The sequence below is a fragment of the Piliocolobus tephrosceles genome, chromosome 15 (assembly GCF_002776525.5).
Source record: "Piliocolobus tephrosceles isolate RC106 chromosome 15, ASM277652v3, whole genome shotgun sequence".
Taxonomy (NCBI): domain Eukaryota; kingdom Metazoa; phylum Chordata; class Mammalia; order Primates; family Cercopithecidae; genus Piliocolobus; species Piliocolobus tephrosceles.
The window spans coordinates 68,577,788-68,649,876 of record NC_045448.1 but is presented as its reverse complement, the minus strand read 5'-3'; positions in this window follow the sequence as shown (position 1 = coordinate 68,649,876).

Here is a 72,089-nt window from a genome sequence, read left to right as displayed (position 1 = left end):
CTGTGTGGTGGTCTCACATTCAATGAAATTGTAATCACTTACAAGGGTTGTGCTCTGATTTCAAAGCAATTTCAAGGGCAATTTGGGTTTCAATTTTTTTTCTGTTTTTACAATTATTCTGACTTAGGCAATTTTAATCAAAATCAAAAAATCCAAAGAAAACAATGGCCAACGGTGAAAGACATTTGAAGAACTACATGGCACTTGAGTTGGAAAAATAATTGAGAGATGGCTATTTGGGTGGGAAACAATGCAATTTGAATTTCTAATTCAGAAAAACGACTTAATTGGCAACACATGCTTCCCAATTGCAACAGGAAGACAGGAGGGTGGTTTTCAAGTGGGGAGCACATGGGTGTGGTGCAAAAGAGCAGATTCCTAAACAAGGCAGAAGGCTTCCTTCTGTTCAGTGTTAAATTCCTGTCATTAATTCTCTCATCCCCTCTGTAATCCTGTGTCCTGAGAACAGTGGCACAAAGCTCCCATCATGGATGGCTTTGAGAATTCCATGAACCGAGAGAGCCTTCTATAGCTGTACCATGTTTAATACAGTAAATGTGTGGGGGTGGGGGGAGTCGTGGGTTTGACTCACAGTGCTTCTCAATCAAGGACAGTATTCTTCCCCCTCCATAGGTTTTTGAAAATGCCAGGGGAATCTTGTGTTGCCACCACAAATAGGTTGTCATAAGGTAAGTGTCTAGGGCTAGTGGAGTTTGGTTCTTGGAGGATCAGTGATGTTAAATATCCTGTAATTCATGGGACACTTCTGGCTCAGGAAGAAGTCTTAGTACTGATAACACTGACACTGAGAAACTCTGGGAGGGGAAGTGATTGGAGAAAGATAATCATCTTCAAATATGAGACACAGTGGCCTCTGAAAGGACTTACACTTATTTCATGTACCTCTGGAAAACCACGTGAAGTTGGAGGCAGAACATCTCAACAGCTAAGGTTGCTCAGAATGGAGTTGCCCGTGTCTTTGGTAGTGAGTTCCTTGTTACTGGAGGTAATAAAGTAGAGGCTATTTGACCACATGTAAGGGATATCGTTGAAGCAATATCCAGCCTGGAGGAGAGGATGGATTAGATGATCTCTGAGAGTCTATCACCAAGATTCTAGGGTTCTGCTTACAGTTTATTATCAAATGCCAGGTGAGATTTGTGATGAAAGTAATTAATTGGAAAAATCATACAGTAAGATCTGATTTGAAAGATGCAAAGGTGGAACTGAAAAAATGTGAGTCCAGTGTTAAGAAAGAGAAAGTGTGTTGTATTGGAGAGAACTCTGATTAAGGAGCCAATCAGCCTTGATTCCTGTCTCTAATATTCACTTGCTGGCTATTGGGATCTTGGGCTCCTCACATTTTCTCTGCATCCATCAGATGATGCTATCAACTTTTCGATGCCCAGAATCTGTGATTCTGTAGTTTGAGTGTAGACCATGTTATTCCTTATGATTCTACTGTGGCCTTAGATAAGTAACTTATCATTCTTTCCCAATATGTGAAATAAAAAAATAATCTCTATGGTATTTGCTTTTTCTAATTCGCAAGGAAATCAGTAAGATCAGGTAAAAGCTTAAATGCCAAAATGCCTTAAAAGTAGAAAGTATAGTAAAGTAAGTGCTGCTCTGAGATTTCTCCACTCAAACCTCACCCTATCAATTCTAGTGCTGGGGGTAAATATGTCTCAGTTATTTGAAACCTTCATGGGTCCTACTCCTAGAAACCTTTATTTTTGGAGCTCCATGCCGCATCATATCAAACATATTAAAATATTCTCACACCTCTCATTAACTAAAATATATACATAGTCATATAACTTATTCATCCTGATAATCTATTTTATAAGCATATAACTAAATATTTAATAATATCAAATTTTACATTTTAAAGACAATAGCGTTTTCCTTTTTTAGATGTCATACATTTTTGGTAAGCCCTTTAGAAGCTCATAGATACTAGTCTCTGTAACTATTAATGACTGGTGAATGTATTTAGAGAAAAGACATCAGGTTCAAACTAAGATTTATTAATAATTGTAGAAAGAAAAAACTCTTCTATCATTGCTTCTTTCTGTACTCCAACAGGCTAGCCCTTTTAGGTCAAAAGAGAAATGGGGACAGGAAGAGGACGTGGGAGGCCGTGGGACGTGGCCAAATGACTGCAGCTCATTTGTAGATGTCCATGAAGAGTGGCGAGTGTGTGTGTGTGCGTGTCACATGCATGTGTATGTGGTAGTGAGAGTGACAGATGAGAGTGCTGAGGGGTAAAGGGATATGAGAGAAAAGGACACCATAGGGTCAATGATAAGGTATGGTAGGCAGAGTTCTTAGGAAGCCCCCAAGATACCCACCGCCTCATGTATGTGCCTGGTGTAATCCCCTGTACTGGAGCCTCTGAGGGCCTGATGTAATCAGGTGACCCCTTTATAAGGAAATCCAGAGGTCAGAAATGAAAGAAATTAGAGAAATTTTCCTTTTGGCTTTGTTATGGGCTGAATATGTTTGTCCCCAAAAACTCCCTCCAAAATATATATGTTGAAGCCCCAATTCCAAATGTGATGGTACTTGGAGATGGAGCCTTTGGAAAGTAACTAGGGTTAGATGAGGTTCTCCCTCATGATAAAATTAATGCCCTTATAAGAAGAGACACCTGACAGCTAGCACTTGTGCTCTCTTGTGCTTTCTTTCTTTATGCCCCCCACCTACTCCCAAGTTGGCGTAAAGAAGAGGTCATGTGAACACACAGCAAGATGACTGCCACCTACAACCCAAGGGGAGAACCCTCATCAGAAACCAACCACGCTGGCCCCCTGATATTGGACTTCCAGCCTCTGGAACTTAAACAAAATTCTGTTGTTTAAGCCACAGAGTCTATGGATTTTGTCGTGGGGAACTGACCTGACTAGTGCAGCCTTGAAGCAACACATGGTTGTCACAGGACCATTTGGTGGGAATAGCAGGTGGTCTTTAGGAAATGGGGCCTCAGATCAGATCCCCAGTTTGAGGATCTGAATTCTGCCAACTACCAGTGAGCTTGGAAGAGGACCCTAACATCTAGATGGAAATGAGATCTGGTGAGACCCTGGGCAAAGAACTCAGCTAAGTGATACCCAGATTCCTGACCCAGGGAAACTGCGAAATAACAAATGAGTGCTGTTTTAAGACACGAAGTTCGTGATCATTTTTTGCATAGCACAGAAAACTAATACATAGGACTTGTTGGAGGTCTGCCTGTGCTCAGGCGTAAAACAAGATTTGGGAGTAGGGTAATCAGTTTTCCCTCACTTTTTTTCTTAGTGCCACTCAGCTGAATGTTTGCATCTATATCATTCAAATTATATTAATCTCAGGAAAAGAAAGGAGACTCTCTGCCTTGGCCATATCATTGTAAGTGTGGCTAGCAGTGTACTGATGGCATTTCTGTGGTGAAGCATTTTGCATGTTGCTATAGTCTAAATGTTTGTGTCTCCCCAAAATTCATATGTTGAAATCCTAATCCCCAAGGTGATGGTATTAGGAGGTTGGGTCCTTGGGAGGTGGTTAGGTTATGGGGTGGAGCCCTCAGAAATTGGATTAGTGCCCTTATTAAAGAGTCCCAAGAGAGACTCCTCACCCCTTCTACCTTGTGAGGACCCAGGGAGAAGGCACAGTCTATGAACCATGAAGTGCGTCCTCATCAGACACCAAATCTGCTAGAGCTTTGATCTTGGACTTCCCAGCCTCCAGAACTGTGAGAAATAAATTTATCTTGTCTATTAATATAAGATACCTAGTCTAATATATTTTGTTGTAGCACCTAAATGGACTGAGATACATGTTTTCCCTAAGAAGATAGCTGAGGATGGGCTTAATTAGGAATTTCAAGGCCAAGGGGGAGACTTTTATCAGCTATGGCTTAAAGTAAAGAAGCAATGCCATAGGGGACCAATAATTCTCTTCCAGAGAATATTTCCAATTCCTTTCTCCTGGTGCTGACAGTTACTCCATATTTGTTTTCAAATAAATTCTATCAGTCAGCCTGAAGATAGAAGTGTGTTTGGTCACCAGGAGGTTGTCTGCTCTCCTTTCCTCCTGGAGAGTTGAAAAAGCTGAGAACTCACCCTGTTACTGTCAAGTTTCAGCCTTTCTGGACTCAGCATTAGGCTTAAAGAGAGCTGAGTTTTGACAGGAAAAAAATTATCTCTGATTCCTCCTTTTGGGTTAGAGAAAAAAATTGTGTCCACAAACTGAGGCCCTGGTGAGCGTGCATTGTGCAATTTTGAGGAAACTTGATCTAGTGTCTTCTGCATTGTGTTGCACTTGATTCAGGATAGTTCCATCCTGAGGAGGAGTCTGTTCCTCATGACTTAGGCCCTCTTCATAATCCTTCTCTGAAAGCCTCTTCCTTTTCATTACGTGGTCATAATTATTTCTCTGTCGAGTTCATAACCTAACACCTCTCTGTGCACAGTGCCAAGATTTGAAACCGTAATAAGCTGAATGCTCACCTTCGAAGTCATTATTTCAATCATTAGAACACAGTTTATTCCTTGAGAGGACATTAACATTTGAAAATGTGTCAACCAGAGTAAGAAATTCATCATGATCATAGACCACCTGCCAAGTCATTAAAATGCAATGTTCTGATTTTCCTGGATATTTTAGATAAATCTAACATCTGACATCAGTTTACATTTTTAAGTTCAGCTCCTGGTAAATTGCTTGTGAATGCCAGACAAGTTTGAATTTTAAACAAGAAACTAGAAAAAAAAGTGCAGCCAGAAGAGGGCTAAGGGATCTGTTTAGGGCATCAGTGTGGACCAAAGACACGAGTACACAACAGCACCCCCAGTACACAATGCCATTTCTATCCTAGCAAGACTGAAAGCTGGCAACCATCTCTACATTTGGGCCCCATAATTTTAAGCAAAAATGAGTCCGATTGCTGTGCAGATTTTTTTTTAGAAGACTTTAATGAGATCATCTCTGCAGTTCACTTGGTAAGGAGTAAGGCACAAATATTCCACATCTGTCTAGCAAAAAGCCACATTTCATCATTAATGCCATTGAAACCATTAGCTGGAAAAATCTAGCACATGCACAAAAAGTGTGGCTTGGAAAAGTGAGATATAAATCCCCAGGAAGTTGGAATGTGAGGGTTAATATTATGTCAACCCAGAGACTTTTGGATGGTCTTTGTTGTCAAGGTAACACTGCCTCTTTCTAAAGCTCAGATAGGGAAACAGCAAAATAGATAGTGCAATTAGAGTGACCTTTCAGCTTCTAGTATTTGAAATGGCTAATCTTTTTGGTCAGGCGTTTTATAGCTCCTTGCTGGTGGATCCAATGTCTTCCAGTTACCAAATGCTGCATAGCAAACCACCCAAACCATAGTGGCTTAAAACAACATTTATTTTGCTTATGAATGTGCAAGTTGAGAAGGGCTCAGCGGGGATAGTGGGATGTCAGTTGGGTAGCTTAAAGACTGGTGTTAGAATAATCTAAAGGCTTATTCACTTACATTTCTTGAGATTAATACTGAAAAGACTAAAACAGCTGACACTAGCATTTCTGGGGCACCTTTCTGATTGTTTTCTTTCTTTTAATTGACATATAAAAATTATATATATTTATTGTGTACATGATGTTTTGACATATGAATACATTATGAAATGGCTAAATTGAGCTAATTAACGTATGCATTGCCTCGCATACTTATTATTTTTTTGTGGTGAGAACACTTAAAATCTACTCTTAGTGATTTTCAAAACTACAATTAATTGTTATTAACTATAGTCATCATGTTGTACAATAGACCTCTTGAACTAATTTCTCTTATCTACACGAAACTCTGTATCTCCATTAACCAACATCACTCCATGCCCTTTCCCACACCCAGGCCTTGGCAACCACTATTCCACTCTTTGTTCCTATGAGTTCAATGTTTTCAGATTCCACATACAAGTGAGATTACCTAGTATTTGTCTTTCTGTGCCTGTGTTATTTCACTGAATGTATTGTCCTCTAGGTTCATCCATATTGTTGCAAATGACAGGATTTCCTTCTTTTTTAAGGCTGAATAGTATTCCACTGTACATATGTACCATGTTTTCTTTATGTATTTACCCATTGATGGACACTTAGGTTGACTCCATATCTTGGGTATTGTGAATAATGCTACAATGCATTCCAAGAGTACAGATATCTCTTCAACATACCAGTTCTATTTACTTTGACTATATACCTGGTAGTGGGATTGTTGGATTATGTGGCATTTCTATTTTTAACTTTTTGAGTAACCTCCATGCTGTTTTCTATAATGGCTGCACTAATTTACATTCTCACCAACAGTGTGCAAGGGTTCCTTTTTCTCCGTATCCTCTCCAATATATGTTATTTTTCATTTTTTGATACATAGCCATTCTAACAGGTGTAAGATGATATTGTGGTTTTTAATTTGCATTTCCCTGATGATTAGTGATATTAACCATTTTCATATACCTATTTTACCATTCGTGCATCTTTTGAAAAAGATCTATTTAGATCCCTCGCCCATTTTTAAACTAGTTTGTTTTCTTGCTATTGAGTTGAGTTCCTTATGTATTTTGGATATTAACCTCTTATTAGATGTCTGGTTTGCAAATATTTTCTCCCATTCTGTAGGTTGTCTCTTCATTCTGTTAACTGTTTTCTTTGCTGTGCCAAAAGCTTTTTAGTTTGATTTAATCCCGTTTGTCTATTTTCACTTTTGTTGCCTGTGCTTCTGGAGTCATATAAAAAAATCATTGCCTAGATCAATGTCATGGAGATTTCCCCTTATATTTTCTTCCTGAAGTTTCACAGTTTCAGGTCTTATGTTTTAGTCTTTGTCTATTTTGAGTTGATTTTTGTATATCGTGTGAGATAAGGGTCTAATTTCATTCCTCTGCATATGGATACCCAATTTTCCCCCAAAATCATGTATTGAAGAGACTGTCCTTTTCCCATTGGGTGCTCTTGGTACCTTTGTTGAAAATCAGTTGAACATAAATGCACGGATTTATTTTGGGGTTCTCTATTCTGTTGGGATCTTTCTGTTTACGTAAGTCTTCTCTCTGTGGTGCCTTCAGAGTAGCCAGACTTCTTCCATGTTAACTCAGAGCTCCCAAGGTGCGTGTTCCAAGAGAAAGTCAGGCAGGAGCTGTCACCTTTATGACCCAGCCTTGGAAGACACACTGCATCACTTCCCCTGCATTCTGTTTGTAAAATTCGAGTCATTATGCTAGCATCACATTTGATGGTGTCAAACACTTTGCAGACATGATTTAAAAGCACTACGAATCTCTCAGATGTTTTTTTGAGGATCTATGCAAGACACATGTCAGGCACTGTTAGAAATACAAAGACACAACAGTTATGGCCGTCCCCACTCTCATTTGGGAGCTTGCAGTCCAAATATTAGGTCATGAAAAGTAAAATGACATTAGAAGAGTGAAATAACAACAAAAGTGATTACTTACAGAACTAAAGCAAAGATAGAGCTGGAAAATGTGAGGATCTTGAAGCAACTCTTCACTAAGAAACTAAGGAGTTCTAGGAAGACAGGAAGGTAGCTGTGAGCAAAAGCTTAGAAGCTACAAATAGTAATAAGTTTATAAAACTTTCATATGGCTTGTAGTCACGAGATCAGTATATTTAATTTACATGTGGGCTTAAAACCTAACCCCCTCAGAGGATGAGAACAATGGCCCAGGGCATGAGAGGTAGCCCCATTACACCATGAAGGCCCTGCTAGGACATGCCAGGTTGGAAAGACTGGAAGTAGGTGGACATGTTCTTCTCTACTGCTTTCCAAAAAGCGATGGGCCCGTGAATCTGACCAAGCCAGGTTTAGATTCAAAGACAGCAAATATATATATTTGTGACTGAATTGTACTCTTGTTGCCTAGGCTGGAGTGCAATGGCACAATCTTGGCTCACTGCAACCTCCGCCTCCCCTGTTCAAGTGATTCTCCTGCTTCAGTCTCCTGAGTAGCTGGGATTACAGGCATGCACCACCATGCCCGGCTAATTTTTTGTATTTTTAGTAGAAACGGGGTTTCACCATGTTAGCCAGGCTGATCTGGAACTCCTGACCTCAGGTGTTCAGCCCACCTTGGCCTCCCAAAGTGCTGAGATTACATGCGTGAGCCACCACGCCCGGCCAAAGACAGCAAATATTTATCAATGTGCTTTGCCCTGTGCTAGATGTTTTTGCACACATTGTATCATTTAATCCTCAGAACAACAAACATATATATTGACATGTAATGAGGTTTCAGAGACTTAATATATAAGAAGAATGGAATAAATGTTATAGGCAAATAAGAAAGCTTTAGAAAACCTAGCTCTAACTTATTCGAGGGCTGTGATTCCCCTGATGATTTTGCTCCCCTACTTCAGACATTTGGCAATGTCTGAAGACATTTTTGGTTGTCACAACTGTGAGGATGGAGGGATAAGGGGGGAGGTTTCTGTGGGCATCTAGTGGGTAGAGGCCATGGATGCTGCTAAACATTCGATAGTGCGTAGGACAGTCCCCCAAAACAAAGAATTATCTGGTCCTACATGTCAATAGAAATGAGAAAGCCTGCCCTAGAGATCTGGTAGTATTGGAAAAGCAGAATACAACAGATGCTCATGAAACTTACTACATCCACATGTAGACTTTGCTCTTGTTTCTTTAAATGTAGCTGAGTGGTTTTCAATTTTTAGTGTTCAAGGCTATATAAATAAAATCTTGTGTGATGTGCTTGATGCATGGTTTAAGAATTTTCTCAAGTGTAATTTTCCCCTTGAGACTTTGACTTGTGTGTTGATCTTAGAACTTCACTTGATGTTCACAGCAGTCATGGAAGGAGTCAACTCCCGTGATGAAACAACTAGGGCTTGAAGAGAAAAAAATCTCACTTGATCAAGATCTTTATGGCTAGTAAATAGCTAAACCTGATCTCCAACCCAGATCTTTTTATATTCCACTGTTCTTTCTGCCTGTCCATATACAAGATATTCAACAATTTCACTGAAATTTGTTCAGATGCTATGCTAGGCACTACCTACACAAAAAATTAATAAGATAATGACCCTACCAGGGTGATAAAGATTAATCCAGAATGGCCATTCAACATTCTTTTGTTTGTTTGTTTGCTTTTTGTTTTTTATTTTGAGACAGAGTCTTGCTCTGTCACCCAGGCTGAAGTGCAATGGTACAATCGTGGTTTACTGCAACCTCTACCTCCTGGGTTCAAGCTATTCTCCTGCCTCAGCCTCCCTGGTAGCTGAGACTACAGGTGCATACCACCACACCCAGCTAATTTTTGTATTTTTAGTAGAGACGGGGTTTCACCATTTTGTCCAGGCTGGTCTCAAACTCCTGACCTCAGGTGATCTGCTCGCCTCGGCCTCCCAAAGTGACAACATTCTTTTGCTTAGCCATAAAATAAGAACAGAGAATTATAAAAAGGAACATTCATAAAATAATAAAATGCTTTTAGAAATAAAACTGTGATAGAAATAATAATATTACTAGAAAGGTAAAGTTGAGGAAATATCCAAAAGATAGCATAAAAAGACAAGGAAAGAGAAAATAGGAGAGCAAAGGCAAGAAAGAAGAGTACTCAGAAAGTCTAATATCCAGCTACTGGAAGTGTCAGAAAAATGAAAACAGAGAAAACAGAAGAGAAAAGTTATTAAATAAATGTACAGAAATTTCTCAGATTTGAAAGAGACATTTTTGTAAATTAAATGTGTCAAACCAGTACCCAAACAATGAATTTAAAAAGGTCACACCAGACTTCTTATCCTGGCCATGAGGGACTAATAGAGCCCACAATTGTCTTCATGACAAAAACAACTAGAAAATGGAAAAAGTTGCCGGGCACAGTGGCTCATGCCTGTAATCCCAGCACTTTGGGAGGGTGAGGCAGGTGGATCAACTGAGGTCAGGAGTTCAAGACCAGCCTGGCCGACATGGTGAAACCCTGTTGCTACTAAAAATACAAAAATTAGCCAGGCATGGTGGCGTGCACCTGTAATCCCAGATACTTGGGGGGCTAAGGGATGACAATCGCTTGAACCCAAGAGGTGAAGGCTGCAGTGAGCCGAGATTACACCACAGTACTCCAGCCTGGGTGACAGAGTGAGACTGTCGAAAGGAAGGAAGGAAGGAAGGAAGGAAGGAAGGAAGGAAGGAAGGAAGGAAGGAAGAAAATAGAACAAGTTATGTGAAATAGCTGTTTTCAGATATTGGACAATAGGAAGAATAGGACTGTGATCCCTGAGAGAAGAAAAACAAATGAAGTGAGTCCTGTGATTGCTCAGGTTTATGCCTGGATATGACCTCTTGACTAAAGAACAGAGAAGAACAAATAGAGACCGGCAGCCTTGTTGAGTTGGAATGAGGGGAAGGAGCAGGTGGGTAGAAAGGTAGCTGGAATTTGTGGGGCAAAGAACTGAGAGAGGGGAACAAAAGAGAAGAGTTCTAGAAATCCCCGTAAGGATCTCCTTGAGTTTTTGACACATGCATAGAGTGGAATTCTGAGAGGCTAGGAAAGAACAACTGCTACGGGAAGCACTTATTGGGAAGCTGTCAACCAAAAATATTCTCAGAGGTCACATGGGGCTGAGACCCATTTAGATTCCCATCAGTCAGTCAGAGTGGAATGGCCTAGCTGAATACACAGACCATTCAGTAGTGATAACAGAAGTGCTATGTATTAGAACTACATCTATGCATTACTATGTAATTGCTATGTATTACTCTAGATCTGCTTTAAAAGGGCTTAAAAACAAGCTGCTAAAGATAAAACTAATATGCAAGTGACTTAACTTCTTTCCAGAGCAAAGTCCAACACTCTTAAAAGGAATAGTACAAAACCCAGCACTTAACAGTATAAAATTAACAATATCTGGCTTAAAAAATCACTAGGCATATGAAGAAGCAGAAAAATACTATAACTTATAACTAGAAGAAAAGGTCACGCCAAGGCATGTCATAGTGAAGTTTTAGAACTAGGAATGAGGAAAAGACCCTGAAAATTCCCAGAGAAATACAAAAGAGGAAAATAAGGACTAGGAGTAGAAGGGCATCAGACTTTTCAAGAGTAATACCAGAATCCAGATGAAAAGGAGCCTGGCATTAAACGTTCTGTTGGAAAGTGATATAAAGACTAAAATTCTAAATGTAGCCAAAATGTCAAATAAAGGTTAAGGTTAAAGACATTTTTCAGATGTGCATTTTCTCAAAAAATTGATCTCCCAGGTACCATTTCTCAGATGCTCTACAAAATGAGGAAGCAAACTAAGAAAGAGGAAGACTTGAGAATTTAAAAATGGGATCCAACACAGGAGCAAGGCCAGAGAATCCCCAGGATGATGGCAGTGGGTGATTCCAAGTTGGCATCAAGGCAGCAGGTCAGGAGAGCAGCCTGCCCAGATAGGAGCAGCTGAGAAAGTTCAGGGAGACACTTCTTCAGGAAGACAAAACTGAAGGAATAGTTAATATGTCTGAATGTATTCAGAAAAGATTTACACAATGATGGGAAGAGTTAATGACTTAGTGGTAAGTTCATAGAAAGCCATATAAATAAAAAACAAGACTATTATTAACTCCTGAAAAGACAAAAAGTACAGGCACAGAAAAGTAATAGCAATATATGACATAATTAATTTGTGAATTTTTTTTTTTTTTGGTGACGGAGTCTTGCTCTGTCACCAGGCTGGAGTGCAGTGGCCTGATCTCAGCTCACTGCAACCTCTGCCTCCTAGGTTCAAGTGATTCTCCTGCCTCAGCCTCCCAAGTAGCTGGGATTACAGGCATGTGCCACGCCTAGCTAATTTTTGTGTTTTTAGTAGAGACGGGGTTTCACCATGTTGGCCAGGATGGTCTCAATCTCCTGACCTCGTGATCTGCCGGCCTCGGTGTCCCAAAGTGCTGGAATTACAGGCGTGAGCCGCTGTGCCCAGCCTAATTGGTGAATATTATTTACATAGTCATGATAATGTTAGCATTTAATATCAATTTACTCAGAATTATGGAACAGCTTATTGAGAGGACAGGAGAATGAAAGTATGTGTTAGGTTGAAATAGTGTTAGGGTAAATGCCAGATACTGACGGCAATGAAAAAGAGCTGAATCCTCATTTAGATAGTTGGAAGGCAGTAGAGAATTCTGAACTTAAATATCAAGAAGTAGTAGACTAGTACAAGCTTGTTACTTAGAGATATAGAAACAAATGGCAAAATAATCCACTACAAGATTTGGAAGTGGTTGCTTATGGGAAGTGTGGGATGAGAGGGTAGTGACTGTCATTTTAAAAGAAATCTTATAGAACTATGTGTTGTAACATATTTTCAATTCTAGGGCTATCTTTACTGTTTCTATTTTTAATGCTCCTTCTGTTTTCTATTTTTTGCTGTACACTGTGTGTTTTCTTTAGTGTCACTTCAAGTTGAAGACAGTGGTATGTGTTTATATCTTCTGCGTTTATGTATGGGCAGCTAAGAGGCTATATCTTTCTCCTTTAAAGGGAGTGCTTTACAGCATCTCTTTGTTGGGGATTACCTGCCTGTGGAATTGAGCAGAGATGTTGCAGATATTCCTGTCTGAAAAATGCTGAAAGGTTCTCTCCCACTGACTCTGTTGTTATATGATATGACCTATGATATTGACATATGGTATGTCAATATGGTATATCCCTTGGACCCCCAGTTCTAACTCCTATGTCCATTCTGGACAAAACAATGGTAGGAGTATCTACAAACAGGAGTTGGGTGTTTCTGAAACATATCTCTTCTAAGCTCATTATTGTCTGTTATGCACATAGAAATTTCTAGTCATTAGCAAGAAGCTTGCACATTCAATGGCATTCAATAAGAATGGGTTGGCTCATTATCTACTTTCACACCCTGCACATTGCTAATGAAAATCTCTTCCTTTTTGTTCATCTGAATCCTGCTTATCTTTCAAGGCCAAGCTCATATTATCATTCAATCAGTGAATTACTCATCTTCATCAAGTATTTATGGATCACCTACTCTGTACAAGGCGTTGGGGATACAGCAGTGAACAAAATACTTGAAGGGACTGGGATGTTTGAATTAATAATGTTAGATGTAGAGATAAGGGTGTGGTTAAGGAGGCAGTGGCTCAGCTGGTGGGAAGAGAAGGTAGCTGGAGATGAGATCAAGGGGACACTGCATAAGCGTGTGTGGGGTGTGCAATGAAAAACTACAGTGGGCACCATTCACATCAATGACAATGTTCTTTATGCTCCCAGAGCTGGGCAGTGTGGTGACCATGCCAGGGGATGGACACACAGGGTGGTGGATAAGAATTTCATGCAGGGGTTGAAGTCACTGGGAAAGAGAGCAAGAACTGGGTGAAGAAAAATGCTGTGAGCCAGGAGATCTGTAGGTGACAGCAATGAAGAGGAGAAGAGGTGGCAGGACCAGAAGGCTGGATCCTCAAAGGATCCAGGATCTTGGCCAGAGGGCAGAGCAGTAACTGCCTATAAGCAGCATTGGGAATAACATTACCTCCTGACTGTGAGGTTTGAGAAGAATGCAACAGAGTTTCAGAGGAACTGTTGTGTTCAATAGACAGCTGATTCTTGGTATAGCAAAGGAGTGAAAGAGCATTTGGAGAATAGGAGAGATGTAGGTATTTGCTGATACCAGAGTAAGAGCTCTAAAGGGAACAATGGAAGGATTTGGAAGGGAAGTTAGGAGTAGGGGTTTGGGTCTGGGGCAAGGAAACACTACACATGGTGTGGATGGTAGGAATGCAGAGGAGAGGTCGTGGAGGGGCTGTGTACTTTGGGGGTAGATCAATAGGAGTGTAGTGGACAATGCCCAGGAGGAGAGTAGTCACTGGGCCAATGAACAGAGGTCGTGGCTTACCAGGTCTGGCGTGGTGACAGCCCAACAAGAGCAGAGGCCCTTGGAGGAGTAAGAGTCCTCTTCAGTTCTCATCTTATGTGGCCTGGGGTAGTGAAAGCGAAGCTTCTTGGCTTGGGCAGCTAGGGAGAGGTGCCAACTAAGTCACTTCCTCTACAAAGTGTCCCCTGTTTCTTCCAATACAGAAAAATGTCTCTCTCACTTCCCCACACCCAATTTATCAGCAGTATGGCCTGTGATTCTCTTGGCATTTCCACGACCTTGTAACGGTATCCTTTTGCTAGGTATTTGTTTACTCACCTAGATTAGAAACATCTTGAGGACAGGAATAATATCTTTTGTCCTTATCAGGACCTTGCATGGCACTCAGTAGACATCTGTAGGCTGGTTAGTATACTGACATCCTGTGCTTTCTAACCCCTTCTACACAGCTCTATTAGTCATAAATCCTTGGGTTTCAAGTCACAGAAACCTAACTCAAACTAACGTAAGCTAAAAGGTCATGGAAAGCTATCATGGGAACCCCATTTCCCCCCCCACCTCTGACTCTACCGTGTCTCATTTATGCACTTCGATTCTGCCTTGATTCAGTTCCCTCCAGTGGCAAAGATAGCTACTGGCAGCTACGAACTTATTTTGTTTTCACGTTTTCTGATTAATTCCAGATTTTAAAAAAAGAGTGTCTATTTCTTGAGGGCTCCAGCTATAGTCCTTGGGTTGGCCATGATTGGTCAGGCTTGGGTTGTGGTCTCTCCTCTGAAAACCATCTTTGTGGTTAGGGCTTGGGATACTCTGGGCCTTGTCGTCACACCTGTGATGGGAGAATCAAGGCTGTGTGGTAGCCAGCCCCACTAGACCAGAGAATCAGTGTTTGCAAGAAAGCAGAGCAGATATTTGCTACAGTGCTGATTCCCAGCAATAAGGAAGACAAAAACAGCTGCTGAGACTCTGTAGTCTCAAAGGAGGTATTAATAATATAAGGCAGGGAGTGAAAAGGAAAGAAAGATTTTTGAAAAAAATTTTTTTTAGCACCAGTGTTTGCTAAGTACTACTTTCTTTACAGGTTCTAACCTCATTCGATCCTCCCAGTGATTCAGTAAGGCAAGTAGGATAGGATCATTTTAAGTTTAAAGAAGAAGAATTGAAGCTTGGATAGTCTAGGCTGAGGATCAGATTCAAATCCTGAATTATCTGACATCAAAAGCCCTACGCTTTCCTTTAATCAGCATTTCTCAACCTCAGCACTTGGACATTTGGGGCCAGATAATTCTTTGGTTATGGGGGCTGTCCTGTGCATTGCTGAGTGTTTAGCAGCAACCCTGGCGTCTACCCATTAGATGCCCGTAGCAACCCCATTTGGTTGATTCAATCAAAAACATCTCCAGATATTGCCAAATGTCCCTGAGGGGCAGGTTGGGGGGTGGCAGCAAAATTGTCCCACTTGGGAAGACTCTAAATCATGCAGCCGAATGAATTCAAAGTTGTGGTGCCTAAAAATGTATGCACCGGCAGCTGGGAAATACCATAAGGGATCATGTCTTTACATTGTCATATGCTTCTATGTGTTTTATAAAACTGTAGTGCTCCTGAGAGTGAGCGCTCTAATCCAGCAGGAGACAGTAAATTGTTTGTCAGATAAAGCCCTTTTTGTTGTCATTAGTTTACAGAGATGTTTCCTCATTTGGAGTGCCCTTCCAGAAAACAGCCTCAGAATCAGATAGAGCTTCTAATATTAAATCGAGGGAAAAGGTGGTAAATTGCAAAGTGCTTGGCTCCATGTGACACAGTCTAGGTAAAATGAAAGTGGGAGGATCTCTGCTGTAACTGCCCCCAAAAGCAATTTGGCATGTGTACAAAGTTGTGTTTCTGAGAGCAGTGGAGATGCCCCTTCTATGTGGAGAAAAGGTTAGTGAGGCTTGGGTGAATGGAGCCCAAGAGGAACTTGGCACCAACTCCTGCTGACTTCATTCCTCCTGCCAGTCGGAGCTGATTTGTAAGGCTGTGTTTGGTGCCAGAGACTGGGTGGGAAAGGGGAAGTAAATTCAAACAAAAGAATGCCCCTGAAGTGTCTGAAAAGAGGCTTTTAGCACCATTCTTTCAGTGCTCTCAACCAGACTGAAGGTGCAAAAATTTAAAAAGCAGTCCCAACCGCTTTGGAGAATGGTAGAATGTATCCAACACAGTGATATTATCACATCTATTTGTTGGACAAAGAACTTCATTGTATAACAAAATAAAACATGTTTCTCCTTCCAGTTCCTGCTTTGTGACAAATCTTCAAAAATGAGCTTACAAAGGAGCAGCCTGGAAACTTGGCAAGGGTTGTTTTTAGACAAGCTCCTTCCAAAATATCTGATTGAAAGGGTTTTCAGACTGTTTTCCTGGCCTGCTGTGCAATTTGCAAACAATTTCTTTTTTGGTCAGTAATCGGGGAGAGGAATTGATAAAAGTACTTGAAACTCATTTCTCACATTTATAGACAAACTTCTTCCAAGCTCATTAATGTCTGGCATGGGTAGCAAGTGCATATTCTTGCATTAATTTTAGAGTCCACCTCTGAGCCTATTCCTGGCCATGAGGAAGGTCTAGTCCTGGCCAGGAGGGCTATCACCTGCTACTCCTCCCTCCATCTACACAGTGAACCTCAGGGACACCTTCCAATGATCTGGCGAATTCTAGTGGTTAAATCCTTTATTTTCAGGGTATCATTAGAGTCTCAGATTTCCTTAGAAATGAAATACTCTACATGATCTGAAGATGAAATTAATTCTCCCCAGTATAAATCCAGTCAAGAAATTCTTCCCAAGGATGGTTGCCAGAGGCTGGGAAGGGTTGTTGGGGAGGGAGGTTTGGGGCAGATGGTTAATGGGGAAAAATATATATATAAATAAATAAATAAATAAAAAATACAAAGAATGAATAGGACCTAGTATTTGATAGCACAACAGGGTGACTGACTATAGTCAATAATAATGTAATTATACATGTAAAACTAACTAAAAGAGTATAATTGGATGATTTGTAACACACAGGTTAAATGCTCAAAGGGATGGATACCCCATTCTCCATAATATGATTATGATGCATTGCATGCCTATATCAAAATATCTCCTGTACTCCACAAATATACCTATTAACCTAAAGGCTATTGTGTACCCACAAAAATAAAACATGCAGATTAATGGGAAAAAAAGAAAGAAATTCTTCCCAGTCAAGAAATCCAGGTTCAGTAGGTAAGGCTATTTTTCATGAGTGTAAAAACTGCTTAGCTTATCTCAAAAAGTTATATATTGTATGATTCTGTGTATGTAACGTCTCAAAATGACAAAAAGATAGAAACGGGGACCAGATCAGTGGTTGCCAGGGATTACGTAAGGGGGCCAGTATGTGACTCTAAAAAGGGTAGCAAGTTAAGCCTGTGGTGTGCACCTGTAGTTCAAGCTACTCGAGGGGCTGAGGCAGGAGGATTGTTTGAGCCCAGGAGTTTGAAACTAGCCTGGTGATAGAGACCTATTTCAAAAAACAAAAAATAGAGGGTAGCACAAGTGAATTCCTTTGTGATGACAGAAGAGTTCTACATTTTGATTGTGGTAGTGGTGACCCAAGTTTACCCATGGGTTAAAATGTCACAGGATTACATGCCCTCACCCCCCAAAAATGAGTCCCTGCAAAATGAAAGGTCTAATAGTCTAGTTAATTGTATGAGGCCGGTGTTGATTTCTGGTTTTGATAATGTACTACAGACGTACAAAGTGGCACCATTGGGAGAAGATGACTGATAGGTACAAAGAACCTCTCTGGACTATTTTTACTGCTTCTTGTGAGTCTATAAGTATTTAAAAATAAAAATTAAAAATATTTTAAAAATCCAAATCATATAGCTTTATAATATCTAGCATGGCAGAGATGACTCATAGTAGGTAATTAAAAAATGAATGAGATGGATTACTAAATGAACAAAAGGTCTTTTCCATTATATTAACGGAAGTTTAAAAGAGCGATGATAGGCCAGGCATGGTGGCTCACGCCTGTAATCCCAGCACTTTGGGAGGCCAAGGCAGGTGGATCATCTGAGGTCAGGAGTTCGAGACCAGCCTGGCCATCATGGCAAAACCCAGTCTCTACTCAAAAGACAAAATTAGCCGGGTGTGAAGGCACATGCCTGTAATCCCAGCTACTCGGGGAGGCTGAGGCAGGAGAATCGCTTGAATCCAGGAGGCAGAGGTTGCAGTGAGCCGAGATCACACCACTGCACTCCAGCCTGGGTGACAGAGTGAGACTCCCTCTTAACAGTAATAATAGTAATAAATAAAAGAGCGATGATAATGGATGATATTTTTGAATACTTAACATGTCAGGCATTGTGCTAAGCACTTTAAGCATTGTCTCATTTAATTCTCTTAAGAACCTTATTTCTAAAAATTTTCTTCCTTTAAAAGATAATTAATTCTACATATTTGGTAAAAGTATAAAGGAAAACAAGAAAATTAATAATGACAAAAAAGCTTGGATAGTAGCTAACATAGTTGGGTAAGAAGAACAGTAACATTGCAGGGTTGAGGGCAGTGGAGGAGGAGGGAAGGACAACAGTGGGTCTGTATGGCTATTTGTTGTACCATTAGTTTTAACGTTGTACATATCCTTGTGTGTGTGTGTGTGAGATCATTTATATAAAGTAAATCTTGTGGGAAAAATATGTAAATATGAAAGGAAAATGCACATGCAGCTGGTGGTGTGACAGGAGTTGTTTTATTGACAAAGGCAAGCCAACCAGAGACAGTTTGCTCCCAGGAGGGGACACCTGGCTTGAGTTGGTGGGTCACTGTGACTGCTGGTGCCAGAACCACCCTAGACTCTCATAAAGAGGCTTTGGGCACAAACTATTGGAGATGTGTCTCCCAAATGAATAATGCTGCAGGGGAAATGAAAGTGATTTTCTGTGTGAATTCTTAATTCCTCACCAGCCCCTGGCCCACATGGGCAGATAGTCGAATCTCAGTGATCTGAGCTAATGGAAGGGGCTGAGCAGTCACACTTTCCTGTTGCAGTGCTTTTAGGATGTGGAGAGAAGAGGTAACCCAGCAGAGCACACAAAACCTAAAGGCTAAGAAAAGGAAAGGGACTTTGAGAGCACAGGGGCAGCCACTGCATTTCACAGATGAAGAAAACGAGGCATGCAGAAGCTGGGACTTATTCCAGCTTTCACAGCTACTGAGAGCGCCTATGTGTACCAGATCCCAGGGCTCCAGGCTGGGACCCTTTATTCATGGAAGTTACCAATATTTTCCTTAAGGACTGAAGGGCACTTACAGAGACATGTGCAAAATGGTCAGATAGAAACAATCAATGGGAAAAGAAACCAGGAAAGCAAGATAAAGTTTGGAGTAAAGTTCTTGTTCTTGTTCACAGAGCCTATTTTCAGCTCTATTCACAATGCCATGTGCCTTTAGCGGCCTTCCCTGTGTGAATGTGAGCTCCTTCTCAAAGCTAGCATTGAAACAGGGAAGTCTGAAGATATTTGATCTTAACTTAGAAAAAAATTATAGAAGTAATATGTGAATACTTGCTTCCTATAAAGATTTATACTGTGCAATTATGTATTTATTCAATAATAAGTTGAAGCACCTCCTATAGGTAACTATTTCTAACCGTTTGATTTGTGTCAGTCAGATCTTTTCCTGTGCATTTATATGTAGATATAAAACATACATGTATGTAACTTTAAGAAGATAAGTGAGATCCAGCTATTTATTATTCCTTGATTTGTTTTTTTCTGAAAACGTGTCTTAGAAATCTTTCCATCTCGGTACGTATGGCTCTACCTCAATTGTCTTAGTGACTGCATTGCAGGACAACTGCTGTAACCATTTTTCTATTGATGGACATTAGGCTACATCCTAATACAAAAAGATCAATAAATATGCTAGTGCATGTGGGTTGGTTTGGGCCATGTGTGTATTTCACAGGATCCATTCTCAGAAGTACAATAGCCCAATGTCTACACATTTGACCAGATAATATCAAGCTAGCCACCAAAAAGCCTGTACTGAGTTAAAGTCCACTAGAATGTGTGTTTATTCATCTTGCCATATTCTTTCCATAAATAAATATTATCAATCTTTTAAGATGTTGCTGATCTGAGAGACAAAAGAATGATATTATATTGCTTTAATATTCATTTCTCTGATTCCTAGTTAGGTTGCATATTCTTTCTCATGTTAATTTGCAATTTTTGTTTCTTCTTGATTGCCTAATCATTTATCCTTTCCTTTATTTATTTATTTATTTATATTGAGGACAGGGTCTCACTCTGTCACCCAGGCTGGAGTGCAGTGGTTTGATCATGGTTCACTGCAGCCTTGATCTCTCAGGTTCAAGTGATCCTCCCACTTCAGCCTCCCAAGCAGTGGAATTACAGGTGTGCACCACTATGCCCTACTAATTTTTGTATTTTTTGTAGAGATGGGATTTAGCCATGTTGCCCAAGGTGATCTCAAACTCTTGGGCTTAAGCAATCCTCCAACCTCAGTCTTCCAAAGTGCTGGGACTACAGGTGTGAGCCATTTTCTTTAAAAAGGAAAGGAAGCCCAGGCTCCTTTCCGTTTAAAAGAAATTGTTCTTACCAATTTTTAGGCACTGTTTATGAATGGGTAGTAACTTTATGATGATGCAAATATTTCTTTTTGGTTTGTTGCTTTTCTTTCAAGTTTGCTTATGGTGTTTGCCTTAGAGATGTATTAAATTTATGAGTCATCAAATCAGTAGCCTTTCCTTTTATTATTTATACTTTTTTTTTGTATTTTGCTGAGGAAAGCCTTCTCCAACATCATTAAATTCCTATCTTAATTTTCTTTGATAACTTTTTAATATATCAGTCTTTAATCCAAACAGGATTCATTCTTACATGTAGTACAAGGTAAGACTCTAATTTTATATCTTTTCTCCAAATGGATAGCTGTTTGTCCCAACATTAGGTACTGTCTAGTTCCTTCTTTCTTTATCATGTACTAAATTTATATTTGGTTTCCAAAACTGTCTATTCTGTTCCATGATTTAGTTTCATTTCAATATCACACTGCAGAATTATTGTCATTTTTCACTGGTTATTTATTATGTATTTTGCCTCCTAGTTGAATTTTACATTCAGCTTTTCAAGTTCCATTAAAAAAGCCTGTTGAAATTCTGACTGGCATTTCGCTGTGTTTATAAATTAATTATGAGAGAATTAATATTTTACAAAATTTAGTCTTCTCATTCATTTGGAAATTTGTTTTCAGTAAAATCATTTTCTTCATAAAGTTTATGCATGTCTTTATTTGGTGATTTCTAAGTATTTTATAGCTTTTATTGCTCTGGGGATTTTAAAATTGCATTTCAATTTCTATTAAGTTGTTTTTCTGATGTAGAAAATTATTGAGTTTCTATCTGTTGATCTTGTTGAAATTGGCTACCTTACTGAACCTTTTTATTGGTTCTTTGTGTTTTTTGACTTACTTTCTTTGATTTTTAAAAAAATAGATAAGCGTATCACTTGAAAGTAATGGTAGTTTTGTCTCTTTTTCTCCAATACTTATGAATTTATTCACTTTCCTCATCAAATTGCATTGATTAGAACCTCAAGAATAATGCTGTGTATCATCTTTCTCTGGTTTGAATTTTAATCAAATGCTTCTACTGTTCCACCCTCAAGTATGACATTTGCTATAACTCTTTTTAATCAAGTTAACAAATTTTTTTTACTAATATAGTGAGTTGCAGTAACAAAAGATCTAAATTTGAACCTTTGTTGTACTCCTAGAATAAACCCTAGTTGGCAATTTTAAGAATGGTTTATTAGTAAATAAAGGCCTGACTCTAAAGTAATAATAATAATAAAAGCAAGACAAAGAATTTCAAATGTTAGTAATAAACACAGGAGGGAGCAAAGGGAAACTGGAATTGAAGCATGATAAGCATTTTGCCTCGTTTCAAGAAGAGCTTATTAATACAAATGTTTTTCAACATTTAATTAAAATATTTTAAGCATGTATATTTAGCATAAATTTAATCTTGAGAAAAGTGGAAATAGAACATGTGATTTCCAAACCACTAGCGCAAAAAAGGAAACAGAAAACTTCTTTAATCAGTAAAAATAAAAAAGAAGAAAAAAGAAACATGCAAAGATTTTAAAAAAAGAAAATGAAAAATGAAAAAATAAGATAGCAGGAATGAGAACAATAATCAGTTACAAAGTATCGGTTACAAAGTTATCAAAATAAAGGTGGTTAGATTAAAATAACCTATTAAAAGGTAGAGACACTTAGAGAACAAGTTCCAGTTACTTGATGTTTACAAGGAACACACAAAATGAAATAACATAGAAAGATTAAAAATAAAAGGAATGTATAACCATGAAAGGTAGATGGACCAATCTTAATTTCTAAGAAAACTGATTCCAACATAAAAACCGTTAAATGGTCAAAGGGGGATATAACATGCTGTTGAAAGGTATGTTCCATTGAGAAGATAAAATTATTATGAACTATGGTGAGGACATTTAATACTCATCTAATACAGTATTCCTGTCCTTTCCTACGTTTCCTGGCCCCTTGCAGTTAGATGGGTCTGTGAACTAGTTCTGAATGGTGGGATCTAAGCAAAACTCATGTGTGCCACCTCCAAGTCATGCATTTAAGACCTGGTGTGTGACTCTCCATTTCTCTCTTAAAAATTGTTTAAGGTTAACAATCAGGTTATTTAAATTTATTTAGCATTGCTATACATCAATGATTTTTTTTACCCATGATTAAAAAATTCCCTTCTCTTTCTTAAATTCAATTTCCATTTTAATATATGCTCACATAAATTGTGAGCCATTATCTTGTAAAAGGAAGGGAATCCTGGCCTGTGTTTTAAACATCTGAGTATGCAGAGATCTGAAAGTGTCTTTATTTTGTCCAGATACTTAAATGCTAGTAGAGTCTGGAATTTTTGGTTCATCATGATATTTCACAAAAATGTTGAAGACATTGCTCCATTGCGCTCTAGATCCCAGTTCCTGAGAAACCTTATTCTTATGAATGTAGCCTAATTTTTTCCTCCTTATTGATTGTTTACAATTTTCTCTTAATCTTTGGAGTTGAGAGATTCTTCCAGACATGCTGAAACTATTGTTTTCTTTCTTTCCTCTTCTCTCTCTCCATTCCTCCATCTATCTCTCCGTCCCTTCATTCTATTGGCGATTGATTTCTATTGAATGTATTGAATGACAATACATTATGACAGTTCATATTTTCAGGTAAATGTCTGTAAATGAACAGAACCAATAGCTCAGAAATGTTTTCCTAGTGCACATGAAAATTTTTTTTTCTCTTGGCAATGAATATAGTTCAGATGGGAGGTGTTGGGGTGGTTCTGGAGTGCAGAACTGTTACGGGCCCTGGTAGGCTGTGCTTTTCTTTAGGATGACCAGTAGTTTGTCTTCAGTGGAAGTTTTGTTTCTTCCCTTGAGGCAGTCCAAAATTATTGGGGAATTACTTTGTTCAAGCCCCAGTGTCTACTCTGAGAGTCTGCTGCGTGAAAATTCCCACACAGCAGAGCAGTAGCTGAGGTCAAAAGAGAGCATTAGGTGCTTTATAAGAACAGGGACACAGTTATTTTACTCTTTTAAAATCAGTGTTTAGGCCCATCTCCTAGTTCTTCTTTTATTCCTACTGCCTCTGGTCATGGACTTTTTTTTTTTTTTTAAAGAGTCCTTTATTGGATGGCTTCTCATTTATCCTTATTTCCATGTGGATCTTTAGGTCTGTTTCCACCTGCTTTTTTCTAGAAAATTCTCAAAGTTCTGATATCCTAGTGGCAATTCTCTTGGTTTTCTCATTTCTGTTAAAATTCGTTTTGTTTGTGCATTTTCTCTGCCATTTCAATGGATCTCAGGGAATGAGACCAGGTGAACACTTTTCATCAATCAGCTATCTCAAACCTTCATTTGACCTTCTTATCTCAAATAAATCCAAGATCATTTTCCAGAAAAGCCATCTTTAAAATATTCTGCTTTTTACTAAGGAGTCAGTTAGCTAGAGCTACAGAAGAAAAACAAGTTATTATTTTCCCTCAAATTAAAATTATTATCCAGAAAATACAGAAATGGATAAAAAGAAAATTTAAAAAAATCTAAAAGTCTCACCATCATATTCATGATAACAATTTGATGTTAATAGTTTGAATTTTTTATATACACACAGAAATGTTATCTTCCCTGTAAAATGGAATAATCATTGTCAAAAAGCTAATATTTATTATGTACTTAGTATAGTTCAGGCACAGTGTTGAGATTTTATTTATTTATACATTAGTTTATATATTCACTTTTTAATTCAATCATTTCAACAGTACTTTATACCTGGGATTGCTATTAGTCCCTTTTCTACAGATGAGAAATGATGCTTATGGAGGTTAACTAACTTGCTCACATTCATCTAATACTTTTATATATGACATGCTATACCCTGCCATACATATGGTTTTATAACCTGATTGGAAAACAAATCCATGGATTTCTTTTCATGTCAATAACTCTGCATTTCTATCACAAATAGTAATTGCTCCATAATATTACATCATATCTATATTAAGTATACATATGTGAATATATATGTACTCTATATCATACATAAAAAGTAAGTGTATATATATTATTTCATATATATGTTAGGTGTATACGTATATACTTTTACTTTGCCAGAATAAGCAGTGTTTTAGAGGACTATTCACCAAATCGTGTTGAACACTTACCATGAGTTAGGCATTATTTGGGCTCTGGAGAGGAATAGAACATGCTCTCTGACCATGTGGAGTTTACATTCTAGTGGTGGGACCTAGACATTTAAAAATAATTACATAAATGATTATTTAATTACAAATGTGAGAGATGCAGTGTCCTAAGTGTATGTTCAGCATGGGAGCTGCCTGGCTTGGGAAGTGCATGGAGCCATTTCTGAGCAACTCACGTGGCGGAGGAAAGTTTTACTATCGCCTGCTGGACATTTGGTGGGCTTTATTCCTCCATGGCTCCCTCTGTGAAGTGTTGTTAAATAGAATCCAATCCTTTGAGAACTATATTAACCTAACAGCACTCTCATTAAGAATCTCCAGGATTAAGATCTCCTTGCTGTTCACAAATCATCAGAATGAATTAAACATGTAATTGAAAGGCTCATCGTGTGCTACTCGAATGCTTTGCTGTACCAGAAATAAAATGAAAATGAAATCATTTTCTCTTTCAAATAAATATTATATACAGCAGACTTCACTGGCTCCATTAGTACTGTCTGATTGCACAGAGGCGATTATATTATTTATAACACGTGCAAATACTAAGAGGCTCCTTCAACTTCAGGCAGACAAATACTGTAACATTTTTCCTCCTTACTCCCCAACCCAGGATTTCTTGCTGCCTCTCTCCCTTTCCTTCTAAAATCTACAGACTATTTATTTTATTCTATTTTTATTTTTTACGGGCTCCGGAGCAAGCAGCCATTTTCAGCGGGAGTTTCTTTGCTCAATATCTTGAGCAAGTCAAAGCTAGCATGGTCATGAGGCTAGTATATTTTGAGCAAGTTGAAGCCAGTACCATCACAAGATTGGTATGAAAATTCCTTACTATACTCTGGTTGGGTCATGATTTGTTTGCAGGTAACTTTCTGTCTTAGTACATTTTGTATTGCTGTATGGGAATACATATAGGTTGGGGAATTTATACAGAAAAAAAGGTTTATTTGGCTCACAATTCTGCTGGCTGGAATGATCAAGATTGGGCATCTGGTGAGGGCCTTGGGCGGCTTCCAGTCCTGGCAGATTATTCCTTTGGTCCTGTCCAGCATGATGTAAATCACAACGGGGACTGTTATCCTTATAGGCCAAGTGCTACATAGCAATGCTGTGGTTTTAGCTTATGACTTTTATGTATAGGTCTCCAATTTTAAGAAAATTACTAAAGTCAGTATGTGGATACTTACTGAGAGGAATTCCAGCAAGGAGTAATGGATGCTGATTATAATAATGCTTTTGGCTATAAATATTAGAAATTAGTCTTGAATGACTAATTACTACTGGGTAAGTGATGTGTTTTGGATGTTTGTTCCCTCTAAATCTCATGTTGAAACATGATCCTCAGTGTTGGAGGCAGGGTCTGGTAGAAGGTGTCTGGGTCATGGGGATGAATATCTCATGAATGGCTTGATGTCCTCCCATAGTAATGAGCTACCATGAGATCTGATTGTTAAAAAGAGTCTGGGGCCTAGTTCCTCTCTTTCATGCTTTCTCACCACGTGATGCACCTGTTCCTCCTTTGCCTTCTACAATGATCAGAAGCTTCCTGAGGCTTCACCAGAAGCAGATGCTGGCACTATGTTTCCTGCACAGTCTGTAGAATTGTGAGACAAATAAATATTTTTGTTTAAAAATTGGGCAGTCTCTGATATTCCTTTATGGCAACATAAAATGGACTAACACAGTAAGCCACTGAGAATAGTCACAGAAAATCATAGGTGGACACAAATGACAGAGATTTCTTTCCATGAAACAATCATGCCATTTTCTATTATCAAAAAACGAAAGACTAATACAGCTCTCTCCACATTCCATGAGATACCCTCCCCCTTTAGTAGCCATGTGAATTTTCTTTCTTTTTTTCACAGAAATATTAATCTAGTCCTTGACTTCAATTGATTAAATCCAGTCCCACTGTGGTACAGTCTGTGATAGACTTCCTGTAGGCTTTTGTTCCAGAAATAAACCCCTTCATTCCCCAATTGTGGGAGTGTTACTAGCAGAAAACTAGCCTCCTGTCCCCTTGTCAGAAGAAAATCCCACGCAAAGTTACTGTCCTTCCAGGAGTGTCACTAAGCCCTTGGAGTGTCCTGCCTGATAAAAGTGTCCTTGTTCATCTAAGGGCCTTGGGCCACAGAAGATGGTCTAACAATGAAGATTCAGGGTGCTCTGAATCATGAGGTACCAGCTCAACCTCCAGACAGACTGGAAACTAAGGTCAGCCATGTGGGCAGTCAATCATATCCATGCGATGGAACCCCACATAAAGACTCTGGACATCAAAACACAGGTGAGCTTACCTTCATGTGTTTTCTCACACATTGTTTCTAGGAAAATTTGTCCACTATTTCACTGGAAAAGGGTAACTGTAAATTCTGTATGTGGAACTTTCCTCTCTCCTGTGAGACTCTGTCCTTAGATTATTGTCATCTGTATATTTTTGCTATAATAAACTGAATCAGCAGCATAACAGCTTTCAGTGACTCTTTCTAGTGAATTATTAAACCTGAAGGTGGTCTTGAGGACCCTGCAACCCCAAAATTCGTGTCAGTAGTGAGAACACTCTTGTGGAATTTTGCATATTCCTACTCTGATCAGTTACTGAGAAATTCCAGGAAAACATTAACTTCAAAGAAGTGGAACTGGGTGGCTGCTGCTAAACTTGATGTTCTAGGAAAAGATGGCAAGAAGTGAGTGTTTAATTGTCAACTAAAACTGAAGTGTAAAATCTAGAAGATATTCTCTGTAGCTTATAAAGAGGCTCTCATCTTGTGGGGTTGGCAGTAAAGGGAAGCAGCACTAGGGTGACCAATTATCCTAGTTTTCTCAGGACTGAGGGGTTCCCAAGATGTGAGACTTTCTGTTTCAAAACGAGGAAAGCCCCAGGCAAATTGAGATAAATTGTTTACCCTAGGTGATATGGAAAACTGAGGATGAAGCCCAGGACTTCACTGTAAAAATGACTGCATTCCAAAGAACGTTTAACTCTCAACCAAGGTAGGTTGGCTAGGCCAAAGTTGGAAAAGAATCTTGCCACGTAGGATGGAGATATCTAGGTTGATGTACCCCAAAATCTTGAATCCCCAGTTTCCTCTAAAACTTCTGAGACCAGAGGAGTGGCCCACTTTATCTTCTTAAGGTCCAATACTTCCCTCTGGTTTGAAGATAGTGCACAGGGCCCTCCTACCCAAAACAATACCCCTCTCCAGGACATTCCCTACACCATCTCCTGAATTTGTCACAATGTAATCAAGCTAAAGACATGCTGGGCCTGAGAAGAAAGTAAAGGGATTAAGTCCTAGAGGAGCTGCAGGATCTAGCTGGGATGTACCAACAGCTGAGACAGTACTCACAGGGCTGAATTATGAGGGTGCTTGATCAAGGAGAACATGGAAAACAGGGCTGGATAAGGGAGAGTTTGTTGATTTTGGAATGCTCTCCTGAGATAGGGACTTTTGTTTCCTGGCAAGGACTCTGAGAGATGGTTTGAACATAATAATAAGGATGGCTCCTGGAAGTACATTAGGTGAGGTAGAAATGCAAGATTGTCATAGCAGATGAATTTGGAAGAAGGGATTAAAAGGCTGGAAGAAGTGCATATGTTAGAGAGGATATGCCAGAAAATGCCAGAAAACCAGCCAGATGACTATGTTGTATGTCAGGGCCCATAGAATGCAGCATTTTCCAAAGCAATAAGAGAAGCATTTGTGACAGAGGCACCAGCATCACTAAGAAATTCAGTGGCCAGGTGCAGTGGTACATGCTGTAGTCCCAGCTACTTGTGAGGCTGAGGCAGGAGGATTGCTTGAGCCCAGGAGTTTGTGTCCAGCCTGGGTAACATAGCAAGACATCATCTCTAAAGAAAAAAAAATTCAATGTTAGGCCAGAGCTGAAGGTAGGAAATGGCATTATAGAACTGGACTCACTGATAAAAACCACATTTTTCAGTGGCAAAAACCACATTTTTCTTTTTCTTTTTTTAAATTTTTTTAAAATTATACTTTATGTTCTAGGGTACATGTGCACAATGTGCAGGTTTGTTACATATGTATACATGTGCCATATTGGTGTGCTGCACCCATTAACTCATCATTTACATTAGTTATATCTCCTAATGCTATCCCTCCTCACTCCCTCCACCCCACAACAGGCCCCAGTGTGTGATGTTCCCCTTCCTGTGTCCAAGTGTTCTCATTGTTCAATTCCCACCTATGAGTGAGAACATGCAGTGTTTGGTTTTCTGTTCTTGTGATAGTTTGCTGAGAATGATGGTTTCCAGCTGCATCCAGGTCCCTGCAAAGGACATGAACTCATCCTTTTTTATGGCTGCATATTATTCCATGGTGTATATGTGCCACATTTTCTTAATCCAGTCTGTCACTGATGGACATTTTGGTTGGTTCCAAGTCTTTGCTATTGTGAATAGTGCTACAATAAACATACGGGTGCATGTGTCTTTATAGCACCATGATTTATAATCCTTTGGGTATATACCCAGTAATGGGATGGCTGGGTCAAATGGTATTTCTAGTTCTAGATCCTTGAGGAATTGCCACACTATTTTCCACAATGGTTGAACTAGTTTACAGTCCCACTAACAATGTAAAAGTGTTCCTATTTCTCCACATCCTCTCCAGCACCTGTTGAAAAACCACATTTTTCAGTGACAAAAACCACAATTACTTTTGCACTAACCTAATAGCAAGAGGGATGATAAAACTCTGAAACAATAGAGGCCAAGTGGCAGAGTTTAATGATCAGAGACAGGTAGATACAATTATGTTAATGACTGGAAGGCCTGACATGAAGTGAATAATGGAGATATTTAATAGAACTAGCATCCTTCAGGGAAAAACAGGTAGCCAACAATAGTACTACTCACATTGTACAAATTAAATAAATCAAGGATGAATGATGAGGGTGCTGAGGACAATCATGAATTAAAAGTGACCATTTTTTCCCAGTTTCCTAACATGAGGGTCCATTGCTTGAAGGAGGGAATCAAGTCCTCAGGAGGATGGACCCAGCAAAACCACTGCAGATAGACACTGCAAATATCAAATGAGAGATAATTCCCTCAGTCCTTCTTCAAAGTGGCCTCTATTCATTTAATCAAGTGGTTATGCACTGGGGAAAAGAGAATCCCTAGGGCTGTCAGATGTTGGTTCCAAGTTGACATTGATACCTAGAGACTCCAAGTGTCAATATCTCTGTCTCTTCCCCTTCACCTCCTTGTTATAGTGAGAGCATATCAAGTCATAAATATGGTTCTGGTCCAAATTCATCTCACAGTGGGTCCTTTGAGATGCAACTGATAGTTACTTCCCCACTCCCTGAATGTGTAATTGGAAAAGCTATGCTTACTTGGTGGTTGTCACAACATCTGCATAGATCCTTGACCTATGGGGTAAGAGCTATCATAATGGTGAAGGACAGCTCTCTGGGTGGCCTAGTTCCCAAGAACAACAGTGGAATGTATAGAAAGGCAACATCCTGAGATAAGGAGAAACTGACTACAACAGCCTGGGTCTGTTCTAGCCCTTCCTAGAAAGAGGATGTCGTTCAACATTTTAGCCCAGCAACTCCTGTGCCCTGGGGTGTAAAACCCAGGGTAGGCTGCTTTACAAGGTGTCTTAGCTGCGGTGCAACTGGGAAAAGTAAAGACCAGACTGCATCCACCCCAGACAGTTTTTCTAAGCTTCAGGCAATGAGTTCGCAGTGAATACTAGGCTTCCGTTATTCCTTACTGCCTATCTGTAGTAAACCGACTTCATGTAATTTGCTCTGTGTGAGAGTGCTATGTCTCACTGGACTTAAGCAAGTAGCGAAAGTGTGGCCCCAAAAACAATGGTTTGAAGTGGTAACCAGTGCGCAGTGAACCTGCTTTACAAATGGAAAAAGCCAGATGGAAACCTCTGAAACTGTCTCACCCTTGGCCAAGATATCTTGGGGGAGGGGGAGAATGAGAGAAATCAGTGCAACTCTTCAAGACCTTAAGATGCAGGATGAGCCCTGTCATATTCACACTTAATTCACCAGACTATCCCCTGCAATAAACTAGATGAATCCTAAAGGATGATAGTAAACTATTGCAAGTTCAACCATGTAGCAGCCCCAATGGCTACTGTGGTACTTTTACTGAAGCAGATTAACATAATATTGGGTATATGATATGAAGTCATTCATCTGGCAAATGAATTATTTTCCATTCTTCTCAAAGATGATCAGAAACAATTGGTATTCAGTTGCAATGGACAACAGCATACCTTTACAATTGGACCCCAGAACTGTGTTAACTCTCCCACTCTGTTATAGTCAAAAGAGACCAGAAGTGTTTGATGAAAAGAGTATTAATTAATGTATGCTCAATCTGCCTTGTTTAGCCAAAAATCAGATTATTTTTCTAGTAGCCCTATGGGAAGAAGAAGCAGATGCCTTCTGAGGAGCTACAATTTCCATTACTGAGAGTATCCTAGCATAAACTAAGTGCTTGCTTGCCATGGCCATTGTGGCAATGACTTATGTTTCTGATGGAGGTGCTTGAAATTGTCAACCTTGAGATTCTCTGATTTTGAAAATGAGAGATAAAAAAAAGGAGACTGGGCTCTTGACTTAGAAGAGCACTTTCAGGTGGATATTTTGAGTCAGGAGCCAAGAAGTAATCAAATTCCAATTGTTTAATGGTACAGGATTAAGCAGGTTAAATGGCATGTGTCTCAGAAAACAGTCCATCTCTTGGATGTCTACTTTAAACACATCTCAATCTCTTCAGGATATCTTTGATTATGGCCACTCATAACTTAATATCCTTTGGCTTTATCTCTTATTCCACTCACTGGTGGTGGTGGCCAGTTTGGCAGAAGTTTCAGCCGGCCTCATGGGTGCAATTATCAGGTCTGTGGTTCTTCACTCTGCATCTTCTCTATTATAAGCTGGGGTTCCTTCAGGATTGCTTGTCACTCAGGCAGATGCAACCCAAAGTTGCACAAGAGGTTACAGTCCACGGGACAACCCTCAACCAATGGGAAATAGGAGATGATGGAGCTATGCTTTCTCTTTTCTTCCCTGGTGGACAACACAGGCGTCTCAATATGGTGCCAAAGGATCCAACACCCAGTCTTGCGTAATGGTGGTCAACTCAATACGGTGTCCTTACGTTAGCTATTTCCTCCTTCCAATTTCTTTCCTCTTGCTCCCTGCTTCCGCCTTCTGGGATCACATTCCCAAATAAACAAATTGCACTCAAGCCTTCATTTCATATTCTGCTTTTGGGGGGAATATGAGCTATGTTCTGAAATATGATTATCTCATAGATGCTTCTAGTCAGATGCTACCAAGAACTATGTTGTCGGGATACAGTTTTGTGTGTGTGTGTGTGTGTGTGTGTGCGTGTGTGTATGTGTGTGTTCTTCTCTATTATTATTTTCTAATCTACATATTTTCTAATCTACATCAAACAAGGCAAAATGGGTCCTGTTCCATTTCAAGAAAGAAATTCATTGAGGAATAACAGTAGTGAACATTTTTTGGTTGATCCTTATGTGTCAAGCATTGTGCTAAGTGATTTATATACATTGTCTAACATCTTACCTTAATTCTATGGGAGAAGAACTATTATTGTTCCTATTTACACTTAAGGAAATGGAGGCTGAGAAAATATTAGTAACTTTCTGTATGTGGCTTGGCTGGTGAATAGTGAAGCCAGGAGGCCATCTGATTCCATTGTTTGGTGTCAGAGCAGAGTTCTTAAACACTAGAAATCCCCAGATGCAAATCAATATTAAGCCCCAGGGAATGATTAATGGTATTTGATTACCAACATTTAATGTGCAAACATTGGGATGGGATTGCACACAGAGTCGATTTTTCTGAGGCAGCCTATAGAGAACAGGTGTCCCCTCCAGCAGGGGTGGAAGGTCTCATTCACCAGACAGGGAAGGTCAGCTCCTTTCTGGTTTTGTCTGATTGCTGGAAAAGGAAGAGTACTGTGATGTTTATTTACGGTTATATATAATTTTTATGATTATTTATGATGTTTGTAAACAGATGGCTCTCCCTGGTAATTTATAGAAGTTTCTTGGGTTTTTAATCGCAGAGATGGCCTTAAAAATAATTTCAGCCTGTCATTGGAGGACAAATAAATGGTGTTTGCCATGTCAGGCTTCAAGTAGGAGCGGCTGGTAACACCTAGGAAACAAAACAAATAGGATTAGGTAATTTACAAAAGTGCTTCATTTTTCAAAACCTCACTCTCCTCACTTCTTCATGTTATTCTGAAGTATAATGTTTGTCTTAATTAGAAGAAACGGGTGGTGACTCAGAAAGCAAACAGATCCATTATTCTTCAAGGAATGTTCTAATCCTTCAGCCTGAGGTCAGGCTGTATGGATAAGAGGTACACTGGGAGGGGAAGCATTTTTTTGTTTTGAACTGCTGCTGGCAAACATCTCCTTTTCCCCACCTCATCAGCTTCCAAAGCAACCCACAAATATCTTTCCAAGGAGTATACACAGAATCCAGACTCTAGACTCAGCCCTGGTGCACATGCTTGGGCTGAAATATTTTAGGGCCTTTGATGATAGCAGTCATACAAACCATATCTGTTCTCCAGAACTAGGCTCAACCAAACAAGGGAAGGGTGGAATTTCCTTTCGATTATCTTTCAAAATGTATAGTCATTAGTGCATCCTTTACATGTATATTTTAAAGTATACATGTAAAATTTTATGTGTCACCTGACATGGAGTTATTCACGTGAACCAATTTTATTAGTTTCCAGGGATTCTGTCCCCAGATGAAAATGAAATGAGAACCACTGTGATGAGAACCGTAACTACTGAATTCTGCGTCCTTGAGAAACTTTTACTTAGACTTTCTGCGCATGTGCTAAGGTGACAGGGGATTCAAAGATGAACCAGACGCAGAACATGAACTCCAGAAACTCATAGAATAGCGGAGGGGGTGTTAGCAAATATACACAAATAACTAAAATATGAGATAGAGAAAGGAAAACTTCCTTTTGGTAGAGTGTTATAGGAGTTTAAAAGTGAGGTTATTCCAAGCTGAAAGGAGCAAGAGAGGCTGTGCGGAATCCTCTGAATTTAGTCTTGAAGAGAGGGTTGGATTTAAACACCCAGGGGTTGGGTTGGGAAAGCCATTCCGGAAAGAGGGAATATCCTGTGCCAAAGCTGATGTGTGACAACACCAGTGTGTGTGGGCGGCAGTACAAGGATTTTGAGAGCAGGGGGAGTCCAGGCAAACTGGAGAAGGATGGGGGAGGGATTTGCCCATTGGATGGAGAATTGTGAAGGACCCTCATGGATAACTTAATCTTTCATCAAATGAGGCTGTGACTTGCCCAAGGTCACATGGCTAGCAGTTGACAGTAGGATGGATTACAGCCGCAGTCCCCTGATTCTCAGACAAGCGAATTTTCTGCTTCTCTTCTTCACTTTATGTTAGTTACAAGGAGTTTCTAACTTTGCTTTATTTTTGGTCATCTATGACAGATACGTTGCAGAGCCCATTTCCTGAGGTTAAAGGCAGTCTGGTCCTGAGGGCTTGGCCCAGGAAATCTACCCATTTTGTGGCACAGTATGAATAGGTTTGCTCTTATTTTCCTACCATCCTCCTCTCACCTGTTAGGATACCAGTGGGGCCAGGGCCGAGTCAGTAAGGACTCCATAACAGGCACGTGGCTGAGGGTATGTGTGTGCGAGAGAGGAGGGTGTGTGTTGTGTACGTGCGTATATGCCTGATGTCTCTGTACCAAGGCCAAATGTGAATTACCTTGGGGCTTTTGTTCACTCAGCTTGACATGGGCAAAAAGCCAGCACAAAGAATCCTACTTTGCCCTGAAGTGTGTTTACTTCTGGCCTTATCCAGAGCTCAGGAAACAGGGAGTACTTCATTGACTACGAAAGCCCTTCCTTGAAGTGGGCTGTATGCTGGCTTAGTTGGGAGAGAGAGGCAAATAATTAGTTAAATTCAAGCATTGGAAGGACCTTAGAAATCATCTGCCAAAAGCTTTCCATGACAGCACATGGCTTCCTGAAGCAGGCTAATACCTGCCTCTCAGGGTTAGTCTGCTGGTCAACAAATAGTAATTAAGAGCTTAGTATCTGCCAGCCAGGGATGTTTGTGAGGATAAAGTGAGGTAATGCCAGTCAAGTGCCCAGCACGGTGAGGGCACCCACACAGTTAAGAGGTGGTGGCTTCCCCAATGTGGAGCAGGGTTCTAGAAGCCTAGGAACCTGACATACAAATATATCCAGGCAGTTATCCTGGTCTGCAACTCTGCAGCCCTCTCTCTTTCATGTTGTCACCTGAGACCCTGATTTTACAAACTTAGCATCCAGTGCACCAAAACCAGGGATCAGATTTTAGTGTTTTCTGTTCAGTCCTTCCTGTGTTTTGTAGTGTGTGTGTGTGTGCGCGCGCGTGTGTGTGTGTGTTGGGTGGGGGGGTTATTCTTTGTTTTTAATGTGATTAATTAATTATTTTCCTTCTGTTTTTGACTGCTTTTGATTTAGTGTTTGTATTAGTTTCCTAGGGCTGCTGTAACACATTTTCAAACTGGGTGGATTAAAACAACTTCTCATAGTTCTGGGGCTTGAAGTCTGAAATCAAGGTGTGGGCAGGGCCATGCTCCCCCGAAACCTGTCAGGGAGTCCTTCCTTAACTCCTCCTAGCTTCTGGTGGCTTCCAGCCGTCCTTGCCATTCCTTCGTTCGTAGCTGCATCACTCTAATCTCTGCCTCCATTGTCACATGCCTTTCCCCCCAGTGCACCTCAGTGTGCTCCCATTGCCTTATAAGAATGCCAGTCATTAGACTTAGGACCCACCCTAATTCATTATGGCCCCATCAGAACTAATTAACCTGCAAAGACCTTGTTTTCAAATAAAGGTACTTTCTGAGATTTCAAGTGGACACAAATTTTTGGTGACACTATTCAGCCCAGTAGGGTACAGACAGTCCCCAATTTATGATGGTTTGACTTACATGTTTTTTGCCTTTATGATTATGTGAGAGCTATAGGTACTTAGTAGAAACTCTATTTTGAGCACACGTACAACCATTCTGTTTTTCACTAGTACAATATTCAATAAATTACATGGGATATTCAATCCTTTTTAATAAACTAGGCTTTGTGTAGATAATTGTGCTGAATTGTAGGCTAATATCAGTGTTCTGAGCACATTTAAGGCCCAGCTAAGTTATGATGGCTGGTCGACTAGATGTATTAAATGCAGTTTTGGCTTACAATATTTTCAACTTATGTGGGCTTATTGGGATGTGACCCTATTGTAAGCCAAGGTGCTTTTATATGTGTAAAGGAATTTTCTAAGAGAAGAAAGGATCCCTATTGGATGATGAGTAAACATGATTGTCTTCTGCATCCTGTTTCTCTGAATTCTAGATTACCTGGGGTGACTGTGATTCAAAGCACTAAAGGACTGACCAGTCTTGACCAAGCATCTCTGGTTCACTGTGGTTCCTTTGCACCTGTCCAAAAGAAGTTATTTTTAAAAAGGTGGGTTCCTGGCCTGGCTCTGACATTTTCTACTGATGTAACTTCAAACAAATCTTGTAATCACTTTGAGCTCAGTTTCCTCCCTGTGAATGAAGAATAGCAATAGTGCCTGCCTGTGCTACTTCTACAGGGTGTTGGTGAGGAGCAAGCGAGAGGACGTGTGAGACATCCTTGTCTATCTGCTGATCAGCACCTCTATGCATCTAAAATAAGGGTGATCTTTCAAAAACACTCACTTAGGCTGGGTGTGGTGACTCACGCCTATAGTCTCAGTATTTGGGGAGGCTGAGGCAGGCAGATTGCTTGAACTCAGGAATTCAAGACCAGTCTGGGCAAAAATTAGCCAGGCATGGTGGCATGCGTCTATAGTCCCAGCTAATCAGGAGGCTAAGGTGGGAGGATGGCTTGAGTCTGGGAGGTTGAGGCTGCAGTGAGCTGTATTCATGCCACTGCACTCCAGCCTGGCTGACAAAGCAAGACCCTGTCTCAAAAAAACAAAAAAGAAAACAAAACACTCATCTAATCCTTTCACTTCCTTGTTTAAACAATATAACTGCTCCTTCATGTTTAGAATAAAGCCCAAACTTGTTTGTACAGCTTAAAAGACTCTGTAGGATCTGGCCCCAACACACCTTTCCAGTCTCTGAGCTCACTACAAGTCTCATCTCTCCCATGTACCCTTCACTAACTCTTCTGGCTCATAACTGCAAGCTTATTTTCTGGACCACTAGGTTAGCACTTGATTATATTTTGTCTGAAATTATTCTTTGATGGTTTCTTGTAGGAAGGTCTAATCTAGTGAAATCCATAGAAGCACAGCAAATAAAAGAAGAGAACTCCAGTTGAAGTAAGGATGTTTCACCTGCCTATCTCTCTCATTTTAATGTCCCCTCTTTGCTCTTTTCACTGACTTTTTCATCACGTACTTGGTAGCCCTGAGACTTCGTTGAGCACCGCTTAAAAACGATTGTATGGATTTCAGATTCAAGATGGCAGAAGTTTTCTCTCTCTCTCTCACACACACACTCAGATGGCATTAAAATTATAGTAATAATTTTTAAAAACGATAAACGTATAACAACCAGAAGAAATAAAGACATACGGCGGTAGCAATGCTCTAATGGTTGATATCTTTCAAAACATCTTTGGAAGGTAGAAAACCTATGAAGAAATAATTGTCTAATAGAACTGAGTGAAGAAAGCTTCAGGGTAGGATTATGCACTCGGGTGTTAGCAAAAGGAGAACACCTATTGTTCAACATAATGATAGAGAGGCTCTACCCTATGAGACAGTAGGCATCAGAGTGAGAGCAGAAAGTGGGGCTGAAAACAGAAGACTAACCGAAGATCCATGGAGCTGTTGACTCTACTCCCTCCATGTTTTCTGTGCAACCCAGGACCGCCCTTATCCTTTAGCTGAATCTTCTCTCAATAAATGAAAATAATCACTAGGGGAGAGGTAGTGTGGGGATTACTGTCCCAGAGTAAAGCTCTTTTCATTCTGGAATGGAGGGGTCTAAGTGTAATGACTGGTTTCCCACCTGTTCACTTGAAACAAATTATGTCATCATGAGCCAAACCCTTGTACACAGAGCTCCTCATTTGCTGTTCTGTTGCCACCTTCTCAAATATGAGAAGACATCCGAGGGTTATCAGAACACTTAAGCAAAGCCCATAACATAAAAGAGAAAGGCCAAGGTAAACAAGCAAAAGTGAACCTGAATGAAGTGGAAATAATTCAAAGGACAGAGAAACACTTAAAAAAATGTAGTTTCTTCAGAGGGATTGGAGAAAATAATGCATCTGTAAAACAGGTGAGAATGCTATGAAAAAGAAAAAAGGGATAAAATAAGAAAGATCTTGGGAAATATAAAGGATAATTGCTAACAAAATAAATTGATATAAGGACTAGAAGACAAAGGGAAGCAAATCACTAATAGCTAAGAATAAAAAGAAAGAGAGAAAGAAGAAAGGAAGGAAAGAGAAATAATTGAAAGAAAGAAAAGACAGGAGAATCAGTTTCGGAATCACATCCTCTGAACAATAGATTGGCTTTTATAGAAGTTCTTAAATTGGCAGAGGAAACCAGAGGAGAAGAAGTTATTAAATAAATAGAAAAAGAAAATTTCTAAGTCCTGGAGGGAGATAAGAGTCTTCAGATTAAAAGGCCTACTAAATATTAGAAGAAATAAATTTAAAAAGATCCATACCAATACAAATACTCATGCAGTTTGGCTTCATTGGAGATAAATCGGTGATCTTGAAAGTTTCCAGACAAGAAAAGCAGGGGACTTAGAACAAGAATCAGTCTGGCGTTAAACTTCTTATTAGCAACACTGGATACTAGAAAAATGGAACAATGCTTTCTAGAGCTCTGACTGAATGTGATTTTTGTCCTAAAATTCTATACCTAGACAAGTTATCAATGAGTTTTAGGTCAGAAAAAGGATCATTTTTTTCAAGTACTCAGAAAGATTATAACCGTAGATTCTTTGTTAGGAAGCTGTTAGAGAACATGTTTGAGAAGAAAAAACCAAGGGAGCGAACTAGGAAAGAGGAAGTCATGGCGACAATGCCTCCGACCCAGGAGAGCAGCAAAGAGAAATTCCAGCCTGACAGCTCAATCCTGGGCACAGGGAGAAATTAGGACATATTGGAGAGAAAAGATGGGATGCTGTGTAAGAGATGTTGGCAGTGTGGGGGACGGAGGATTTTATAGATTAAATTGTATGTTAAGAACTTCGGGCTGGGCATGGTGGCCCATGCCTATAATCCCAAGACTATGGGAGGCTGAGGTGGTTGGATTATCACTTGAGCCCAGGAGTTTGAGACCATCCTGGGCAACATAAGGAGGCTCCGTCTCTACAAAAAATAAAAAACTTAGCTGCATATGGTGACATGTGCCTGTGGTCTCAGCTATGCAGGAGGCTGAGGAAGGAGGATTGCCTGAAGCCAGGAGATAGAGGCTGCAGTGAGCTATGATGGTACCATTGTACCCCAGCTTGGGCAACAGAGTGAGATCCTGTCTAAAAAAAAAAAAAAAAAGAAAAAAAAAAGGAAAAAAAAGAACTTTGAAAATTGCGAGATTGTTATAACATTATGGAAAATAAGAAAAAGGGGAAAAATATCAGCAACTTTGGAAAAACAACAACAATGATAAAACAGTATGAGAAAGGCCTGGTCCAAATATAAAGCAAACTCACTGTGGCATGATTTTGACCAATTAATGGAATGTGAAGAAGGATAGTCCATTTGATCTAGATGCCAGAAGTATTATTCTCTGGTTTTCAGGTTTTAGAATCCACATGTATAAAGCATGGAGGACTAAACTATGGTTACAAACAGAGTATAAATATTATTCACTTTGATAATATAAACATTGCAGGTTTAACTGATAGAGGTTGGGGAGTAGAAGTGAGGAAGAAGGAAAGAGTTGTGAATAGTTGATGGAACAAGACATGAGGCTTCAACATGCCACTTGAAGTTGTAGAAATTGATTGGATGAACTGAAAACGGGGCTGTAACTACACTGGATGAGAAGGGGGAAGGGAAGAAAGGTAGGGGTGGTATAGGTGAGTTAAATTTTCACCTATCATGGTGGAAGTCAGTAGATATTGACGAAAGGTAATAAATCAAGAAATGCAGCTATATATTTATGATACAGAGATTGGAAGTAATCACCGGGAGAAATAAGAATAAGAATCATTAAAAGTACTTGCCTTTAGGAAACAGGACTGGGTGAGGCCGGGGTTGTACATTTTCATTATAAGTTTCTTACAGTATTTGTCATTCCAACTATGTACGTATTTCCTATACAACATTTTTTTAAAAAACAGCCATATACACAAAGAAAACTACTAGATGACCTTTGAAACTTGCTTTTAGCCCTCAATTTCAATTATATGTAGCTGAAATTTCAGCTCAGCTGAATACAACCGTAATTAAAAATCTCAACTGCCTAATGGCAGCCAATTAGCTAGAGCTGTCAGGAGCCAAAAAGAATGATGGGCAGTTTGAAGACTTTGCTATAAGGCTTGGCAACAAACTGGCAAAGATTCCCGCTCTCTGACTCCTCCTTCATGTCTTCTAATCTAAAGGAGGCAGCAGGATTTATAGCAGGATCCTTGGCTTTGGACTTTATAGCAGACCTCCATTCAAGTCTTGGCGCCACCACTTAATGCCTGGGAGACCTTGGGCAAGTTATTTAACCTTTCTGAACCTATATTTTGTCAGCTGCAAAATGGGGATACCACCTCCCTCGCAGTGTTATTATAAAGATTCAATGAAATAATATAAGTAGTGATCACACTGTAGTGCCTGGTTCACTTTAGCTAGTCAATATATAGTAGCTATTGGGGAGAAACACAAAATTTTAGGTGGTGGAAATACTTGCTGTCCTGAAAATATGTAGGGCTTTTCTACTTGGCAGAATTTGAAGCATTGATGTAAAATTTTCTATTCTGACCCTTGCAATCACCTTGCTAGGAATAATAGGCAGTAACTGTTACTACTCCCACCCCTGGCAGACAAAATAATTGATCTCAGCATTTTTTTCCTGAAGGATGTGGCTTCAGGATCCTTTTTAGTATGGTTTTTGAGATAGTCATTGCCAATCAATCAGAACTGGTACTTAAGGTAATAACTGTTTTTCATCTTTGACTAGACATATAAGAGATCCATCATGATGATCCGTTTTTCCAGTGGCTGGGTGACCATACAGTCACATGCAGGTAACAATGTGTTCTATATTGATGCACAGTGACTCCCCCATTGGTGCTTGAAATGTCAGAGTTTTTGGAACTTCATGGACAACATTGTTGTAGGAAGGCTTTTCCTAAGTCTGTGCCAGCTAGTTTCCCTCCCTAGGAGTTTGTCATTGTTAGTAGGTTAGGAACCTTTGGAGAAGGAGGATAAAGACTCGGGGACTCTAGGAACACCAAGGAACTGTTTGGGATGTAAGGGGATAAATGGTAAATAGGGCCTCAAATGCACTTGATTTCAAGGACTGCAACTTCCAGATGCCAATCAAATCCTTAGTTCTGTTAACTATCCTAATACTAGGTGGCCAAATGTCCTTGAATGTCTTTGCTCGGCTGCTTGCCTCCCAGGCACCCTTCTCCCCAGGATACTTCCTACTGAAAAGCCCTTCAAAGGGTTTTTTCCTTAAGTCTGCAGACACTTTCCCATTCACCCACCCATGACAGCTTTTAAGTCTCTAAATCTTAATGCTGACTCTACTATAGTATGGTTTCCTAAGAATCCATGCAGGGCAGATGGGGTTGGCGGAGGGAGAGTCCGTATATGGATTGGATGGAAACTCCTGAAATGTTCTGAGCCAAACAGGCTACACCTGAGTTTAGAAGAACACGTTGTTTTCTCCTCCACCAAGAGATTGCAAACTTTGGTCTCAGGGCAGTTGGCCTTCACTGGTGTTGGTTTAAAATTATTATTTAATTGCTGCCTCCTTTATGCTTTGTCTGAGAACTAAACAAAACCCAAAGCCAGCTCCTTGAGCTGGTGACATTTAGAACCAGAGAGATTTCTCAGGGAAACAAATTTTAAGCTGCACTTGTGGATAGATGGAAAGGAAAGCACACACAGACACCCCTCCCTGTCTAATACACAGACTCATGGCTCATTGATTCAGGGCTGTACATTTGCTTGGTTTTCTTTTACGCATCTACGTCTTCTAAGCTTTCAAATGGAATGTCTTCCAAGGAGGAAATAATGCGTGAGAAGAAACATACATGCACACACCCATCCCCCACCCCAATTTCTGTAGAGGCGGAGGGATGTGTGTGGGTGAGGAGAATGAGAGTGTGAAATCAAAAGGATGATTAAGAGAATTTGACAAAGAAAACGACTTCTTCCACCCATTTAACAGCCACATTAATTCACTTGGATGATCAAATGCAAAAGACAAAGAGAATTACAACCTTTTCCAGGCCAAGAAATAGTAATTATTCAGAGGAAAAGCTTGGCAAAATGAGGAAGAAACCAAGCAAAAAGTGCAAGAGAGAGGAGGAGACAGAAAAAGGGAGAGAGAAAGACACACACACACACACACACACACACACACACACACACAGAAGAACAAAAAAAGCCAAGTTAGACCACAGTGTTTGGGCAGGTTTTGTACATTTTGCTGCCTCTTAGTTTGAAAGGAAACAAAAATAGAAAGAAAAAAGTCAAAGTTTTCATTTTAACAAGTAATGGAAAACTAGTGGTTGTGATAATCCTTGGTCTCCCCTTCACAGTGGTTCTGTGCCATTTTGCTGGTAGAAGTAACAGAGGTCAGCTGAGGAAAGGGTGAATTCTCAAGACTGTGCATGTGGGAGCTTGTGTCATTCTGTACAGACTGTTCCTATTTAAGTACTGGGTTTTATTTTTAAAAGCTCTGCTGTCCCCTGATAGAAGGAGGGAGTGGAAGTGGGAAGAGGTAACGTGTGAACAAGGTTAGAAGCGGAAAGAAAAAGGAATGAGAAAAAAAGATAAATCCAATTTTCTTTGGAAGTGTATTGTATTGTTAGGCTTGCCTGGCTCTGTTTCAGGGACTCAATTGAAAGTGAATTTCTCTTATTGAATTCCATCCAGAGAGATCATAACCTCAAAAGGCTACTATGACCCAGAGGGCTTCATATGGAATCATTTGTGCATGACTCTCGAAATGCATGGAGTCACAATTGTCATTTGACAACACGGGACCGTAAGGCCAGCTCCTTTCAGGACAGGGGAATTGTTGACATAATCTGGCCCCTGGTCCCCTTCAGAGGGACCAGTCTTTCCATTTCTTGTGCTTTTTTGCTCAGCAGGTGCAGCAGCAGGAAAAAAAAAAAAAATCAGGGAGTTTCACAGAACCACAGCTAACCGCCACCCCCCACCCCGCCAAAAAAAAAAAAAAAAATTGCTCTGGCTAATTTAAACATCAAATGCTTGCCCTGTACAAGAAAATAAGGGATATAGGTCATGATACAGGTCTTCGGAGTCTTTGGAACTAAATTCATCTTTTTTAGCCAAAAGAGGCAGTGAAAATATAACAACCCTCCACAAAACTCATAGAAACCAAAACAGAGGCTAAATGAAGATACTAAGAGATGGGCTAAGACTTTGGGAAAGGAGGGGAAAAAAATCAAAGCTGACTCTTTGATTTGTCTGGGTAGTTTCTTCTTCTTTTGAACTGGCACAGCAAGAAGGCTTGCATGATGTGAACGATAACAGTGGCTTTTGAAATGTTTCCCACTCCATCTCCTTTTCCTTCTTTTTATCCATTCCCTTCTTCCTCTTTAACCTTCTCATTCCATTCATTGCAGCCTGTATTCCTTCTTTTTCTCCCTTCCTTTCAGCATTAAGTAGTGGGAGTTGCTTCCGAAGCTTAGCTCTAATAATAAACCTCTTGTGTGGTGACTCCATTTATTCTTAGATACACACAACCTGTTTTGAATAGGGCTATGGAGAGAAACTCAAATAGAATTAACCATTCTTTTCAGTGGTTGTTGAATACCAGCTTTCGTTCTCAAAATCAAGTTTCAATGACTGGTTTCTTTTGAACAAAGTGCAAAGGAATTTAGAATAATAAGTGTAACAAGATGGAGAAAATTTTATGCACCAGTATTCTTCTTGAGAAAAGCGCTGTATGCGTTTTGGGAGAATTACTTTGATAAACCACTTTGGCTGGGGATTAAGGCCCCAAAGTATACTAAAGTAACAAAAGATGGTCACTAAACTGCCTTTGAAGGAGGGTAGGTCCTGTTACTTGGGGAGTCCTTTGTTTTGCTGAATTCAGTGATTAGTGTTGATAGGGCAGTCTGGAAGAGGAAGGGGAGGAGGAGGAGGAGGAGGAGGAGGAGGAGGAGGAGGAGCCTGAAGGAGGAAATTGGGGATGTTGAGGGGAGAGAATGTGGGAAAAGGAGAGAGGACAAGCAAAAGAGAAACCCCAAAGGTCTTCATAGCTAAGGTGTGTATATGAGTTATGTTTAACTTTTAATAACGAAAATCTGAAACATATTAAAAAATAGAATACTCTAATGAACCCTGCCACATGCACATTCCTGGCCAAATTCTGATTACATTTGTATGTTCAATGTGCTTCTTCCTCTCTCTTATTTTGAAGCAAATCCAAGAGGAACTCAGAAGGAAAGAAATGTTCAATGGAATTTTTAAAGTTGCTTGCTGTGATCTGTTTCATACCTTGTGCAAGGCCTTCCGTAAAGAGTACCTTGGTCACTTATACTTAAGTGAATAGTTTGGTCTCTCTTTTTTTTAAACTTTTATTTTAGGTTCGGGGGTACGTGTGAAGATGTGTTACATAGGCAAACTCGTGTCACAGGGGTTTGTTGTACAGATTATTTCATCACCAGGTATTAAGCCCAGTACCCAAGAGCTATCTTTTCTGCTCCTTTCCCTCCCCCCCACCCTCCACCTTCAAGTAGACCCCGGTGTCTGCTGTTTCCTTCTTTGTGTTCATTAGTTCTCATCATTTAGCTCTCACTTATAAGTGAGAACATGTGATATTTGGTTCTGTGTTCCTGTGCTAGTTTGCTAAGGATAATAGCCTCCAGCTCCACCCATGTTCCTGCAAAAGACATGATCTCATTCTTTTTTTATGGCTGCATAGTATTCCATGGTGTATATTACCATATTTTCCTTATCCAATCTGTCATTGATGGGCATTTAGGTTGATTCTGTGTCTTTGCTATTGTAAATAGTGCTGCAATGAACATTCACGTGATTGTGTCTTTATGATAGAATGATTTATATCCCCCTGGGTATATTCTCAGTAGTGGGATTGCTGGGTTGAAGGGTAATTCTGCTTTGAGCCCTTTGAGGAATTGCCATACTGTTTTCCACAATGGTTGAACTAATTTACACTCCCACCAACAGTGTATAAGCATTCCTTTTTCTCAACAACCTTGCCAGCATCTGTTATTTTTTGACTTTTTAATAATAGCCATTCTGACTGGTATGAGATGGTATCTCATTGTAGTTTTAATTTGTATTTCTCTAATGATCAATGATATTGAACTTTGTTTCATATGCTTGTTGGCCACATCTATGTCTTCTTTTGAAAATTGTCTGTTCATTTCCTTTGCCAGCTTTTTAATGTAGTTGTTTGTTTTTCTCTTGTAAATTTGTTTAAGTTCCTTACGGATGCTGGATATTAGACCTCTGTCAGATGCATAGTTTGCAAATATTTTCTCTATTCTGTAGGTTGTCTGTTTACTCTGTTGATAGTTTCTTTTCCTTTGCAGAAACTCTTAAGTATAATTAGATCCTATTTCTCAATTTTTGCTTTTGTCGCAATTGCTTTTAGTGTTGTTGTCATGAAATTTTTGCCTGTTCCTATGTCCAGGATGGTATTGCCTAGGTTGTCTTCCAGATTTTTATAGTTTTGGGACTTGCATTTAAGTCTTTAATCCATCTCGAGTTGGTTTTTGTATATGGTGTAAGGAAGGTATACAATCTTCTGTATATGGCTAGCTAGTTAACCCTGCACCATTTATTCAATAGGGAGTCTTTTACCCATTGCTTGTTTTTGTCAGCTTTGTCAAAGATCTGATGGTCGTAAGTGTGTGGTCTTTCTTCTGGGCTCTCTATTCTGTGCCATTGGTCTATGTGTTTGTTTTTGTACAAGTACCACGCTGTTTTGGTTACTGTAGCCTTATAGTATACTTTGAAGTTGGGTAATGTGATACCTCCAGCTTTGTTCTTTTTGCTTAGAATTGCCTTGGCTATTTGAGATCTTTTTGGTTTTATATGAATTTTAAAGTAGCTTGTTCTAGTTCTGTAAAGAATGTCATTGTAGTTTGATAGGAATAGCATTGAATCTGTAAATTGCTTTAGGCAGTATGGCCATTTTAATGATATTGATTCTTCCTATCCATGAGCATGGAGTGTTTTTCCATTTGTTTGTGTCTTCTCATATTTCTTTGAGCAGTGTTTTGTAATTCTCATTTTAGAGATATTTCACCTCCCTGGTTAGCTGTATTCCTAGGCATTTTATTCTTTTCCTGGCAGTTGTGAATGGGATTGCCTTTCTGATTTGGCTCTCAGCTTGGCTGCTATTGATGTATAGGAATGCCAGTTATTTTTGTATATGGATTTTGTAGCCTGAAATTTTGCTGAAGTTTTATCAGCTGAAGGAGCTTTTGCGCTGAACTGTGAGGTTTTCTAGATATAAAATCATGTCATCTGCAAACAGAGATAGTTTACTTACTCTCTTACTATCTGGATAGATTGTTCTTTGAGGGTGTTAAGAACACGCTCTTCTGCATCATGGTTTAAGCAAGTTGAAAACAGTTAACAGCAAATGTGGATCCAGGACCTGGGTGATGAGGAATCAGCTGACAGATGGAAGTTCTATAAATATTACAGATTTCAGCAAAGGAGAAAAATATGACTTAAAAACAAAATGTTAAAACATCTGTAGACAAGTACCTTTGGAATTTTTCTACTATCCTCAATTTTAGATATACCTTCAAGTGTCTATTTACTAAATGAAGTGGTTCGATGATGTGGACAGTGCACTTGATTGAAAGTTAGATTCTTTCATGACTCAGTCATGAGCTGTTGGTCAAATCATCCATTGCTCTGGCTTGGTTGTTTTATTAATACCTGGCCTGTCTAATTCTCAAGGTTGTGACAAGCAATTTTGGGAAATGCAGGCAAAAATGTTTTTGAAGTATGGTGCTTTATAAAAGTGAACTAGAGTGTTAATGTTATTGAAAAAGGGCAGTGTAAGATTTTCCCATCTATACTCTGGGCCAAAAGAACCAACTTCATTTTTTAGGTTCTCAGGTTTTAACATAGGATTCCACATTTAGGATCTGAGGTCTTAACAAAAGAATTTACAGTGACACCCTTGGCTTCATCTTTGGACCACGCTTTCCTGGGGACTCTGATTCAATCTTTACTCAGAAGCCATTTCTTAATTTTAACATGATTCGCCATCTGAAGAGGCTGGGAATATTCAAAACCGGCAAGTCTTGGTACCCTTTGTTTTAATTGTTCTTCTTTGAGGTCATCATTTCCTTTTGCATTTTACTGTAAGTAGTAAAAAGGAACCACGTAGTACCTTCAGCACTCTGGCTAAAAATTGCCTTAGTTAGCCACTTCATTAGTTACATGTTCTACCTTGCACATTACTACAGGTGATAGTGTTGCTAAACTCTGCCACTACATAAGGATGATGTTTTTGCCCATTCCTAAAAGGGTTCTCTCACTTTCTTTACTAGTAACCTTCCCAGAGTCCAAAATTCTTCAAATAGCCTGTTCAAGGCACTTTAAGCTTTTGCTAACATTCTCCTTTAAGTCCTACAGCTTTGTAGCTTCTGTCCACTGCCTGGTTCTAAAGCCACTCACATATTTTTGGTTTTTGTTACAATGGAACCTCACTTCCAGGTACGAAAATATGTATTTTGATATAGATATAGATATACACAGAATATCTGTTCTGGTTCCAGACCACAAGTTTCTATATTTATATCTATCTGTATCTATAACTATATAGATATATATTAGTTATCTAGTGCTGAACAGCAAATTCCAAAACTTAGCGGCTTAAAACAATAAACATTGTCTCATAGTATTTGCGGTTCAGGAATCTGGGAGCAGCTTAGCTGGGTTGTTTTAGCTCATGGTCTCTCACAAGGCTGCAGGCAAGATGTCAATGGAGCTGCAATCACCTGAGGCTTGACTGGGCTAGAGGATCCTCTTCCTTGCTCATATGTGTGGCGGTTGGCTGGAGGTTTCAGTTCCTTGCTATGTGGGCCTTTCTGTAGCCTGCTCATGACATGGCAGTTGGCTTTCCTTAGAGCAAGGGATCTGAGAGCACAAGAGAGCACTGCCGCACTGCCTTTTGTGACCTATTCTGAGACACACAGTTACTTCTGCCTTATTCTAGTCATTAGAAGTGAGTCCTGAAGATCAGCCAACACTCAATGAGAAAGATTCCCAAGAGCATGAACACCAGGCCGTGATCCTTAGGGGCATTCTTGGAGGCTGACTACCACGTCTTCTACGTGCAGGAACTGTGCTTTTAGAGATACCACAGCAAGTGAGATGTAATCCCTGTCTTTAAGGAAGTTCACATTGTGGGAAATATAGAGAAATAGACCAGAAGTATCGCAAGTACCATGACAAAGTTATGGCACCTAGGCTATGTGGTCACAGAGGCAGGGGACTGTACTTAGACCAGGAATGAAGCCTTTTGTATGTGGGGTGTTAAGCCTTGAGTTTGCCAGATCAATAAATGGGTGAAATTTATGCCAAGAAGAGAGGAGAACATCTGCAAAGGGAGAAGTGTTGCCCTCTGAGGAAGTCCCAATCACTTAATATGGCTGGAGGCAGGGTGAGTAGTGAGAGGGGATGGATATTGAAGCAGGAGAGGTAGGAAGAGGCCAGATTGTGAGGGAGCTCATGTGCCAAATTCAGGTTCTGGAACCTTGCCCTGAAGGCTACTGGGGGGATCTGGAGGATTGTGAACATTTGTGTGGTATCTCCCATTGTGTCAAGTAGAAAATATTGAAGACAGTGACCTTGGTTTCCAAAAGTTTACAATTTAGACTGAAAAGTAAAACATGTGCACCATTAACTGCATTTGAAGGTGGTTCCTGACAAGCGTCCTGTGAAAAGTACAGACTAGAAGAAGTATAGAAATAAACGGAGATCAACTTTTTTTTTTTTTTGAGATGGAGTCTGGCTCTGTCGCCCAGACTGGAGTGCAGCGGCACGATCTTGGCTCACTGCAAGTTCTGCCTCCCAGGTTCAAGCCGTTCTCCTGCCTCAGCCTCCTGAGCAGCTGGGACTACAGGTGCCTGCCACCACGCCTGGCTAATTTTTTGCATTTTTAGTAGAGACGGGGTTTCACTGTGGTAGCCAGGACAATCTTGATCTCCTGACCTTGTGATCCGCCCGCCTCAGCCTCCCAAAGTGCTAGGATTACAGGCATGAGCCACCACGCCTGGCCTTTTTTTTTTTTTTTTAATGAGATGGAGTCTCACTCTGTCTCCCAGGCTGCCGTGTAGTGGGACAATCTCAGCTCACTATGACTTCCACCTCCTGGGCTCAAGTGACTGTCTTGCCTCAGTCTCCTGAGTAGCTGAGATTACAGGTGCCCGCCACCATGCCCAGCTCATTTTTGTATTTTTAGAAGCGATGGGGTTTCACCATGTTGGCCAGGCTGGTATCAAACTCCTGACCTCAAATGATCCACCCACCTCAGCCTCCCAAAGAGATAGATCACCTTCTGAAGGCATCATCAGTGAGGTTTCATGGAGGAGGTAGAATCTGACTCTTAAGATATGCTTGGGTTTTTGTTTTTGTTTTGTTTTGTTTTGTTTTTGAGATGGAGTCTCGTTCTGTTGTCCAGGCTGGAGTACAGTGGTACGATCTTGGCTCACTGCAGCCTCTGCCTCCTGGGTTCAGGCGATTCTCATGCCTCAACCTCCCGAGTAGCTGGGATTACAGGCATGCATCACCACACCCAGCTAATTTTTGTATTTTTAGTGGAGACGAGATTTTGCCATGTTGGCCAGGCTAGTCTCAAACTCCTGACCTCAAGTGTCAAGTGCTCTGCCCACCTTGGCCTCCCAAAGTGCTGGGATTACAGGCATGAGCCACCATGCCTGGCAGGAGTTTGTTCATAGAGGTGGGGTGGAAGAACCATTCTAGATGGAAGCAGGAGAGGAAGAGTCATGATGGGATAATAAGTGGTCCAGTGTGGATAAAAAAAGGGTTTTGTGTGGGAGAATGACAGCACAGGGAAAGGAAGAAACAGATTATAGAATACTTTAAATACCAGATTATAGAAGACCCTCAAACCAGGGAGTTTGAACCATGCTCAGGGAGCAATAGGGAGCCATTGATGACATTTGAGTTAGGGGTGTTTGAGTCAGGATTATAGTGACTAATCCTTTGTTTCACACAGGAAGATGCTGAAACAGGTAAGCATCCTTTCCTTGCAACATTCAAGGGGGTCAGGAAGAGAAGGATCTGGAATATAGGCCTCAGGACTCAAAGTTTGGTGCTCCTCCTGCTCCCTGCTGTGCCCTCCTCCAGGAGGACAAGCTTAGAGCTCAGTCACAGTTTGGGGTCCTAGGTAACAGGACTTGAGTCCCAGCAAGGGAAACATTCTCTCAGGCGTGGTGTTTTCAGGGCTTGTCTGATCATCACTTAGCATTGTGTATAATTAATGGAGCTCACAGATGTTTGGCAGGAGAAGTTAATCAGCTATTAATCACCAAAGAGCCACTCTTAGTGTTTATGGAGTTGAAAGAATGTCTGTTATAATTGAAATTGTAGTTGTTTACTGAGCTTGAGTGGAGGGAAGGGCCAAGGGCAGACAGCCAGTGGGTCTCCCTTTAGCAAGTTTTGGCAGAGGTGCCTTGGGGTTTGTTCAGCTGCTGTTAAGTAAGAAAGGTGCAACTGTTATTTTCCTGACTTTGTGAGTGTCTAGAGAAGGCTGACTTCAGGAAGGGGAAAAGAAAAAGGTGGGCACGTGGTATGCTGTGATGAACCACACACTAGGCATGCCAGGGAGTTGGTATTCTTGTTCCAGCTCTATGTGGTCATGCCACACTGGCTAAATCTGTTAACTTCCTGGGACTCAGTGTTCTTATTTTTAAAATCAGACATTTTGACTAGGCTTAGGATTCCCAAAAGCTCTTTCTTACACCACAAGGCCCAATAGATGCTTTAGTGAACAATGGCACCCTGTGGAATGAATTTGGTAACACCATTTACTACCCAGGCCTCTTGGAGATTCATGATGGACACCAGAATATTAAAAGAGTAAGATGTGGTTAAACAACAAAACAAAAAAGTTGTTTAGCCCGACAACTACCCAGATGTTTTTGATTACAGCACCCTTTGTTTATTAAACATCTAAAGGAACTAGCAGAATGTGTTCCTGCGTCTGACATCTGTCTGTATTTTTGGTTTTTGATTCAGTTTCATTACTAGACTTAGGCTTTCTTTTTAGAAGTATTCTTGAGGGCTCTTGGTAAACTTCATAACCAGCCTGCCTGTCTGTTGCCCTCAACATGGTTTCCTGCATCATAAATGCATTTGGGCAGACTTCTTCCTGACGTTGCAGCTGACTCACGGTGACAGTGATGAGCCCTGAAAACACCAAGCCTGAGAGAATTTTTCCCCTGCTGGGACTCACGGCCTGTTACATAGGACCCCAAACTATGACTGGACTGTAAGCTGGTCCTCTGGACTGTGTCTCTCCAGGCTGTCTAGCTCTTTTCCTGCCATTCACATCTTCATGTGGAAGTGGACTACCATGTCAGCCAGGGTTATCTTTTGCTATATAAAAGGTGAGTATTTGTAACTTGGTGGGAGTTGGATATGAAGATCATTTGAAACACTGGTTGTATCACTTTAGTGGATTTAATTCTGATTCCTAAATGACAACTGTCTTAGTCCATTTGCTGCTGCTATAACAGAATATCACAGGCAGGGTAACTTATAAAAAATACATTTGGTTCATGGTTCTGGAAGCTGGGACATCCAAGAGCATGGCACTGGCACCTGGTAAGGATTAGCCCATGGTGTAAAACAAAAAGCAGAAGTGGCACACAAGATGGGGAGAAACTGGACCAAACTTATCCTCTTATCAGGAGACCACTTAATCTATAACTAAGCCACTCCCAGGATAATGACATCAGCTCCTTTATATGGTGGAGCCCTCATGGCCTAATCACCTCCCAAAGGCCTCAATTCTTTTTTTTTCTTTTTTTCTTTTTTGAGACAGGGTCTCACTCTGTCACCCAGGCTGGAGTGCAGTGGTGCAATCTTGGCTCACCGCAACCTCTGCCTCCCATGTTCAAGCGATTCTCCTGCTTCAGCTTCCTGAGTAGCTGGGATTACAGGTATGTGCCACCACGCCTGGCTATTTTTTGTATTTTTACTAGAGACAGGATTTCACTATGTTGGCAAGGCTGGTCTCGAACTCCTAACCTCAAATGATCCACCTGCCTTGGCCTCCCAGAGTGCTGCAGGAATAATTCAGAAAACTGGAAGGAAGCTGGCCTGACCTCAATTCTTTTTTTTAAAATTTAATTTATTTTTTTTAAATTATACTCTTTAAGTTCTGGGTTACACGTGCAGAACGTGCAGTTTTGTTATATAGGTATACATGTGCCATGGGTGGTTTGCTGCACCCATCAACCCATCACCTATATTAGGTGTTTCTCCTAATGTTATCCCTCCCCTAGCCCCCCTCCCCACAGGCCCCAATGTGTGATGTTCCCCTCCCTGTGTCCATGTGTTCTCATTGTTCAACTCCCACCTATGAGTGAGAACATGTGGTGTTTGGTTTTCTGATCTTGTGATAGTTTGCTGAGAATGATGGTTTCCAGCTTCATCCATGTCCCTGCAAAGGACATGAACTCATCCTTTTTATGGCTGCATAGTATTCCATGGTGTATATGTGCCACATTTTCTTAATCCAGTCTATCGTTGATGGACATTTGGGTTGGTTCCAAGTCTTTGCTATTGTGAATAGTGCTGCAATAAACATATATGTGCATGTGTCTTTATAGTAGAATGATTAATAATCCTTTGGGTATATTCCCAGTAATGAGATTGCTGTGTAAAATAGTATTTCTAGTTCTAGATCCTTGAGGAATCACCACACGGTCTTCCACAATGGTTGAACTAATTTACACTCCCACCAACAGTGTAAAAGTGTTCCTATTTCTCCACAATCCCTCTAGAATCTGATTTTTTAATGATTGCCATTCTAACGGGTGTGAGATGGTATCTCATTGTAGTTTTGATTTGCATTTCTCTAATGACCAGTGATGATGAACATTTTTTTCATGTGTCTGTTTCCTGCATAAATGTCTTCTTTTGAAAAGTGTCTGTTCATATACTTTGCCCATTTTTTGATGGGGTTGTTAGCTTTTTTTCTTGTAAATTTGTTTAAGTTCTTTGTAGATTCTGGATATTATCCCTCTGTCAGATGGATAGGTTGCAAAAATTTTCTCCCATCCTGTAGGTTGCCTGTTCACTCTGATGATAGTTTCTTTTGCTGTGCAGAGCTCTTTAGTTTAATTAGATTCCATTTGTCAATTTTGGCTTTTGTTGCCATTGTTTTGGTGTTTTAGTCATGAAGTCTTTGCCCATGCCTATGTCCTAAATGGTATTGCCCAGGTTTTCTTCTAGGATTTTTATGGTCCTAGGTCTCACGTTTAAGTCTTTGATCCATCTTGGGTTGATTTTTGTATAAGGTGTAAGGAAGGGTCCAGTTTCAGTTTTCTGCATATGGTTAGCCAGTTTTCCCAACACCATTTATTAAATAGGGAATCTTGTCCCCCATTGCTTGTGTGTATCAGGTTTGTCAAAGATCAGATAGTGGTAGATGTGTGGTGTTATTTCTGAGGCCTCCATTCTGTTCCATTGATCTATATATCTGTTTTGGTACCAGTACCATGCTGTTTTGTTTACTGTAGCCTTGTAGTAAAGTTTGAAGTCAGGTAGTGTGATGCCTCTAGCTTTGTTCTTCTTGCCCAGGATTGTCTTGGCTATGCTAAAATCTCTCAATAAACTAGATATCGATGGAATGTGTCTCAACATGATAAGAGCTATTTATGACAAACCCACAGCCAATATCATACTGCATGGGCAAAAACTGGAAGCATTCCCTTTGAAAACTGGCATGAGACAAGGATGCCCTCTCTCACCACTCCTATTCAACACAGTATTGGAAGTTCTGGCCAGGGCAATCAGGCAAGAGAAAGAAATAAAGGTATCCAAATAGGAAGAGAGGAAGTCAAATTGTCTCTGTTTGCAGATGACGTGATTGTATATTTAGAAAACCCCATCGTCTCAGTCCAAAATCTCCTTAAGCTGATAAGCAACTTCAGCAAAGTCTCAGGTTACGAAATCAGTGTGCAAAGACCACAAGCATTCCTCTACACCAATAACAGATAAACAGAGAGCCAAATCATGAGTGAACTCCCATTCACAATTGCTACTAAGAGAATAAAATACCTACAACTTATAAGGGATGTGAAGGACCTCTTCAAGGAGAACTACAAGCCACTGCTCAAGGAAATAAGAGAGGACACAAACAAATAGAAGAACATTCCATGCTCATGGATAGGAAGAATCAATATCGTGAAAATGGCTTTATTGCCCAAAGTAATTTATAGATTCGATGCCATCCCCATCAAGCTACCACTGACGTTCTTCACAGAATTAGGAAAAACTACTTTAAACTTCATATGGAACAAAAAATGGCCTCAATTCTTAATACTGTTACAATGACAGCCAAGATTCCAATACCTGAACTTTTGAGGGACACATCGAAACTATAACATTTCATCCCTGGCTCCCCAAAGCTTATGTTTTTCTCACATACAAAATCCATCATTCCATCCAAATAGACCCAGAGTCTTCACCTGTCCCAGCATCAACTCAAATCTCCAAAGTCAAGCCAGGAATGATGATGTATCCCTGCAATGCCAGCTACTCAGGAAGCTGAGGTTGGAGGATCACTTGAACTCTGGAATTAGAAACCAGCCTGTGCAACATAGTGAGACCTTGTCTCTTAACAAAAGCAACCCCCCTCCAAAAAAAAAAAAAAAACACACAAAAAATAAAACCAAAGTCTCATCTAAATCAATAAGAGTGAGACTCAAGGTGTGATTTATCCTGAGGCAAATTGTTTTCAACTGATAGCCTGTGAAATTAAGCAAGCGATCTACTTCCAAAATACAATGGTGGGATAGACATAGGATGGACATTCCCATGCCAAAAGGGAGAAAAAGGCAAGAAAAAATGGGTAGCTGGTTCCAGGTAAGTTCAAAACCTAACAGACAAACCACGTTTAAGTCTTAAAGCTGGAGAATAAACTCCTTTGACCCCATGTTCCATCTCCTAGATACACTGGGGTGGAGTTGGGCTCCCAAGTCCTCCCAGGCAGCCTTGCCCCTGTAGCTTTACTGGGCTTATCCCACTCATCAGCTCTCATGACTTGGAGTCTCATGCTTGCAACTTTTCTGGGCTGGAGTTGTATGCTGGTGGCTCTGCTGTTCTGTGGTCTTGGAGACTGCGCAACTCCCATGGTATCAGTAGGCATTGCATTAGTAGAGACTCTCTGTATTGGCTCTGTCTCTGTGGCAGGTTTGTGCCTGGGCTTCTAGGCAGTCTGTGGCATCTTTTGAAATTTAGAGGGAGGTAGCCATGCCCCCCATAGCTCTTGTTTTCTGCACATCTGCAGAATTAACACTACGTGGATGCTGCCAAGGCCTACAGCTTGTACCTTCCAGAGAGTCAGGTCAAGCCACACCTGAGCCCACTGGAGCAACATTTGGGTCAGCCAGAGAGTGCTGCAACAGGATGTGGGGAGCTGAGTCCTGAGGTGGCTCTGGGCAGGGAGCCCTTGAAAGGCACAGGCCCTTCCTGGAAAGCATTCTTCCCTCCTGTGCCTCCAGGCTTGCAATGGGAGGTATAGCCTCAAAGATCTCTGACTAGCCTTTGGGGTCTTTCTCCCATTATATTGATGAATAGTATCTTCTCTCTATGGTAATCTCTTTAGCAAATGGTCACTTGACCATATCCTTGGTTTGCTCTCCTAAAGACCCCTTTTCAGTCTACATGGCCGGCTATGGATTTTCCAAGTCTTTTTGTTCTGCTTCTCTTTTAATTGTAAATTTCATGTTTAAGTCATTCCTTTTCTCTTGCATCTGACCATATGCAGTTAAGAGTAGCCATACAAGAGCCTGAATGTTTTATTGCTTAGATATTTCTTCCACCAGATATTCCAGCTCATTGCTCTTAAGTTCTGCATACCATAAAGCCCTTGGACAGTGACACAATTCAGGCAAGGTCTTTGCTACTGTATCATAAGGATGGCCTTTACTTCAGTTTCCAATACCTTGTTTCTCATTTTCATCTGGGACCTCATAGAAATGAACTTTACTATCCATATTTCTACCAGCATTCTGATCATGACCACTTAAGTAATCTCTAAGAAGATTCAGGCTTTCCCTATAGCTCTCTTCTTCTGAGTTCTCACCAGAATCACCCATAACACTCCGTTCATGGCAATCTAGTTTTTTTCTAACCTGCCCCTCCAAATTCTTCCAGTCCCTACCCATTTCCCATTTTCAAAGATGCTTCCACATTTTCAGGTATTTGTTTTAGCGACAACTCTACTCCTCAGTACCAATTTTCTGTCTTAGTTAGTTTCCTGCTACTATAACAGAATAATACCACAGGTTGGGTAATGTATAAAAAAACAAAAATTTATTTGGCTCATGGTTCTGGAGGCTGGGAAGTCCAAGAGCATGGCCCCAGCATCTGGTGAGAGACAGCCCTTGGCAGAAGGCAAAGGAGGAAGCTAGTACACGAGACACACACAGAGACAAATAGGAATTGAACTTATACTTTATTAGGGGCCCACTCCTCTGATAACTCATTCTAGCAATAAGGGCATTAATCACTTTTTGAAGGTGGTGCCCTCATGGCTCAATCACTTTCTAAAGGTCCTGCCTCTTAATATGTTACAATGGCAACCAAATTTTTAATACATTAACTTTTGGGGGACACATTCAAACCGCATCAATTATCTTACCTTGTAAATTTACTGTTTAATTCAAGATACCTCTAGCATTCTAATTCTTCAATTATACAAAGAGAACCTATGTATTTGGGAAAATTAGCACAATCCTGTTAGACTACAGGGTCTTATTCTTTTAGCCTTCTTGTCATCTCAGAATTTATTGTTACAATCCAAAGAATTACTGTAGTTTTGCAGTGGGAATATGCCTTTTTTGGAGACTGAATGTAAATTAGCAGAATGAGGCAGCACTCTGTGTAACTGTTAAGATCTATTAGTCATGTTAGAGACCATTGATCTTGTGAGAAATTAGCTAGAGCTATAGAGATCCATGTGAAGAAAAAGGTTTGCAAAAATATCCAGTGGCTCATCTTTCCTAACTTTTATGATGAATTTTTGGGCAAGAATTCTCAAGGAGGAGAAAAAGATTATGAAATTATCTGAGCCATAGGTAACAACATCTGGTTACTGATTTTTATTCAAGAAAATTCAAAGTCATATACAATTGCTGATAAAATATGGTGGAGCTATATGTTTCATCCCTGTCTGACAAGGAAAAATATGTTTGGTTATAACCATATAGTTTACCTAAGCATGTGCCATCACAAACTCAAATTCTTAAACCAAATTTATTATTGGCTTAGTTATATGTGTTGAGAAGTAAAATAAGTGGTCATACTGTAATGAGACGATCTATTAACCATGCAGCACCTCATAACTTTATATTCACATCTCGTTTATTTTTTATTTTTTAAATTTATTTATTTTTAACTTATTTTTTCCAAGAGAGAGTCTTGCTCTGTTGCCCAGGCTGGAATGCAGTGGGACTATCTCAGCTCTCCGCAACCTCCCCCTCCCGGGTTCAAGGAATTCTGCTGCCTCAGCCTCCGGAGTAGCTGGGATTACAAGCATGTGTTACCACGCCCTGCTAATTTTTGTATTTTTAGTAGAGACGGGTTTTTTTTTTTTTTTTTTTTTTTTTTACCATGTTGGCCAGGCTGGTCTTGAACTCCTGACCTGGTGATCCACCCACCTCGGACTCCCAAAGTCCTGGGATTACAGGCGTGAACCGCTGTGCCTGGCCTACATTCACATCTCTTATGTTGCTTGAAGATTTTTTTTTTTTTTTTAATTTCTTGTGTCTATAGAATTCTTTTAGTCCATTGCCTGAGTGAATAGTTCTGAGCTCGTTTATCTTAGACACTGAAATGATAATGTGACAATACTTTTTACATTGTTGGAACCCTGTTATATACCAAACAATATATTCACTCATTTCACCCAGACTGTCAACTTCAGCTCTGTAGAGACTGCTGACTTGTCAGTAATGGATCCTTGCTGTAGTCATTTCACCTTCCTGAGATTCTATATCATGATGTCAAATAAAGGAGCTGGTTTAGATGGTCTCTGAGGTTCCTTATAGTCCTAACTTTCTGTGACTCTGAGAAAAGAAAATACCAAAAATACTACTTTAACTTCATCTCCAAAGAGCAGGTAGAAAATTGGCCTTAATATGGTAATGGAAATGATTAAAACAGCCTTTGAAAAATAGCTCTTTCAATGTCTGGTCTAATTGGTTTTTCTCAAGCATCCATTGGAAATGATCTTGCCCCTGTATTTCCTGAAGCAAAGATGTCTTTGTCATGACAGGCCCTGATATCATACCACATTTGAGTTCAGATTCCAACCAACTGGCTTCGTGACTTAAGGAAGGTTACTTAAGCTATCTGAACCTCAGTTTCCTCATTTGTGGAATGTGGCTAGTACTAGCATTTGTCTCACTGTGTTGCTGTTAAGCACTCAATGAGTTAATCTATGCAAAGAGCTCAGCAGGGTGCTTGGCACAGAGTGAGCTCTCAACTTATGTCGGCTATAATTCCTTTGTGTGGGTCTTGCTTAGGTAACTGCACTTGGATTTGTCTTTTTCTGGGAACCTTTAGCTCCCATCTTTGTGATCATCCAGAGTCCTCTGGGCTTCTTTACTTGACTACAGCTTCCCTAGCATCCCTCTTGCCTTATGCCATCCACCCTCCACCTACACATGCAAATACTCACACTTTTCTCTTGCTACATGCGAACTCTCGTACTGTTTCTTGAAGGTACAAACATTATCCTGACAGCATTTTCCTTGAAAGTACCAGTTACCAGTCCTTCTCCTAGGTGATAACTCTACTCCTTCTGATACTTCAAGTTAGCAAAATTGGGGCTTGCTTTATTCCTTTCAAAAGCATGAAGGTGATGTGAGGACCACGCTCACTTGGGGATACTTTCATCCAGGGGGGTGTGATCTGTGTCAAGAATAGATAGATGAATAGAAAGTTCAATACAGTTGCCTTATGGTATACCTTTTTTTCATTCCAATGTTTTGTCAAGGTACTTCTGTTCTTTTTTTTTTTTTTTTTTAATCCAAAGCTGGTAAGTTCCAAACAGATCACTGGGGTCATGATGTTATCAGGGCTGGAAATCGGAAAGTTTTTCTCTTCCACATCTGGGGTTAGATAGAGCAATTGTTCCACCAAGAGAACAACAGAGAAATAGAATTTTCTAGAGTGCTCCTTTCTTAGTCCTCCTATGACCACAGCCTACTCATTGCTGGTGGGAGCTGGAGTATCTCTACTAACATCTAAGCCAGGGGCTCCCAGATATTGGAATGTTATCACTCAGCTAAACAGACATAACACTGTAGGGAAATAATAATAATTCCCATAGGTTAGGTTCTGAAGGAGTTCAGAAAATGCCACCCCCAAACATGATGCTCCGGTGTGTTGATTACACTCAGCTGAGGCACGTGGGGAAAGCAGATTCAGGCAGAAGCTTTCTCTAAGTTCCCCTTGTCTGCCTAAAGAGCATCCTCCAAGAGGAACTCAACTGTCATGAATTCCCTCCCTGGGAATCTCATCAATCAGGGTTTCTTGGCTGATCTCACAGAAGAGACTGGGGGTCAGCACCAGCCCAGGCCGACTTTGTCACAGGCTATCACCTATTCATTTTTTCCGGAATTCATTTGCTGTCTCCTAAGTTGCCTACATCACCCACATCCTCATCCCTATGAAGAGGGTATATAAGCTTCTAGATCTCATTTACTGAGTTTTGGGATATTCAGTTCTCTTTCATGTGATGCCCCTGTGCATGTAATAAATCTGTATACCTTTTCCCCTGTTAATCTGTCTACTGCCAGTTTATTCAGTAGACTCAATTATCAAACCCTCAGACGGTAGCGAGAAAGGTTTCCCTCCCCTACAGCTCTCCGTTGGAATGAACTCCTGCTATAATAGATTAACAAGAGAAAAACAAATTTATTAACATGTATATTTCATATATACATGGGAGACATTTATAAAAGCAGTAGTTGTCAAAGAAGTAGCTTTGAATTCCAGCTTATGTAGCATCTTCAACAAACAGTAGTCAACAATTTTTTGTTTTCTAGACAGGGTCCCACTCTGTGGCTTAGGCTGGAGTGCAGTGATGCCATCCTAGCTCACTGCAGCTCAAATTTCTGGGTTCAAGTGATCCTCCTGTCTCAGCCTCCTGAGTAGCTAGAATAGTAAATTTTTAGAGAAGTGACAAGCCAAAGGAAAAGAACTTCGAATCTCTACAGGTGGCAACTTGGAAAAAGGCAACTGAATGGCAGATAAAGGCTGGTTAGTAAAGTTGGTTACTATAGATTTCCTCTTGTACCATCTCTAGGCTGATGAGGGTCTAAAGCTGTCTTCAGTGGTAACCTTTGTTCTCCCACATAGAGAAATGGGCAGAATACTTCCTGTTCTTGTAAATCTGTGTCCTGCTTTTGGGCTCATAGAGGGAGAACAGGGAGTTTTCCTGCATCTACTTCTTGTCTTAAGCTCAACAGTCCTTCATATTTTGGGGATATTCTGGTCTCCTACAATACAAAGGCAGCAGTTGTTAACTTTCAATTTTGCCAGTAAGGGCATTTACGAAAACCAAAAACAAGATGAAAAAAATAAACCCCCATTCAGGATCACAATTATCTCATGAAAGAAATGACTTTCTAATACCAAAAATTAGGACACATATAGTAGCAATTTTTAAAAATTTGAATAAGCCTAGTCTTATGGAAAATTAATTCAGTGTTTTTATTTTTAAGAATGTGCTCTGGACCGGGAAAACTATTAGTATGAGCTGGCATCTGTCTGTAGGCTGATGTTTGAGGACCACATCTTTGATGTGTATAAGGACTCAAAAAGTGTAAGAGAAAAGACATGAGTAGGGGATCCATTGTCTTTAGAAAAAAATGGTACTCTGTTCTTCATCTTGATTGTTCTATTTTTAGTCTCCAGCTCTTACCACTTAATTAAAGTATTTCAGAATAACACACTTGAAATAGTAGAAGAAAGTGTTTTCCATTGATAAAAAGGCTAATGACTTTTCTTCTGTTTATAGCAGAATGATTTGTTCCTGGCTCAGCTGGCCTCTGCAGTCCTTACAGAGAGAGTTCTTGCCTGTCTCCTGCTGGTGCCATTTGCATGCTAATCATTTCTGTAATTGATCTTCCGAGGTCCCTTCAAACCTTGGAGGAGGCAGCCTACTGCTGCTCTGAAATTAACTAAGGATTGCAGAGTGGGGCCTTGCTGGTGGGGGGCTGGTCACGTGGGGGCTGTGGCGCCAGCAGTCCCTCCGCACCAACTCTGCCCTGTGACCCTACTCTGGAGCGAGAATTCTGGTCAGTGTGCAGGTTAAATGGCCTTTATTATAACATCAAGCTCATGGTTTAGGTCAGCCAGGGTTTATTTTCAACAAAATGGAATAAGAGAAGTTTAAATTTTTCCCCCTTGTGTTAGTAGAAAAGTAAGAGTGGTGCTCGTGGTCAGGCAGCTAGCTCGGGGTTATGTACTTAGATTATATGCCAGAAGAGGCTCTGGTCCATGGTGGGCTGCTAACATATGATGTGAAAGAGGAAAGAGAGGGAAAGTAAGAGAGAAGGATTCTAAATTTGGCCAAAGATCTGAACCTGTTTTATTTATTCATGGGTTGCGGAGTGAAACAACTCCAAAAAGCCATAAACATTTCTTATTTTCACTCTCAAGTTATCCAAAGTGGAAATGAAAATTCAGAGAGGTTTAACGATTTGCCCAAGGCGACATCCTTGCCACACTGCACTGCCCAGTGTGGCAGTCATTAGCCACAGGTGGCTGTTTAAATTTAAATTAATTAAAATGAAAACATCAGCTCCTCAGTCTCCCTAGCCATACCTCAAGTGCTCAGTGGCCACCTGTGGCTAGTGGCTACCATATTGGAGAGCACAGATGCAGAACATTTTCATCACCAAAGAAATTTCTTTTAGATAGCTCTGCCCTGTAGGCTCTTGGTCCAGTGTTCTCTCCACTGTTACTGTAAGAGTCCCTTTTCTCCCTATACCTATAATATGTACCTATAATTGTTGTGTATAGTGCAAAAGATATATTTTGACAATGATTTAGATACCTATCCAAAGTCTCTTATTTCCTGCCCTCCTGTGAAAGTGGGAGGAACTTAAATAAACTTCCTACCTATAATGCTTCTTACCTGTAAGCATTTCTCATAACACAGAAATATTATAGTGTAGTTTAGCAATGCAGTTGCTTGGACTTTAGGGTGCAACTTTTTCTTTAAAGCTAATATTGAGCTAACAGTGAATTCTTTACAAAACCCATATGACTCCTTGAGGAAAAATTGGCCAAGGTGGTATGGTGTCACTGATGTCTGAGGGCTTTAAATTAACACTGTAAATCTCAGGATTATGGGGGGAAAGCTAGCAAATTTATTGAATGCCTCCCATCTGGCTGTGCTTCAGGCAGCTGCATGATTGTAGCAGGAGTGGTAGGTATAAGACCAGAGATTTTGGTATCAGAAAGTATTTAATAAAGAGTGAGTTTGGTAACTATACCTAGGGATTCCATTTCAAATTGAGTTTTCTAATTGAGATCAACAACAGGATATTATGCTCTTGGCAGAAATGGGACAGGACTAGCCCAGCCTATGAAGACTACTCTGCTTAGCACAGAACTGGGATGGAGTGGGTGTGGGGTTTGGTGAATGTCACAAGTGGAGGGCATCCTGAGTTTGGGGATGTAATAGACTCCCCAGCAGGATGTGGCCTGGTGAGCAGGACTGTGTTCTGTTCCCATAGCAGTTAGAGTTTTCCTACTGCCTGCTGGGCATGGGCAGCCCTGAGTCTTTGGGTGTTTGTTGATAACAATGGGAGGTGTTACTGTTCTGCAAGTAACTGAAATGACAGAACCATATTCTATCAGACCGCCTTTATCCTCATCAGTTATCCTTTAGAGAGAGTGGCCTGTCTAGGATGTTTGATAGTGCAATTGTCTCTCGATATCCATGGGGGAATGGTTCTGGAATGCCCCATGGAAAACAAAATCCAAGGGTGCCCGAGTTCCTTATATAAAACGGCATAGTATTTGCATATAAGCTATTCATATCCACCTGTATACTTCAAATCATCTCTAGATTACTTATAAGACCTAATACAATGAAAATACAATATAAATAGCTGTGATGCTGTACTGTTTAGGGAATAATAAGAAGAAAAGTCTGTACATATAACGTACAAATGCAGCCATCCATTTTTTTCCAAATATTTTTGATTTGTGGTTGGTTGAATCTGAGGATATGAAACCTTTACATATGGAAGACCAGCTATATTTTGTTTCTCTTTCATTTGTTCTTGCATATTTGGGCTGTTTCCACTTTTTGGTTATTATTAATAATGCTTCTGTGAACGTTCATGTGTAAGTTTTTGTTTGCATGCATATTTTCCTTTCTTTTGATAATATACCTAGGAGTAGAATTATTGGGTTCTATGGTGGTATGGTTTGGATGTTTGTCCCTCCACATCTCATGTTGAAATGTGATCCCCAGTGTTGAAGTTAGGGACTGGTGGGAGGTGTTTGGGTCATGGGGGAGGATCTCTCATGGGTGGCTTGGTGCCCTCCCTGCTGTAATGAGTTCATGAGCGATCTGGTGGTTAAAGAGTCTGGGACCTCACCCCCAATCCCTGCCCTCTTGCTCCCTCTCTTGCCATGTGATATGCTGGTTCCCCCTTCCATTCCACTATGACTAAAAGCTTCTTGGGCCTCACCAGAAGCTGAGCAGATGCTGGTGCCATGCTTGTACAATCAGCAGAACTGTGAGCCAAATAAACCTCTTTTCTTTATAAGTTACCCAGCCTCAGGTATTCCTTTATAGCAATGCGAATGGACTAACACCTATGGTAACTCCATGTTTAATATTTTGAGGAAATCTGTCCCTAAGCAGTTGTATCATTTTACATTCCCACCAGCAACGTATGAGGGTTCCAATCTGTCTTTTGGATTATAGCCATTCTAGTACATGTGAAGTGGTATTTCATTGTGGTTTTGATTTGCACTTCGCTAATGGCTAATGATGTTGTTAAACATCATTTTATCATTTCATCATTTCATGTGCTTATTGGCTATTTGTGCCTCTTTGGAGAAATGTCTGCTCAAATCCTTTGCCCATTTTCAATCAAGTTATTTGGTTGTTTGTCTTATTATTGAATTATGTGAGATGGCTTTATAGATGGGGAATTCATTTTGGTAATACTAGATTTTATTTTATTTTTAACCAGAAAGGTGCAAATACAATTTCTACATCTTGTAGAGTTCTGATGGTTGGTTATATTTTCTGGGTATATAGTCCCTTCATTTAAGTAAATGTTTGAATGTATTATAGGATAAATGCCAGGGAATTCTGAGCTGAGGAAGAGGAAACCAATGAAACATGTTTGGAAACTTATGTTAGAGACCAGAATATGCCACCCCAAAATATGACTGTAGAAAATGAGAATATGCTATACCAAAATATGCCTCTTTGGCATAAGGATTACTTCATGAGACTACAGCCACAGGGAAAGCTCTAAAAATAAAGCAGAAGTTACCTTTTTGTAAGGAAAATTTACATCTATATAGGAAACCTCCATTTGTAAGGTTGTCTCCCTCTCTGAACCAGGAAACGAGGATGACTGAAAATCCCTGGAGACTCTTATCAGTGGAGTAGGCACCAACTTAAATCTGCAGAAAAAAACTTGCTGTTGCTTATTGTATTTTTTCCGGACCCCTCCCCATAACCTGCCTTCTCCCATGCCCTTCTGTTTTTGTTTCAGAGAACTATTAGCAGCAGCAAATCCATAAGGGTGGGTCTGCAGCAACCTCAATTCTTGCCTCCTCAGAAGAAATAATTTGACTGAGGGGCATAAGGCAGAGTGACAGACTGAGGCAAGTTTTAAAGCAGGAGTAAAAATTTATGAAAAAGCATTAGAGCAGGAATAAAAGCAGGTAAAGTACACTTGGAAGAGGGCCAAGCTGGCGACTTGAGAGATCAAGTGCGTGGTTGAATCTTTGACTTGGGGTTTTATAGGTTGGCATGTTTCCAGGGGCTGTATCCCTTCTCCCTGATTCTTTTGGGGTGGGCTGTTCACATGCACAGTGGCCTGCCAGCACTTCGGAGGGGCTGCATGCATCGTGTGTTTACTGGCGTTGTATGCATGTTCATTTGAGGCGTTCTTCCCTTACCAGTTGAGCATTCTTCGAAGAAGGTCGTATACCAGTTAAACTCTGCCATTTTGCCTCTTAGTGTGCATGCTTGAGCCCAATGGCCTAACTCCTGAAATATTATCGGAGCTGTTTATCACCAGTTTCAGGTGTTTCTATCTATTGAAAGACTGCCTTTCCCTGGTGCCAGCTGTGACTACCTATTATTTTGGAGAGACAGTTTACAACCATCTGACCATCACCTGATAATTGTCTGACATTCCTGGTGGTGGTGGGGCCTCTTCTGCTCTGTTCAAGTCTGAATAGCTACCTATTGTAACAGAGCTATAGGTTTTAAGCCTGAACTCAAAGCCCCCTCTTTGAGATTTACTCATTTTTTCCCTGGGTATCTCCTTTGTATACAGGAGGGATCCATGTTACTAAACTTTTGTTGTTTTTCTCTTGTTAACCTGTCTTTTGATGAAAGAAACTGTCCTAAGAAATAGAGAAAATTATTTTTCCTCCCCTATATTTACTCTCCAGTGAAGACTTTTGTCATTACAGAAGTTTTGGTGCTTACTTTCTTTGTGTGTCCCCACCTTTCATAGGGGGAGAATATACATATACATATGCATATATATACACACATACACACACACATATATATATGCTTATATATACTTAGTAGCTAAGTACCAGTTTGGTTGGGCATTTGTGTTTATTGTTCATAGATTTATATATATATATAAAACATATATATGTTATATATATACAATATATATGTTTTTTATATATATAGATATATAAAGTCTTTTCCTCTCTTCCTCTATAAAACAGTTCTTTGTGTGGTTTTCTTATTTCCTTTAATTGCTAAACTCTGGACACAAGAGTTGAAGGTAAGCCGAATAAGTTGTTCACCTCCTGCTGAACAGATTCTGCCTTTGTTATTTGGACCAAAGTAGAGAGACTTTCCTCTCTGACTATGCAAATCTAAAGCAGATAAATGTGAGCTATCAGGAGCCAATTTGCTGGAAATCTTCCCCTTAGTAATTGGCTTCATATTTCAGCTCTTAGAAAAAGTCGGCTCTCATTACCACCCCTGCCTTCTCCCCTCAAGGCCAACAGAGAGAGACGGAGGGTTCATTGGTGACAAAGAAGGGAGAGAAGGAAACTCCAGATGAGTTATTATTTTTTTTCTCTTCACTGGCTTTACTTCCAGGTGCCCCCCCTCAGTCATGCTTCCTCAGAAAAGCAGCTCATCAGCCGGCCATGGCCTCCTTGCCAGTGGTGATTGTGTCCTTCCCACCCGGGGCTCACTTTACCAAGATAGGAAGTGACAGGCAGGGAGACCTCCTGCTCTTGGGTTCTTGGGAGGGGAATACAAAGCATTATATCAAACACTGCCACCGGCCAGCTCTTTTGGGTTGCATTAGGCAGTCGAGCATTTTGCTGCCTGCTGAATGTCATCTCATTTAACATTTTGTTAAACAACTTCTAAAGGTCTTAACAATATGACAGATGGGCCATTGACTGGGTACTTAGTAGCTAAGTACCAGTTTGGCTGGGCTGGATTGTGTTTATTGTTCATTAAATGTTATTTAAAGAACTCGATCGTTTATGCCTCCAACCCCTCAATGCACACTTTCTGCACAACCCCGGGTGTCACATTAGAGGCTGGTTTCTATAGAAAAGCCCAGCAGAAAGGAAAGGGTGAAGAGAGGCGCAGAAAGAAGAAATGAGAAGACAAGTGGAAAGGAGTAGAGGAGGGCAGAAAAAAAACAGTGTGTGTGAGGGGTGAGGGGTGCCTGGAGGGGGATTATGGCACCCCTCACCCCTCACTCACACCTTATGTTAAAGGCAAACATAATGGCCAAATGAGACAGAGAAAAGTGGATTACTTCTGCAGATGGCAGGTCCTGTCCATCTTGGCTTCAGTTCTAGAGAGGGCCACCTTCCACCTTGATCCCAAATTCAGAGGAAGGAAAGAGGGTTCCCTGAAGTGGATGCACAGATTGTAGCTGGCATTGCACTGTCCTGTGTGTGTCTTGTGTCTTGTCTTCCCAGTTAACTGGGAATGGAGAGCAAGGATCCTCTTTTCCTTTGTTTACCCCAAGACCTGAATAACAATGCCTGACCTACAATAAGCCCTAAGTAGTTTGGTTTTGTTTGATCCTGAAATATGCCAAGGCAGCACAGTCACATGTCTGCTCATCAGACTCCAGATGAACAAGTCAGGGCCACCAGGGCCAGTGCCATTTGATTGGCTGGAAGCGTAACTGGAATAGGTGCATTGCCAGATGCACACAGCAAGTCAGTATACCAAGACATGGTGTTGCAGTAGACAGGGAGGTTTAACTGTAGGCTGCCTAATGAGCAGATGGGAGGAAACCTCAAATCTGTCTCCCCAAAGGAGTTCGAGGCTAGGGTTTTTAAGGGGTTTGAAGTGGGCTGAAGTGTGGAGATCATTGATTGGTGGGAGAGTGCAGGGTGAAGTCATGAGACAGGGAGATGAAGAAACTCTTTTCATGAAGATTTGGTTTCTCCGAGGGGGTGTTTAAACTGGTTGGCGTCAGCTGTTCTGCTGGAATTCAGGATTTACTTAAGTAATTCTTAAACAAGAGCCTTATGATTCTAACATTGGAGATTCTATCTATCTAATGTCAGAAATCCTGTCTATAGGAACAACGGGGATGTGAATGGTCAGTATCCAGTGTTCCATGACTTTCAGTTGCAAGGAAGTCAGCCAAAGTGCAGCCTGATTAATGCTTAATTATAACTCTATTTCTGTCCAGAATTGTTAACCCTATGAGGATGGCTTCAGAACTGAAGTTGTTTTAAATAACTTTCTTCCTCCCCAGTGCTGAGATGCCAAAGCCCCCCAGTCAGGGGATAAGAGCTTCACACCATTCTGGTGTGGTCAAGAGCAAAACTACTACTGAAGACAAAAAAAAAAAAAAATAATAATAATAAAAATGGCACAAAAGCATTGGTTATTATCACAATATGGCAGATCAGTTGCAAAATTATGTTTTAATTAGATTTAATATTGCTCTAGAATGTCAAGTCTAGAGAGTGACTTAGAGAACATCAGGGTGTTACAAATAAAGTTTTGGTGCTGCAAAAGAAATAGCACTTGAATGTAAAATGTTCTTTTTAATTCTCAGCAAGGCAATGTACTTCTATAGAAGGGTGCGCCCTTACAGATGGAGCAATGGTTAGCACACACTTGGACAAGGGAGGGGAAAGGGTTCTTATCCCTGACGCATGTGGCCCCTGCTGCTGTGTCCTTCCCCTATTGGCTAGAGTTAGACTGCACAGGCTAAACTAATTCCAACTGGCTAATTTAAAGAGAGTGACGGGGTGAGTGGTTTGGTGGGAAAAATGGTTATGGCAGAACAGGAGATCGGAATGAGTCAGGGTGGAGAATGAGCAGGTTATTGGAATGAGTCAGGGTGGAGCAAGTAATTGGAAAAGGTTGCTTTACGAGGAAGTTAAGTTTAAAAGTAGAAGACAAAGAATTGAACATACTGGCATACTGATTCTTTGAAGAGAAACTTAGAACTCATATCTAACAAGGGCTACTAGGAACTTTAGGAGTCAGTCTGGTTCAATGGCTTCATGTAATCAGATGGAAAAGTCCCAGGAGCTTACCTGTGGTCACACAGTTAGACAGCAGGGAACAGCAAGCAGACAGTCTGCCTCTTGGTGCAAAGTGGTTCCCATTGCTTCAGCCAGAACTCCTGATTGTAAGTGAGAGAAACCTAGTGGCTTAAACAAACTAAAAAGAATATATTAGCTCATATTATTGGAAAGTCCACGAGTGCACTGACTTCAGGCATGGAAGAATCCAGGGACTTAGTGATAGGATAAGGACATTGCTTCTTTCTCCATCTCTCAGCTCTGCTGTCCTCTGTCTTGCCTTCATTCTTAGGCCCTCCCCACGTGCTAGAAAAAGTGAACATCAAGATCTCCAGCTTGGCAACCCCAGTAGATGGAGAGCAGCTCTTTCTTACTGGTTTTGGTAGGTCCTAGACTTGACTTTATGTGGACAGCTCTGGCTTCAGGCCCGCTAACCCCTCCTGGATGCTGGGAGTAACAAAGAGTCTTTACTTGACCAGACTTTAGTCAGAATCCTCTGAATTTTCTTCTTCCCAAATAGGCCTCGACTTTTGTACTTTCATGTCTGTCTTTGTATCACCCAATTTTGGCAAGAATTTTGTTAAGTTGATTTAGCCAGAATCCCCCACCTTTAATATCTGATTGCCAAATATCTCATGAAATTCTTCACCCCCACCCTCCCCTAGGTGGCCTTCAGCAATAATCTTGTTAGTTTGGTTTAGGCAGAATCACCCCTCACCCCTGATGTTTCCTCTTAGTAATTTTTCATCTACCCACACTGCCCCCTCAACTGGCTAGAAATTTCTACTTTTCCTCATTGTGTTCAGAGTTGAGCCCAATTTATCTCCCCACTGCAAGACCCCGTTGCAGTAGTCCCTATAACTATCTTGATAGTCTCCCTCAGTAAAGTCTCCCTTACCATTCTTTAAAAAGTGTCATGAATAATTTTTTTTCTTTATTGGAGGAGGGAGACAATGGTTGAACCTGAACCATGTGATGGGGGAAAAAGGGGGGAAATGAACATGATCTGGCAAAAACAACAGAGGCCCAGTACATTTCTATTCCATACGATGGTGTTGTGGACATTTTTCTGCTGCCCAGAGGGAAAGTCTCTGTTGCTCTAGGTGCCCTTCTGGAGAAGTTAAACTGACCCCTCTTGAGGGACTCTGTGCCCTTCTTTTGGGCACCGCCAATCACTCTGGTCTTCACTGAGGCATGAAATAAGACTATGTTCTTCATCAGATCAGCCCTTTTGTGCTCTTGAGACAGGGTCTGACTCTGCCACCCAGGTTGGAGTGCAGTGGCCCAATCGTGACTCACTGCAGCCTCCAACTTCTGGGCTCAAGAGATCCTCCTGCCTCAACCTGCCAAGTAGCTGGGCCTGTAGGCACATACCACCGAGCCTAGCTAATCTGTTGTTTTTTGTAGAGATGGATTCTTGGCTATGTTGCCCAGGCTTGTCTCAAACTCCTGGGCTCAAGTGGTCCTCCCTCCTTGGTCTCTCAAAGTGCTGAGATTACATGCCTGAGCCACTGTGCCTGGCTCCCATCGATTCTGGTGTTCCTGCCTCTGGGAGAAGAATTCAAGTCTGGAGATGGAATCCCATTTTTATTTCTTCTACTTCCAAGACCTCTCAGCCTGTTCATACCTAATAGAAGGATACAGTTCAGACCTAATAGAAGGATTCATTCATAAATATTTCTTGATCAGCTCTTTATGTAGCCACAGTGTTAGGTACCAAGTGTCATAACGATAAAGAAAATAGATGGCTCTGATCACTTTCTCATTCAAATCTAATGCTCTAAGTGCCATGGATAAAGAAATAATGGTGGAGGAGGCCAGGTACGATGGCTCATGCCTGTAATCCCAGCACTTTGGGAGGCCGAGGTGGGCAGATCACCTGAGGTCAGGAGTTCAAGACCAGCCTGGACAACATGGTGAAACCCCATCTCTACTAAAAATACAAAAATATTAGCTGGGCATGGCGACAGGTCCCTGTAATCCTAGCTACTCGGGAGGCTGAGGCAGGAGAATTGCTTGAACCCGGGAGGTGGAGGTTGTAGTGAGCTGAGATCACACCACTGCACTCCAGTCTGAGTGATAAGAGCAAAACTCTGTCTCAAAAAAAAAAAAAAAAAAAAAAAAAAAAGGTGGAGGAGAGAGACATATCTGAGGAGATTTTGGAATGATCAGGAATGTCTTCCTGAGGAAATGACTCATGTTGGAGGAATGGGAACACAGACTGGAGTGGAATATTATAGGGGGAAAGAGAAGAAAGCATTATAGGAAGAGATAATAGACTGAGCACAGTCATTAACCCAGAGAGGGGTGGGGCCTATGTAGGGAACTGTGAATATTTCAGCTTGACTGGTAAGAAAGTACCTTTCCTTTGGAGATGTGGAGGAGCCCAGTCGGGAAGTTAGTAGAGTGACCAGGAGCAAGGGGAAGGGAGCTCGAGCCTGGGTGGTAGCAGAGAGAGGACAGGCCCCAGCTGACCTGCACTATTCTCTGGAGATCATGTTGATTCCTATGGAGCTGAGTCCCCAGAGATATGTCTGGATTGCTCTGAGGAAATAGTCACATGTCTCATATTTGCCAAAGGAGATTCCATTGTTCTGATTTTTTAAAATGTTTTTGGAAGCCAAAAACATTCCTCATGAATGACTTCCTTCTGGATTGACTACAAACCAGTGGCCTCTGGCATTATTGGAAGACAAATGTGTTTTTTTTCTTTTTGTCAAGTATCAGAACATATTTTAGGGGATATATTTCCTATTGTAATAGGTTTTTATTGTTGTTATGAATAGGACCAAATAAATATTTTAAGAATGTATTAAGGCTGAATCACAAGATTGTGAAGAAATTGTATCACCATTTCACTTCAAGTTATTGTGACCAGGAACTTGGGATGTCAGCCTGAAAATCCATTTTTTTTTTTTTTTTTTTTGAGATGGAGTCTGGCTCTATTGCCCTGGCTGGAGTACAGTGCGCAATCTCAGCTCACTGCAACCTCTGCCTCTCAGGTTCAAGCGATTCTCCTGCTTCAGTCTCCCAAGTAGCTGGGATTATAGGCGTGCGCCAACATACCCAGCTAATTTTTATATTTTTAGTAGCGATGAGGTTTCACCATGTTGGCCAGGCTGGTCTGGAACTCCTGAC